This window comes from Platichthys flesus, chromosome 14 (genome assembly GCF_949316205.1).
Source record: "Platichthys flesus chromosome 14, fPlaFle2.1, whole genome shotgun sequence".
NCBI classification, from domain to species: Eukaryota; Metazoa; Chordata; class Actinopteri; order Pleuronectiformes; family Pleuronectidae; genus Platichthys; species Platichthys flesus.
The window spans coordinates 17,150,038-17,222,126 of NC_084958.1; the positions used below are offsets into that span (position 1 = coordinate 17,150,038).

Consider the following 72,089-nt stretch of genomic DNA (forward strand, 5'->3'; position numbering starts at 1 on the left):
GATAGCAGGGATGGACGGCCAGTGATTCAGCTGAACAGATCTTATTATTGCAATCTGTGGCAAATGTCAAATAGCGCACGCAGCGTAACTGAGCAGACGTAATGCATCATATAGCGCGTCAACAGTGATCACCGCTGTTTACATGCTCCCCCCCCCCCCCCCCCCCTTCGCGGAAAAGATGAAAGACCTTTGACAGGAAAAAGCCAAAGAGCGAGAATGAGATTTTGATTTTAATTCAAATCAATGTATTTTTTTTTTCTTCCTTTCATGTGTGTATGTACAAATATATAGCAATAACACCATGATACATCATTGACAGAGACATTAACTTCCTGTTCACAAATAAAGAAATGCACTTCCTTTCGTTTTGTAAGGCAACATGGGTGGTTCGACGAAGAGTTCTCCATAAGATCAGCAGGTCAACTGTTCAGTTCCAAGTTTCCAAATCTGACATCACTCCCAATTGAATACATTGGATCATGTACAATAAACGATGTAGAAAAGAACATTAACAAGAAGTTGGTTTACAAAGTGCAGTGGCGACAATAGAAATATGTAGATGATAGAAACTCTGGATGTTGGTAAACGTGGTTTCGTCTCTTTGGTGAGTTTAAGTAAATGATCTTGTTCACTTGATTATGTAGAATTTCTTTCACAACTATTTTTGTATTCTTTTTTTTGTGTGTTGATGATGGCCATGGAGGGTTATAGTTGCATGAAACAAAATAAAATATACACATTAAAATCACACGATCAACATTTACCATCAGTATTGAGCAGCACGGTATGGTAAATAAAATGTACAAAATACAAATTTGAAAGGTACGTGGTAAAACAAAAACCTGACGACATCTGAATGTCCTGTACAACACCTTCAAATACATTTCCACAAATGTCACAGAAGTTCTGTGCTCTTTATTTCACTTTATTTCTTTTATCTAAACTCTGCAGAACTGTAGATCCAGCTGATATTAACACGTTTCACGTAAAAATATATAAATAATTAAATAAGAAACAAGTTAATAAATACAAAACAAACAGGAATGTCAATTGGGGGAATCTTCTTATGTACATTCTTGCCAAGAGTTGGATGCACGATTCGGTGAAAGTCTACGTGAACCTGCACCAGTTTCAGTCTCAGCAGCGGAAACAGTCAAACACAGAAACATCAGCATCAAGCTTCATTCATCAGGTGTTTTTGAATCACTGATAGAATATCCCCTCCGTCTTCTTGCAGGTTTGTTTGTGTGTCCCTGCACACATGGTCGTTCCCTGTCTGTTTGAGCAGCCTGCAGCAGATGTGAGAGTTGACATGTTGATCTGACCGGGTCAAATGTTTAGGGGAAGCAATCGGTGCTCACTTTATCAGGCTCCTCTCTGCGGCTTACAGCTGCGGCTCTGATTACGAGAAAGCTGCACGGATCTCATAGGGCTAAAGGATGTTTTAATCTGCTTCCGCCGTGCCCGCGCAATAAATCCATGCATGGCACATAACACACACAGTATACATTACATAAATTGCTTTAAACTAAATCTCATCTCTACTCGTCCGAAGGAGGGCTTTAATTTGGGGCTGTCCACCAACCACCATCATGGAGGGAATTCCAAAACAAAATAAAGGCAGAATCAAATATCTGGAGCAAGAGTTTAGCTTGTGGGTATCCATTTAAAGAATGTTTAAAACAACATGATATGAGATTTCCAATTCGACATTTAATGAAAGAACAAACTTGAAAGAGAGGCCTCCTCTGAGGAAACATTATAGAGGCTCCATTAAAATGGCTTCTTTGTATAAAATGATCCCACTGACCAAAGTGTACACTTGCTCAGATTGTGTTGAGGTGAACACCAATTCTTCACTTCACACTTTTCTTACACTGCAGAGAGCAGTGGCTCTTTCAAACCCTTCGCCCTTTATCCTCTATAGTTTTTTATCATTATATTTAATTCAGGTGATTCACCTCCTTCCCCAAAGCTTCTTCTCCGGCTGTCAGAAGCAGCTGTTGGTGCCGAGGAGCAGTTCATTCAAAGAGCATGTTTGCATTTTGATGTTCGTCACGCTAAATACAAATAGATGTTCTGGCAACGCTGTGAATGCATACTAGTCAAACTCAGTCCCTCAACGTAACAATGGACCCACGTGCCTGCAAGTGTGGAAAGTATCCTTCTGCAAATCCTGCAGGATTATCCGGCTCCTCTAATGACCACCAGGCAGTAAGATGATAACAAGGGACAGATGACACTTAAATCTAGTGAGTAACGAGGGGAAATGTACATGTCCACTTTGTTTTATGTGCAGTTTAAGTGTGATTTTTGATGCTATTCATTTTCCTCCACACACCAAGAAATGAAATATCCCGGGGCTCCAGTGACATTGGACACACTCCGGCTCACATCAGTCTGTTCTGTTAATCACTCCCTTGTGTTGATGAGTGAGTAAGTTCCCTCGGAGGCTGAGGAGGAGATTACAGGATGTGCTTGTCACCCCTGGTCACACGGCTGTGGTCTGTTTGATGCTGTGGAAGCTGATCCTGGTCGGAGACGTGGGGATGGACATGGCTCGTGCCACTCGCACTCGGAGAGCGTGGTTGTCCTGCCAACGGTGCCATCGCTTCCTTACCGCTGAACGCACCTGAAATGTCGAGGGTACAAAGTGGTGATTGTACGAAGGGCAATAACACAACTGTGAGGATTTAGAAAATTATGGCAAAAAATAGAAAATGCATATTTTTGTGAAACCTTGATGGAATAATGGGACGATAAGGAACTTTCAAGTAGACAATTAGATAAAAGTCTGAAAAAAATATTTTAATCGATTGAATATGAAGCTCATTACCAGGATCCATGTTTTCTTAGCATAACGACTGGAAGCTCTTAAAAACTCACAAACTACACAAATATGATATGAAATCTAGTTTAATTCATTTGTATATTGTTATTAAATTAAGAGAGAATTAGACTAGCAGGCATTTTGAAGCTACGCAAAAAAAGTCTTTTAATCTACATCAGCGGTGAGTCAAAAGAACCAAGAGGTCCTTTAGAAAGATAAAAATCCACACAGTCACTTTAGCCAATCGACAGTTTGAACTTGCTTTACATAATTGTAAGAGAGTACTGAATCCAATTCGACCCAGCTCCTCATCCAATGAACACCCTCTCCACCCATTGGTTTCAATTAGTAGGGGGCTGGGAGAGAGCTTCTCTCACAATTACCAATAAAATCTTCTGACGGCTGTAATGATTCTCAGTCCAGCCATTTACTATTGTTTTAAATTGATTCAAATGACTCATGCTCAATAAAGTTTTTTGTAGGAAGTTCAACAAGGTGCTCAAACTTTCGTTAATGGAGCATAAAGGATTTAACTCTTCTTCTTCTTTCACTTTCTTATCCAATCATTTGAATTTGAAAAATTGTAACTACAGGAGGTTAATTAGAAAGAAAAACCCGGCGAAACTAATCACATACAGCTCATTTGTGATGTTATTAAGATCGTATATCAAGAAACACATTTCACAGTGTGGTGAAAAACTCACCTCTCCGTTTAGAAAGCAGTAGAACACAGACACGAAGAACCCCTGCAGAACAGGACACATTACAGTCAGTGGTCGAATGCAGCTTTGTGTAATGGCATCGTAATTAGGTCGAGGAGGATTCACGGTAAATGATCTGCAATCATACAGTGATTTTCTAGTCTGTCGGCTACAGAAAGAGATTTCAAATGTATTTCTCAACAACCCGTTCACACGCGTTCATTCACACGGCCTGAGGAGCAGTTAGGGGCTGCGGCGTCTTGCTCAAGGACACTTGGACACACTCAGCACTGGACGACTCTACATCCTTTGAGCCACGTGAGGAAATAGATTCATGCAATAGATGGCGACTATAGAGAAACTTCTTGAAATCCCCTTTCTCCTCTTTCCTCCCACTCGGTCTTAGATTAAAGCAGAGAAGATAGAACGATTTTTAACAGCACAGGGAGCAGGGATCATGCCCACGTGGCCCCGGTTAATCCTGACGGCTGAGAGCTCTGAACAGGAGGCAGGAGGGTTGGTTCTGTGTAAGCAGAGCCTGGATGCTCGTTCGCATCATCTTCCCACAAGTAGGTTCAGGGCCTGAAATGTCATCCTGAAAGAAGTGATACAACTAGGCGATAAGATGAAATCAGTATGACCTTGTGTGTGTGTGCAAGGTTTTCTGGGCCAGCGTCACTTTGTACCATTATCCCCATCCTCACCTGAAACGACTGTAGAAAGGAGTTGAAATAGATGAAAACGATCTGTGAGATGTCGTCCTCCCCCGGATTCACAAAGAACAGCATGTAGGTGATGCCCAGCAGAGGAAGCAGGACCAGTGTTGCTTTCACGGCTTTTCTGTGAAGACAAGGATACAGCTGCATCTATAAAAATGACTAATGTGAGAGTGTGGAGTTTTTAGAAAAAGGCATGATCCTGCGTCAAGAGTCAGTAGGAAACACACACCCACCACCAGCGCTGTGATTCTCTTCTAGTTTGCAATGTGGGAAGCACTTTCTATTTAAGATCCACATGTAACTGTTGGCTTCATAAATACAAAATGAAATCATTTACTCAGGCTGTGGAGGGGACAACTGGTCAAAATGTGTAGAAATTCCCTGAAGACAGACTCGAGATATGTTCGAGAGACCAAAAACCTGGTTTTGTGAGGTCCCAGTGACCTCGACCTTTGACCTAGCATATATTTATCAGTTCATCCTTGAGTTCAACTGAACGCTTGAACCAAATTGGAAAGGTTTCTTTGGAGATGTCCATGAGAGAAGTGTTCACGAGGCAAAACATCAAATGATTTGTAAGAATCTAATTAATTTATCCTCCAGTCCAACAGAAATGGGACGAACAATCAAAGTGGAAACATATACAGCCCCCATGCAGCCAAACACTATTTCTTCCTAACAGACCCACATGTTGTAGTCAAAAATGTTAACTAGACACAAATTGTTGGATTCAATGGATTTTGGCTCGATTAGCAGCAGGTTGAAGTGTCCATTGAAGGATTGTTATCAGAATGAAGAGCTGATTAAAGAAGCAGTGACATGCTGAAGGAGGATAAACACAAACCAAAGGGATTTTTCATAACCTGCAAACTCAAGTTGTTCTGTAAAACTAAGTTTTTTTTCCCACATGATTTGACTTTTGAATTAAAAAATGTCAGAGAATCCCATCTTCCTTTCGCTATTTCACTCCCTGGCAAAACCAACAGAGTTTTTTGAAGGAGCCACGATGCTTCAGTTTGAGGTAAACAGTTTATGGTCCAATCCTCCACTCACTTCATTAAATCTGCTTCGCTGACATCAGCGTATCTGTCACAACAAACATGAATGCAGCTCCAGCCTGGTGAGCCTGAGGTGAAGCAGCCTGAGCAGTAACAGTAAACACACCATAATCCCCAAATAATCCCTAAAGGAGACAAACACAGTTGACGCAGCAAAAAAAAATAAAATCAAACACACAACTTAAGCGGTCAGAAGAACAACCTGACAACATGAAATGGGACTCGACTCTCTCGCAACATATCTCTGCCTATTAGTCACTCGTCAAGTCCTGTCAGACACATGAGAGCTTTTCCCGCCTCTCACTCTTCTCACCTCGACCTAAGTAAAGTGGCGTCTCGCAGTGTGACTAACTTCAGCTCAATTTGTTTGTCTAGACTTAATTTTGTGGTCAAAAATGCTCTTTAGTTTCTGCCTCTGGCTCTTAGCGAGATAAATGAAACACAATACATTTAATGTCACTTTTGAGTTTCAACTCACAAGCACTTTCTGTGACATTGGGAGTGTTTTGGGGAGACAAAAGGAATCTACGGCTGAAAAAACGTATGTGTCAAACCAGATTTTGACCAATAATCGTCTTGAATTGCACATTTTTGAGTGAAACACAGGGTTTCTCAAAAGAGTTCCTGTTTTCCTATGTGGAGTTTGCATGTTCCCCACATGACTGCGTGGGTTTGCTCCAGCCTCCTCCAAATGGAGACAAAAACTATTTTCTACTCGTCTAAAATCCCCACAAACACCCGCTAACATCTGGCTTTTATCTTAAATGGATTCAATCGACGTTCACTCAATGTTATTGGCTCTGATCGGTAGTGAAGGAAACATGACATCCGGGCGAAAGCACTTATTTGGCCAGAGAGCGAGGTGAGAGAGCGGCTCGGTGCTCAATGCGTAACTAACATCTTTCATGATGCAACGGGCGGAAAGAGAACCTAAAAGGAAAACTCTACTGGCCATGGACAAAGGAGTCAATCGCCATATTTTACCAAGTCTAACTTCTTTTTTAAAAACCTGCATACACAAAATATACATAATTATGGTGTAAAAGAGTTATAAGTTGTCTGTAGGTGTCAAAGGTTGTTTGTCTGTGTGTGTCGGCCATGAAATAGGCTGGTGACCTGATAGACCCCCTCTCCTGCCAAATGTCAGCCTGGGCTGCAGCTAACCCCAGTACCCTCAAAGTATAGTATAAGCTCGGTAGATAACATATGGATGGATGAATGAAACACATCAAAATATATTCTATGGTGTTACCGTGATATACTGTTAATCTACCCACAATAACTGCAATTACAGCCAATATGTAGCAAAGAAAAAAGCCGTAAAATCTATAATAGATCTCTAGTATTGACGTGTGCCGCAGTCATTTGATTTTCTTGTTATTAATATCAGATCTTTTGATCCTCAAATATCCGAGATTTATTTGAAATTAAGTCAGAATTTGAAGTAATTGTAAAAAAGGTTTATTAGTCTGTTTTCTAAACTGGTGGCTTTGATGCTACAAAGGCATTTCTTTACTGCACGTTGCAAACCTAAAGAAAAACAATAATCTTCTAAACTGTGCAGGTTCACGTGCAGGACCAACTCACCTGTATTGTATCGTCTCAGACGTAGTGGAAGCTCGTAGTTTGGTCATGAGAATTCTCACTATGTTGAAGAGGAAAACAAAATTTATCTGGGGAGAAAAAGATACAATAAACAGACTTTATAAAACAAATAAAGGAAATGAAATAAGCAGTGTTTCTTGATTGAATGTTGATGAGGAGAAGAAGGGAGTGCAAGTCAAAGACTAGCATAGAAGGGGTCACTGCACTCCGACATGCTCCATTAGTGATCACATTAGTTTGAATACAATCTGTAATGTTCAGGTTTCATAAGTGTGAAGCTGCTTTAAAGATTAATTCCACTTTTCAATGATCTGGTTGCAGGATAGAAATTACTTCCATTATAAAACCATTTCCATCTCAGGCTACATTTTCTTTTCCATCAGTTCATTCCTACAAACACTAATGAAGGGGATGTTTGTGTTGTGTTTTACGAATGAATGGCTCCATAAATAATGCAGAAATAACGGAGTGATACAGGGAAATGGCTTCCTGCTTTGTTACTTACCAGAAGAACCAGAATAACTGGTCCCTGATAAATATAATCCATATATTTCCCAGGTTCTTTACCAAACCAACATCTGTCAACAGGAGAGGAAAGAATCATTAAAGCATCTGATTAAGGACACTTCAGGAAAACGTCCGGGGAACTTATTTGAATACATACTGTTCGTTTTCGTAGTACAACTTTCCGATGGCCCAGGCTACTATTATTGGAAAGGGAATACCTGTAAAGTGAAGAAGATTAATGTAAGCCAGGAGCAACATTTAATTAGTGTCACAGTGCATTACAGACACAACTATTAATCCTCTGCCTGACTTGTACAAACTATCAGTCTGATAAATAGGCCTGATTGAGATCCATTGATCATTCCCTCTGCAATCGGTTTAAATGTTGGACAACGCCTTAACAAATGACAAAAGAAACAGCTCCTAATGAAACTAATACATTTATTTGTTGAATAATATATTAACCCACAAGGAAAAACAATTAGTCAAATAACAAGAAACACCTTTAGGCCGCTGAACACAGCAAATAGCTTTTTTGCTCTAGAACACTTGCAACAATTGGACTCTCGTTTGCAGTATTATGGCTTTTGTCTGCACCTTCAGAGTTTACATTAATTCTATCAACTGTTGCTGATTCGTTGGCAGCGCGCTCAGATGCAAGTTAAACAGGCATAGTGCTTTTGGAATGAGTGGCTGCTTCACCCCAGAGCACTCAGGACGACAGTTCAAGGAAAAACCTTTCAAACAAGCCGCCGCTGCTTGACTTTGCACCTCTCCAGCGTGCTGACAAGCTAATTGAGCTAAACATCTTCCAGCCAGAGCATACAAGTCAGAGAGGGAGGCCGAGAGCTGCGTGGTCAGATACGTCCACGCTTTGTGTCCAAAGGGATTCTGCCAAAAAGGTGAAACACTCAGGGAAAAGACCTTTAATGGAGAAGAAAGAATACAGGTCCAACTCGTTCTGCCCACAGATAACATCTGGCCTCTCGTAGGAGATTCAGTCTGACTGCACTTTACTAATGAATTCTAGTAAACGCTCTCAAAACAAGAACAAATCAAATCTCCTTACTGGCTTGTGGTTCCCTGAAGGCAGCAGCTATTCAAATATGGAGTAATATGATTTTTATTGATGATTCTAAATATTTATTTGCATATATTTATATGTCCGTAAGTGTAGTATATGCCTTTTATCTACTGTACCCGTTTCATTTTCTTATTGTATTCGACATATTGCATTTTAAACAACATTATAATATCATGTTATCATATTATACAATTATAATATTCTTTTATCTAATTTTTTCCTGACGTATGAATACCCCCATGGCAACCGTAACATTCTATCTTTTGTTACAGATGAATTACAATATTACTTTCACAGATTAGTGACAGTGTCATTGAGTAGATGATGGGCATTAATCACGGACAATTAGAATACTATTTTTCAAGGAACCGTGTTCATTAAAAATACACTGAACAGGTTATGAAGTGCAGAGGAGGTAATACCACCCTGATAAAAGTTAGTTACATTTAAGTAATATGTTATTCAATGAAGATTAATATATCTGACATATCCTTCTTGTTATTTCTATTCATAACCATGTCATCCAACTGTCATTACTGATGGTACGTGATCCGTGATCTATTCATGTTTCATTCTCTTGTTCATAATGCTCCGCTGAGTCATTTAAGTAAAGTCTCTGTATCAGAGAGACAAGGAATCATGGTTCCATGGGCAAGTTTCTGCCTCAACATCAAATATTCTAATACTGGTTTTTGACACTCTCCAATTTAACACTGAGCCTTCTCAGAGCGCTCAGTGTTAACGTGGTGTTTTGACGTGGTCATGACAGGACATCTGCTTCAGGAAAATCACTGGTCAAGTCAAGCACCAAATAAAAAGATTGTTCCCCCTCGTCAGTGCTGATCCCCTCCATCTCACCCGCTGACCAGCCGCCAATCAGGAGCTTTCACTCTGAGCGGGGCAGAAGGGTCGGATAAGACTATGGTCCAGTTGTTTTACAAACAAGTTTTCCTTTTTAAGAACTCAGCAAAAAAGTACAGGCTGGAACAAATATAAAAAACTAATTAAATGTAAGATTTGACATATTTTTTAGTATCAAATATAAATGTTGGAATCTCTGTGAGTCTGTCTCCTGCTGTCTGGCTTTTCTTCAACTTGTTTGACAAACACTCAACGGATTGATTTCAAATATTGAAGGAGGACCCAAGAGAGTTGCAGTGTGTGAATTCTAATAAAATGAAGTGGAGATTAATCTAACTACTTTCTGTGAAGACTTTCCTTAACCTTCCTCACTTGAGAATGTGTAGAGCAACAGTTTTTTTTAATCTGTGAAATAAAATGTAATTTAGAAAATGTAATGTGTTTTTGCCATATCTACCATAGCATCGATGATTATTAATAATATAACAGTGGCGACAGGGAAATTAGATGAGTACTCGATTCTCTTAAGATTTCTCATTATCGTATTAATGAGGGGAAAAAAATCTTGTTTTGACTGCAGTGCAATCATGTGGCGAAATATACGTAGGGTCCATCATTAATAAAAAATATGAAGAATGAGCAGAATTTGATGAAATCTTGAGATTTGGTTTTGTGAACGTGTCGGATATTTAATTGTCTCAATGCTCCTCCTCAGCCTCCTCGCTGTGAACTGCTTTTCGGAGACGTTGCCATTTGCGCTGTCACAGAAGCTGCTGACGAGAGAAGCTCCAACTGAGATCAGGACTCAAACCCATGTGACGCTGTGTTCGCACGGTCAAAGTATGTTTTCTAATTTCAGCGTTTATTTAACACGACAATTTAGTTGTTTCAGTGTATACGGAACAAATCAACACCATCATGCATTGACGCCAGCTTCATGCAACTTCATGTCCTCTCCGAACCTGCATTTGTTGTTGGACTTTCTCTTCGTAGGAACTATATCTTTTACCTCTGTTGGGTTTTGTTTCGTCATTTAGTTCAGATAGCTCAACACGTGATGGTAGCTAGCTGCAGGTCAGTGGCCTGTATTAGTGGTTCATAAAATTCACGGCTTCTCCGCCTCTGATAGCTATTGTTTTTTATCGGGCAATAAAAAAAATCAGCCTTTATGGCAGCTAATCACCTGATACAGACATAAAGAGGAAAGAAGCGGCTGTGCTTTGACATCAAAATGCAGAAGAGAGATTCGATTATTTCTAATAAAATGTCTATTCTGCTGCAAACTATTACCAACAAGTATTGCGGTTGGTCTTCTGAGATTCACCCGCCGAATGGAAAATCCACTCAGAATCGGCTCTTGTTGGGTGCTCATGTCGGACCCTGTCTGTAATATCAAAATAACCGACCCATCTTTGAATGGACCTCATCGTGAGACTGTATTATCTCTTGTTCCCAGGGTGGTCATTAACTCTCAGCCGGAGTGTCGGTGAGAGCGATGCACCGTCAGCGTGTACATACTCACACCAGCCGATGAAGAGGAAGACCCACTTCCTGAGCTTATCGGTCGAATAAGTCATTACGATGGCTGTGTGGAGGTAACATCCTTCAACAAACATCCAAAAAAAGTTGGTCACCACAAAGTAGTTGTATATTGTCGTTATCAACCGACACCAAGGCTGAAAGAGAGAAACAGAAGGACAAGATGCAAAGTCTTTAAACAGAAACGGACACTTTTCCTCATGTGATTCTATGAAGACATTAATAACTTTCTGCACTCTTTAGTGATAATGAATTAAATGGGACACGTGTGCCTTTACCTCGTTGCTCTCATGAATATTGTGATCTATCAACTGAAGCAGAAACCACATAACATTCCTCAGGATGAAGGTGGTGATCAAATTCCAGTGGATGATGTTTCGAAGACATCGAATGCTCCTGAGCCACGAGACAAACGGAAGAGATGTTAGATTATCATGATTTCATATATCACACTGAGTGCTGTTCATGTTTTTAAGATACAAGAAGAAGGCTTGTTTTATTGCTTATGCTGCTATTTGCACATATAAAAATCTTGTCAATATGTCACAGACCAAATAGTACCATCCAATGTTGTTGGTTGATGGACGTGAGCGGCACCAATGATAAATAGGGAAATGAACAACCCTTTCTGAAAAACCGTCGTAACAATTGTTTTGTATTTCTGAGTTGCCTCACGACCGGGAGGCTGGAGGTTCCTCCCCTCTGCTCTAATGGGTTATTTTTTAATTTTGCAGGCTTTAAAGAGAGTTATAGTTTGGACAATGTTAAAAAATCTTTTCCCAGTATTTATATCCTGAGGCAAATAAACATCCTCAGTTGAAAAATAACGTAGCTATTGATTCTGCCATGAAATCTTAAGAGACTTAATTATGGAACAAAATAGTGACTACTTCGGTCTAAAATCCAAAGAAATCAATATTAGCTTTCAGAAGCCCACATGGACCAAACCTATTGAACAGCACAGCTGTGGCCATTTGATACTTGGTATATGTCAGTGTGAGTTAGTGTGTGTATCTGTGTGTGTGAGTGAATGTGATTAGAAGTGTTACACATTATGCTTTTTCTAAACCTCAGCTGAGCCACACTGCAGACATATATTCATTTGACATAAGCAAGTTAATGATAAGCAGTGCAAGGCTTCTGCAGGACACAGTTAGAGATGCACTATTTCTGTACTCGCCTTAAGCACAAGAAGAGAATGAAGGCCACGACTAGAGCTCCCACGGAGATACAGTGGCCAAGGTAGTTGATGATCAGCGCCACTTTATAATGCATCGGATACTTCCTCTGGAAAGATGAGATTGGAGTCACTTATTTGATGCACAGACAGATAACAGGACAAACAAAAAGAGCTGAGTAACATGGACACATAGAAAGAGCCAGAGTAATGGCTTCAGTATCGACCTGTCCAGGCTGCACTGTGCAAATAATACATGTTATTCATGTTGCACTTTTAGGATGAGTGTATTTCTAAAGAAAATGAAGAAGAAATTCAAATCAAAAGCCATTAAAACCCCCTTTGTATTTATATTTATCAATCATATTGTAATAAATAAAAATTAATGAATGAATACAAAATAAAATTATAAGATAAAACACAAAATAGAATCTCAAATGTTTTAAATATCTACTATACAATTATATAAAAGCTCATATAAATACAGAAAAATCTCCAGAATCATAATAAATGGCACAGACACACTTCAGATGTCTCGGCTTAAAAAATGATGTGAGCCAAATAGAGGGAGACCCAGAACCACACAATAATCAGGAGACATGATGTGAGCTAATCAGGCCAAACTCTAAACAATGCATCAGTGTTACACTGAAGTACCCTCAGGCTCGGCTAACAGGGACACAAGCCAGACTGTGCGTCCTGTACAGTGTTTGTTAAGTCATCTGGAAACAAACTTTTTAAGTGTTTCAAAACACAATCCAGTCAGAGACGATTGGTTGTCTCTGTTTGTCCCATTAGTGTCGACTGTGACAGCGTCTCTCGGGGGTGATTGGCAGATTGTGCAGAGAATAAAGCAGAGAGCAGAATTGCTCCTGTGTCGCCACACTCACCTTCTCCTCCAAAATAGGCTCACAATTGGAGTAATTGCTCTTCAACGCCCACGTCCCATTATCCATGCACTCCCTGTAAGCACTCCCTGCAAGAAAGTGAATCAAACTGTAATCATGGCAGCATTGCAAACACTTTTAGCATTGAACAATACTTGTTGAAATGTATCAATGGACACTTTCACCGATTTGTTTGTCTGCAGACAGCAAACCCCTCGGTGCTGGTGCCAAACCTGTTTGTTGTGGCAAGGTTAGAGAGGCGTTTGCCAAGAGGGGGGGGCGCTACTCAACATCCTTCCAATTTCCTCAGAGCTCAGTTCAAAGTTGAGCACCACTATCCGTCTGACTCTTACACAGAACACCACTTTAGCAGTACAACAGTTAATTTGGTGTGGGGGAGAGCAAATCCTCTTACTCTGTCAGTTTATTTGCATATCTCTTTAGAAGCCCCGCTTTCCATAATCAACTTCCTAACGTTTCATTTGGCTTTTCCTCACGGTGCATTGACTGGGCGCTTTATCTCAGCAGCCCTGAGAAACCGGAGAAAGATTTGGGGCAGACACAGAGCGGCAATAAATCTATTTTCTATTAGAACCTGCCACTCACAGGGATCATTTAAACCACTCTGCTGCCAGGATACACATCATGTATGTGGTTTTATTATTGTGCAGGAAAACTCTTGTTGATTAGGCTCCTGTCAGATTAGTTTCTTCAAAGCTCACATTAAAAATAACAAACCCAAATTCATCTTTTATATTTTATTCTAACCAAACAATAATTTTCACAGGTCGAGGGCTCTGATGTGAATAACTCAGTTCCAAATGGTGAGATGTCGGATCACTGTCGCCTCAGTGGATGTGATTTGTTAACCCCAACATTATTTGATAAGGATGCTTTTTACCTTGTATCTAATGATCCAACCTCTTGTGAGTAAATGAATTATAATATACATGAACAGATAGATGTGTTTAGAACTTATACAAGTCAAATGATTAACTATTCATATTGGTATCAGCCTCCAAAAAATCCATATCAGTCAGCCTCTAACAAACATCCTTTTCCCGCGATCCAACCCTTTCTTCTGATCTGCCCTGATATTGAATGTGATTTATTTTGTCCATCATTCAACAATTTGTTCAACAGTTAGAGTAATCATCAAAAGACAAAGGGAGAACACATGTCCTCCAAGGCAGAGGTAGCCCACAAGATGTGTCGAAAAGGAAAACACACTGATGTTGTCCCATTGTAGATTTAGACAAATCTCACATGGAGCGTCATCTTCAAATTCCCCCGTCCTGATGGGAAGATTCTTGTAAACCACAGTGAGGAAACCACCTCAGAAACAATGACCTAAAGGCCACAGCATCCTTTGCGTTTGAATTAATGTCACACAATGTGACATTTGTGTTAAAAGAATGTGTGGCAGCTAGAAGAAGAAGTAGCAACACAAACAGAACCTTTGCCAACGAGCTCACATTAGCCTTTTCATTTGACTTCAGGTATTTATTTGGTAACGATTTGTGATGTGTTAAAGAGGGAAAAACCCAGTTCTCTGCCATTTGATTTAGAGCTAAGTAGCCCAGAACAGAGTGGTAAATCACAGGGAGTCAAACCACTCCAGCTCTTGAATGAGTGGTTTCCCCACGAGATGCAGTAAAACAGTCAGTTTCGATACGCTCCGAAAACACACAGCGCTCGGAGTTTGACTGTTGTTGTTCAGCGAAGGGACTGAGTGGTATGAACATTAACTCACAAATAAACTAAAGAAGTAATGACTTTTCAAAGCTCTTTCTGCTGTTGTATCGGGCTCCTCTCACAATACTGGATCTATAATGGAAATAAGACCATTACAATACAACACACACTACCACTGATTCAAGTAATCTTTTACACAATAATGGGTTGAAAGGGAGTCGTGTGTTCTTGCTCTATTCACACTGTTATGACGTTAAAAGCCATTGATATTCATAGCCTCTTGGGTTGCCAGGTTTTGGATAAAGACTGGATTGTCAAGTGTTGCATTGATGTGGCTCTTCAGGGAAACCCTGCAATTTGACCTTTTGACCTTTGGATTTCTGGCTTTATGAATAATGTATTAACATTCGTATCTGCAGGCTTGACGGTTTTACAGAAAGACTTAACATCAGCAGTAATTAATGTGCTACTACAAAAAAAACAGAGGGTAAATATCAGGCAAAATTGATTTTTATTAACCTGGTGACCTCCAGTTAAAATGATCCTTATACAAAAATGGGAACTTCAATTATCTCCCTATGTTTCTATGCCTCCACCAGCCAACGCTGATGGAAGCCTTCCAGTTTTCTCTCTCTAGTTTGACCAATCAAGTTTGAGTCAGCCTCGCTATCCTGAAATGCAACTTTTAAATGAATGTGCACTGATATGGATATATTGCACAGGGAAGGGAAGACGCAGACTGGGCCTGTATATCTGCCGTCTACACCGGAAACTCCAGATTAACATGGATTGCCCACCGGAAATTAATTTGTCGTCAGACAGTGAGATTGCCTCCTGAGTATTGCGAGTATTATGAATTAATCTGAGCAGATAATCATAATAAGAAGCCATTTTATATCATTCAAACTGTTTTGGGGGAAATCAAACTGAGAGTCAGCACGACAGCATCTACAGGATATCGGTGTCACGTCAAATCAACAGCAACTGAAATTCCTCCAGTCAGGTTAGTTTGCAGCATCTCTCAACCCAGCAAGTCAGGAACCCAGTGTTCTCTGCCAGTACGAGGCTCAAGGCTTCAAGCAACCCACTAATTTGCAACACAGCTATATTTGCAAGAAAACCATGACAACTATGATAAACTGAGATAATGAGATAATATCAAAGCAGCAGCACAAGGTGTTATTCTGATAAAAGTCTCGCCCTCCAGGAAAAAATCACGCTGGGTTTGTGAACCAAGTGGCGATGGTGCAGAAATAGAGGAAGGGGAGCAGGTTGTGAGGTCTGTCCCTGTAAGCGATTCCACTGAGGCAGGACTAATTCAAGGCACTGGTGCAGGAAGAGCATATTTCCCTCTAACCATCTGTGCATTACGCATGATAAAGCGATTCTCTAAACTTTTTTCTCTCCCTTATGGTTGCGTTAAAGTCAATCTGTTAAAATAAAAATCCCTTAATGAATCTGTCGAGTTTGGGAACGGGAGAGGGTGTTGATAGCGCTGTGAGCAACCCGACACTGACGACACTCGGCTGGTGTGAAGGCGGAGGGAAGAAACGGAGCGATATCCAACTGGCGTACACTCCGCAGCCGCGGTGCCACCTCCTCCACCGGCCACCCTGCCAACTTCTCTGCTTTTCTTGGACGCATGCAGGCAAACACCAAAGGATTGTTCGAGGATCAAAAGACTGGAAGCATGTTTGTTGATGTAAATGAGGAGAAAGCGATGCTGAAAAGTTATGTAACGTGGATGTGTGTGTGTCCTGGTTCAATCAGGGGGTGTAGAAAAAAACACAAATTCAATTATTAATTGTGAAAGGAATTAGAAATTCACATTCCCAATTATTCTGAAAGACTAAACCAAACAGTATGAGACTCCTATGCCGCCGAGCTTGACCTGTTTCTTCGAGCCGATGGTTGCTGTGCGCCGAACCGTGGCCTCTACAACAATGCCACAGGAATATTACAGTACAGCATTTTTCACTTAAAGCTTGTGTAAGCCTGCCTGCCTTTCTCTGGTGTTTCAGCCGGGCATCTGTCTCTCCAGGCCTGTGTTGCTTTTGTCCGACAGGAGATTGTTTTTTCTGATCGACTGAGCTCCGACTAAGGATGTGACACGAGTGCTGCTGCCCCCCCCCCCAAATTAGTCAGATGTTCCAGTTGTTGTGAAACAGACACTAAATCTGGGGCCTTCTGTTTGGATGAGTTGAGAGAGACAATAAAATCGAAACAGCTCATGCGAGTTGGACACCTGAGCCCGTTTGAGCGGCGTTTCCTTAAAGCCACATGGAATTCAATTTGAGCATCTGACGGAGGAAAGTAGGCCATTCCATAACAGCATGGGAATCTCTAATCATTTCAGTTTGACATTTCATTTAGGTGGCGGGAACTGGAGCAATTAGCAGTTAATCATGCAGACATTAGGTGAGGACGAGAGCTTTCGTGTCCTCGCCTCACAGATTTAGATTATCAGCCATAATATTGTAACTTACTAATGTAGAATTCACCACAATCTATATGAGACAGGGAAACAATGTCATTTGCTCCAATAGAAGCCAATGAACTACACCAACCACAATCCTAAGGTGTAGTAACAACATCTCTGATTGGTGAAGCTTGATTTTGACCCTGGAAATGTTTACCACAACCACGAAAAATCACGTTGTCAACAACCAGCTCTGATTGGACAGTTCAGCGTTACTACACAAGGTGACTGTACTCTACGATATATAAAACCTGGAAGACCTCAACAACAAGGTCAAATTTGAGAAGAGGCAAGGTGGAACTCGTTAAAAAGGTTATGTATGTGATGTAGTATAATGTACATTTTATGTACGCGTCTGTTTTCTAATTTTGCTTCGAATCAGGTTTTTGTAATGGTCAGAATTCACCTGCTGGCTGGTCGCCCTGGCTCAAGCTTAAAATATTTTTTTCAATGATTTTATGAAACGTCAATAGAGAAAACAAAGGATTCTTGGGTTACTGCAGAGAACTTATGGTCTAGTTGTGCATAAGAACTGTAGCTGAGTCTCACAATCCATTTTACTGATGACTGAAACATAAGTAGTGCTTCAAAGGAATGATTCTCCTGAATATTCAACTGGGGGGAGCTTGTTGTCCTGAAGGAAGCACCAGGCCACAAATGGTCTTCATGACAACAGGCATCACGTCGAAGGCCCTGAGACTCGGAGACTCGCCTGTCATGCTTCAGGGACCGGCTGCATCCAGCCACAGACGGGTGATGCCACATAGCCTGAGTCTCTATGAAGAAATGCTAATAAAATAGCGATACACACATATGATCCAGATAACATCCGATTTGACATTACATTACATTACATTACATGACATTAATGTGATTGAATTCAAGAAGATTGAATGAGCAAAAGAATACAAGGAGCCAGGTAGGATGAAGTGTGTTGTGTTGGAGCCAGGTAGGATGAAGTGTGTTGTGTTGCAGTTTCTGAAAAGCAATATATGGATTGAGGACATTGATTTAAACAGACACAACAGAGAAGTGCCTCGGTGCAGAGTTCAGGCACTACGACGTCTGATGACCTCCTGGAACGTGGCATCTCGTCTTGACCCGAGGTTTAGGTTGTACTATGTTGAGGAATCAAGCTTTTTCTGAGCGGGAGGTCTTTCCGTTGGCACACAGGATTATCCAGATAAGAGCATCCGATGCAGCACAAAGCACAGAACCTGAGGGGCCGTCCAGAACAGGAAGAAAACTTCAGGTAGCCTTTTCAGAGTTTCCACTGCGTCAAACAAGGAAGAACCCACTCAATTTTGGAGCAGATCCAGATAAAGACTCTCTGAGCCCCAATCCAATTAAGTCTCACCTTCATAACTGCACAGTAAAAAAACAGAGGAAAGATATTTCTACCAGATAGAGGGGACTACAGACAATTCAGATTCCACTATGCTCTTCTCCACCACTGTGCGAGCTGAAACAATGAATCTTTGTCGTTTGTCTGGAAATTTTTGGCTTCATGTTTGTTCTTTTCTAATTGTCATGATGGTTCATATAATTTGTCAAGCTGGCTTCTCATCTCCAAGTCTCTTGCTTTTTCTTTTTTGTGCGTCACAGACCGCCCCTGCCCTTTTGGTCTTAGATGCAAAAAGTGTCCTTTTCAAAAGGGCAAAACTTATTTTTCCCTTATTTCCTCACATGTTTCTTCAATTTATCCCTGCTGAAGAGAATACCCTCAGAGATATTTGGAAAAAACAAGCACCACACACGTTTGACACGTTTGACAGATTTCTGCAGAATTAGATGACACATGAAAGCAGGAAGAACTCAAACTGGTCTTTATCTGAAGAGAAGCTTAAACACGGCCTCCCGTTTCCAATAATGATATATTCATGTCGCCGATGACCTGTGATTCACATCACAAAATGTTAGTCTCAAGTGGATCTAACCAGTCAACACTAACTCGCCGTTTCTAAGGCCTTGATTGACCCAAGTGTGATCAAACACAACATGGCAGCTGAACCACTTTACAAAAACTGCACTGTCCTTGTCACATTTACTCAGTTCTCCATTTAGTCAGAGGTGCTGATCCTTTTCAAAGGAAAACACAGTCCCCGGCTTTCGGGTATTATCAGTGCACATTACCAAAAACGACTGGACCACCTGAGATACCTCTCTGGGAGGTTTATTCTGAGGAGGCACTAAAACCCAGATCACAATTCACGAAGGCACATCACAAGGTGTTTGAACTCATCTCAGCAGTTGATGGCAACATGACTCTAAAACTTGCAGCTGTTACATTTTCAGCAACACAGTGTGAATTCGGCTCCTGGCTCCAGTAACTGATTATTGCTTTAAATATGTGAAACATTATCTACTAATCCGACCTCACCCAATTAAAAAAGGGATTTCAACAACTTCTCTGGAATATTCTCAAATATATTTTGTATTGATTAAAATATCACAAACAGATAATATTGAGAACCAGTGCACCATGTTATTTATGCAACTAGAAAAATACAATTATATTCATACAGTTTCTCCTGAGGAAGAGCAACTATACAGCCATTTCAGCAAGAAAAGTGTTTTTCTGCTTTTGGGTTATAAGGTTTCAACAATATATAAATGCTTTACTTTCTTTTCAAACATCAGGCTCTGTCTGTCCAGTCATTAACAAACTGACCAAGCAGAAGAAGAAAAGCTGCTAGAAGAAGGGGGCAGCTAACAGCTCAATCAAAAACACATCCTTCTCTGACTGTTTCAGGTGTTTGAAAAGACGTATGACAACTAGAAGTCCACGAGACTGACCAGCAGGTCATTAATCTCTGTGTATTGAACAAGAGTGAACTGTGAGATCAATCAGAATAGCCTAAATGCCTTATGAAATAGCGATCCAAGGGAGATCAGAAATTCCCTTTCCTCTCATTCAAGATTACTGGGTCACTCCACAATCTTTGCAAAGAGGGTCATAAAGGTAATGACTGATGACTTTTTTTCAGGGTCAAAGATGACATGCAATGACGGTTGTATCTGTAGCATTTCAATCGCGGTTTTAAAGAAGTAATCACATGAGATTTGTGATTTATTCAGTTTTGTGTTGTGCAGAAATGCAGCCTCACTGTCTGTCGGCTCTTTAGTCTTTTTAAACTCTTTTGACCTTTACATTTTTTATCCCAAAATGCCAGGATTCATTGAACTTCTGACCAAATTGCGATCTCTCAGAAAGCATGAATGTACATTTGATCTTATTTCTTCCTGGAGGATGTGTGATTAATGACACTCTTACTTCTTGTGAATGGGTTAAAAGATGTTCCATAAATGTTTACCACAAGGCCGCAGATGAGTTTGCTTATAACTACGTGGTTGCATCATGGGGGCCTCGCGTATCCTACGCGTCCTCAGAAATGAACGCCACGTGTTTGCAATATACATGTGAACTGTAGGGGCAGTATTTACAGAACGCAAATCTGGACATTCTAAACAGTCCTGTGGTGCACCCTCTAGTGGAATACTCCAGTATCACATGTGGTACACGCATAGTTCACAACAAGTACGTTAATGGTTACACAAATTTGTCTGGTTGTCTTTTATTACATGTGGCTCTATCTGTATCTTGAGTAAAAGATCAATAAAAGTAATATAAAAATATTTTGTTGCTCCTGTGGATTCACACACTGAAGGAAAGGAGGTGTTATATTTTCTGAAGGACTCAGATTAAACCACCTGTCAGTGCGACTGCCAGTGACCTGATCAGGGAGTGCCGCCGCTCCACTGGGCTGCAGAAGCTATTTCCAGAGGCTGAACCGAGACGGAACAACCTTCTGGAAAAAACTTGCCACTTCACAAAAAATAGTCACATTGGAAGACACCTTGGAGGAGCCTCAGGCTGAACCGCTCTGTGAGATTTCTGTGACCTCTCTGCGGAAGATGTATTTTATATCCATTAAAGAGTCTTTCATGAGGGTGAAGGATTATTTCCCCAGAGCAGGGAGGGAGGGAGAAGCTATGATTGGCAGCCTCATTACACCCTCGATGGTTCATTGAATTGAATAAATGAACTAATGTTTCGGAGCTAAATCTATGTACGTGACATATGTTTTAATGCTTTACTAGCTTATGCCCCATGGCGAGGTTGTTTAGGCATCAGTGATGTTAACGACTCAAATATCTGCTCTGGTAATTCATTAATGAACATGGTATTTATCTGTTCTTTTATTCATGCGCTCATTAGAGCAACATATCTAATTGGGTGATTATTTTTTCAATAAGAAGAGAATTCTAAGTGAAAAGAAAGCGGGATTTCTCAGATGAACCCGAGGGAAGAAGCCGGTTCCGTTTGGATTGCAGCCGCTCAGCTGCTGCACGTACCGGCTGCACATACTGCAAGTGCTTTAATATATACATTTACACATTTATAATATTTACATGTGTGTTTATTTCATAGCATATGATCAATTTTAAACCTATTTTGCATTCATATTTTATAACATGATTGTTAAAGCTTTGTAATACCACAAATTGTATAAACATATTTCATCTATTAATCATTTTAGTGATTCCCTGTTTTATTGTAGCTTCTGAAGGTTGTAGTGAAGAGTTAGTAAGTAGTTATAGGTTTATATGTTTATCACATCTTGTAATAAAAAAAACTTGAGAAAATAATATGGCTAATTGAGAACCTTTACCAGTTAATTTTTGCATATGTTTTGTTCTCTTTAGACCCCTCAGTAGATCCCCCTTCTGCATATTATCAATTTTAAAGTGTTTTTGTAAGTGCTAAGAATAAACAGGCTCAACATATATTTTAAATATTTATAAATATTGACATTTCAGAAGCTGGAACCTGAGAGTTCGGGGATTTTCTGTTTTAAAAAGTGACTTGATTAGTGTTATTTGTCTTTTTATTAGTAAATATCATTTAGATGGTTGATCAAATACTTTTAGTAGCTTCACTGCCTACAGTCTGTTTTAGAAGCATTGCACCATGAATTGCAATGAGCATGTGTTTGTGCCTCCTCTCGTTTTGCAGGTAACAACAAACCTCTTAAAAAGCTTTGTGCCTTGCGCTTTGACCACTGATGCAGATACACCAACAGAGCCCGAGGAGGAGCTGCTGGGTAATCTTCCACCCGCAGCTGTGTCTCCTCTCCTGTTTGTCTATAAGGAATCCCACTAATGGATGGAGAAACGCCGTCTGTCTGTCTGTCCTTCGATTCCCTCATCAGCCACTCGTCCGATCGACTTTGGAAATGGCTTATCGCACCAGCAGCCTCCAACGGCTTCATATGCACGATAACTTGAGGCGAATGCATCCTGGGGCGCTTTGTTAAAAATGAAGCAAGGAAAAAAAAAAGTCTTTGTTTATATGTTTTATCTCCAGCCGACCATGATGTATTAGGACTATTAACAGGCAGGGAAAGTAATGTGTGCTCCACTGCAATTTAGCATTACATCATCCATCATTTAATGCTGTTATTCAGCTGCTGTATATTTTTAGCTGTGAGCAAAAATCACTTAACCAAAGTCTCAGACTGTCTAAATCAGTGGTTCTCAAGCTTTTTTCAGTGACGTACACCCTTCGAAGAAAAAAATTCTGCCAAGTACCCCCTAACCAGTGCAAAGCATTTTTGGTTGAAAGAAAGATGTAATGTGATTTATTAAGCCTTGTAACTAGAAACATTCAAATTTAAAACTCCATCAATGTCCATAACATTGCTCATTTGTAGTGGTCTCTCTTGAACTATTTCGAAATAAAAAGATATAAAAATAACTGAAGACTTTTATTATTATCTCAAAATAAATAAAGATTTGTGCACCTCAAAATAATTATCAACTTAAAGTGACCTCTTTTGGGATCATAATAAAGATATGTTCTCAAACTGAACTCATGAACTTAATTATAGCTAAACACTTCTTCCCAAAAAATAAATCATTAACTTAGTTTTAAATAAAAGATTAGTTCAAAACATTTTTTTTTAATATTTATCATCTTAAAATATCTTCAAGGATCGAAAAGATTACTGACAGGTAGCTTGTTTCCGCTTGCTTCTGGGAGGCTTTTCACATTGTGTCTTGAGATGACCTGAATTCAGAAAGTTTCCTCTTAAAAAACTCAGGTGGCTCACCAACATGACTTTCATGTTTTGTCTGGAGATACCGCTGAAGATGTGGTGGCTTAATGCCACTGTTGGCTAATCTCTCCCCACAGAAAAAACAAAAAGGGTAAATAACCCAATCTATGTTATTGTTAATATTATTGAAGTGTCTTTCTGTTATTTTATTGTGAAATATTTGCTCGCTTTAAGGTCATACAATTTAATTTCCGCTTTTGTATTACATCCTTTTATTTTGAAAGGGTACCGGTAGAGACGCGGATTTCTTGTTATGAATCATTAACTTCACAACGGAAAACTTTTACGTTTTAGCGCCCCTCCGAAGAGGCACAAGATCTCACGGTGTTGTTTAGGGAAGGCTCTCTTCTCTGCCTTCGCCTTCTTTGGCGCTTTACCCTCAGTGTTTCAGCAGTATTGCTGCTGCACTTCAACTCAACTCCATTGTTGAAGTTTTCAAGGCAGGTGATGACAGGTGGCGTGTGCCAGGTTGGGTCAAACCATCGGTATGGGGGAGACTCTGTTTTTTTAGGATAATTAAATTGAAAAGCCTACTGAATATAAAATTTAGTTCATGAACTTACACTTATATATGATTGAATATTTGTTAAATAACAATTTTTCAAGGATTTTTGAATGGATGCTAATTTTAAATATATATAAAAAAAAATCTCAAGTACCCCCTGGAGTACCTTCAAGTACCCCCAGGGGTATGCGTACCCCCATTTGAGAATCACTGGTCTAAATCATTGGTAATGTTTTCCCTTGCATGTGGTTATCTTAACCGCGATAATGAAATAAGTAAAAACCATGTCCATGTCAAGTTCTTTGGTAAAGAGCCAGGTGATAACAATAATGGAATTAGATCAAATGTAAGGATATAAAATGATGTTGTATATTGCAACAGACCTGCAGTGAAGTTTTAACCTCAATTCATAGATAGAAATGGAATTAATGATGAAATAACAAGCACGTTTTGAACAGGCTTTGCACTGGTAACAGCTATGAGTCATAGGTTCAGTGTGTTTGCCGTCAAACTGCTGAAATCTGTTGATGAGAAAATGAGCAAGAGGCAATGCGCTACAAGTCTTTAGCCCTGAGGAAGCCCAGCATGGAGCATGGTGTGTCTGCTAAATAAGAATATATTACACCACATTACACGATTAGGAAGCATGCACACACCGTCAGATGTGATGAGCACTCTAAACTAGCAATGTAAAGCAGACCATTAAAAAGTATTTGTCAGTCGGACCATTGGCATTGGAATTGACCATTGTGGTGGAGCACGTCCCTTGCACAACATCCAAAAGCCCCCGATCTCATTTGCACCTCCAAAAAAGGTGTAACTCCATTTATAATGGAGGAAATTTGTTTGGTCAGAATTCCTTAAAATTAGCCAGGCATCTCACAGAATGCTTTTTGAATTTTGGGATGTCCCAAATATATTCTCAAGACTCTCAGCTACGCCTTCTAGAATCGCTGACATATCTGAACAGCACAATAGAGTGAGGATACCTGACCCAAGCCTGTGGGGCGGAGCAGTCGGCTAGAATCCATTACGTGTGAAAAGAGAACAGCCAATTCGACGAGAGACTCAGAGACCGACACCAAACGCCCTGCTCAAGCCCCAGAGAAGAACGTGAGAGATGAGGTGTAAAACTATTTCTAAAAGGATTCTCTATCTATATCCACATCTTCTATGATGTTCCACCAGTTAATTGAGAAGAAAAGACACATGTGAAAACATCGACTTGGGAAGAGGGTGAGGAAGCAAGTACGGAAAGACACCTTCACCGCCAGGGCATCGCTGTACCGAGTTTTATGTGTTGGGTAATTCAGCGTTAAGAGAAACTGTCAAGGTTTTCTATCTGAGACAAGGGATTTAGAAATGAAAATGCTCTAGCGCCCAGGAAAATGTGTGTTGTGTAGTAATGTAGTGTGTATGAATGCTGAGCCAGTGGTGAGTGCCGCAAGGGGGAGGCTGGTGCTGATTGGCCCCCCGTGGGAGACTCTGTGTGCATTGGCTAGTGACATGTTGGCTACACATGCTGTCCTGAATCTTGTGACTGATTAACCTCTTGCCAGGTGTAAGTGGAGCAGAGGATTCAAGTGGGTAGATTCCCTGCAGGAAAACGACTTTACAGGAAGCAAATTCCCTGGATTCAGTAAAGACAGACAATCAAGCAAGTTGTGGCAGCGGGAAGTTTGTGATGCTTGGCGGGAGAAGCGGCACATGACGGGATGTCCACTGAACAGAGTGGGATGAGTGTCTGAGAGAGAAGGTGTTTCACAAAGGTTTCACCGCTTTTTAAGAGAGAAATATGTGATTGGTATTACTCCTCCGTGGGAGAACTCTGTGGGAACGTGACAATTCGCTGACAAGGAGACATAAACCAGCGTTACACTCATCGAGACTCTCATTAAGCTATGAGGTGGGGGACATTGGTGAGTCATTAGGTTGTGCTACTGCTACACTGAGAAGGATTTTGACAAGCGGAAGGATTTCTTTTTGCACCGCTTGGCAAAAATGTCTGTAAAGGCTTAAATCAATTCCACAACCATACCTCCCGATGCTCTCCAGTTTCCATCACTTATGGTATGTGGCTTTAAAGGATTAGCCCCCACAGGTCTACCCTCTGATGTCTATATTAGCCTTTTTCCAATTTTAAGAGATTCCTTTTTCTATAATAAATCATCTAAATTAGGGTTAGGACAAGTGTGGGTCTTTGTTTGTGTTTGCACACTGGCTGCTTTTAAGATTCTCCAGTCAGTCACGTTCACAATAACACAGAGATCTGGGTGGCGCAGCATGCAGGACGTGGAAATAATGAATGCATTTCTTGAATTTTAGCATATTTACAAACACGTCAGCCCATATCACAAAAGAAACAGACACATCTTTGGGTCCTGATAAGCTTGTTTTCTTTCCATTTTCAGTTTTGCATCCGTGGAATGTTAGATACATCTTCAATGCAACCACTCGCTTGTGGTAAATCCTCCCGATAATCACCGGCTGTATTTTCAAATGGGCTCATGAGAGTTTTTACTTGGGAGGTGGCAGGATAAACTCAGGAAAATGGACTTGGAAATTCGTATTCTCACATATCCAGGGTTCAGTCTTAAGCAGCTTATGTTGACAATGTGACTGGCAGGATGTAACCCGCCTTCCACACAGTGTCAGCTGGCATTGACTCGAGCCCCCCACGACCTTTAAAGTACAAACAGTATAGATAACGTATGGATGAATTCAAAGTTGTTTTCCAACGGAGGCGTTTTCACACAGAAGGAAAAATACTGTGTTCTTCCTCTGTTTATTCTCCTGTTTGCTGTTTGTGAAAGAGGAGGTGCTCTTGAAGGGACTCACACACGGCAGCCGCTCCCCTCACGTCTCGGTACGCGATACTCATCGCAGCGCTCATACTATGTGTCCGACTTTATTAATCCTGATAAGGGAGTCAATAAAGTTCTGTTGCGGATCCGACTTGCCATTGAACGCACAAACAAAGAGGCGAGGGGAGTTTATCGTAGGAGGAGGCAGGATGGACTGAATAATTACAGTTGCCTGCTCCGGGAGTAATAACAGGGAAACCTTACAGGTCACCATGGTGTGGGTTGAATTTGCAAAAAAAACCTGATTCTTCAGCGATGATATCATTCTTCTATTCTGCTGTGAACATGGTGTCCCGCCCGAGGCTCGACAGGAAGCACGTCGCGTGTCGGTGACAAAGCGTGGAACAATAAATGACTTTCAAGCCATGTTTAATAACTCTGCCCCAACTGCGGTGATGAGCATTTCATGTAAACCAGAGAACTGAATAAATACACAAAAAAAGGGACAGTGGAGGGTTTAAAAATGCATAAACCTCTTAAGCCACTCTGTGCACACATTAATATTTATATATGCTTGAAGGAAAAGGGAAGGAATTTATAGCCCCTCACCTGCACAGGCCTGTTAAGCCGCTGAAATCTCAGGTTTTTCTACGAGAATTTCAACATTTTGCTGACAGTAAACTTCAGGGTTTTTTAAAAATTTTACAGAAAACCTACGAGGTTGCACGAGATACACCGTTTGCTTCCTCCCGGGTTAAGACTGGGAAAACAAAGCACGCGGGCTGGTTCTTAAAATACAACATCGGCCAGCCATCCTGGGACATTCGTTTCTAATATGCAAGCTTGTGCAGTAAATGTGCTGCTCCAAGACCGAGGAGGGAAATGGAAGAGAAACTATTGTTAGTCCTACGGGTCAGATGCAGACAGTATGTGGCCGAAGCAAGACACGTAAAAAAATAAACCACACGTTCCTCCTAAGCTTTTTGCAAAATGGCAGGTAATAGTTCTACTTCAGACTCCCTTTATGGCTGAAGTGTTTTAATTAACAACTGCTCGTGTGGTGTCAGGGCCTGCTTCTATTCTTAGTGCGACCCATTTTCTGATTTGAACATTTCATTCATCCGTGGCTGCAGATGTGTGCTGCTAATGTGACCCAGAAGGATCACACCAGGAACCATTGTCACTTGGTCGTGAAAATATGCAGCATCCCGGGATTCAAGTGGTGCTTCTCTGCTGTGATTAACTAGAAAATAATAATTCCTCTCCACTCTAAATAACATTCTACTCCAGTTCATGCATTAATCCTGGTAGAGTGTGTTTAATAGACTGGATCTGCTCTAAATTTGACAGGAACATCTTGTCATGTCTCGTCCTGATTTTCCCTTGGAATTTCCAATGAGGGGGATCTACTGGCAGTTTACAGCGTTGTGATGTACATGACTGAAAACCTGAACACACTCAGTGGCCTCCATCAAATATTGAGTTAATTTAAGCCACCATACGCTACCAGTTGCAAAACCCACCACAGAGAAACAGGAGTCTGGGAGCATCAGTCATTTACCTAAACCAGACGGATAGTGATGATGGGACACGCTACAAATAACAAAGCCCTAAACCTATTAAGGAAAGATTCAAAGAATGGTCGTGCTAATTCAAATTCTTGTAAAGGGTTAAATGAGATAATCGATACCACCTTCATAACCGTGCGTTAAACAGAAGATCTACCGTTTCCTTTCTAGCGTAGAGTCTGGGAACGCGCCAAAACAGCTGCCCCGGTGAGAGACGCCCTGGTGGGCTGTCACAATGAGGGGCAGTGACGTGCTAAAGGACAGAGCCCCGAGCTCGTGACCTGCGTGGGGACCAAATTAAAAAAAGAAGTTCATCAACACTGCTGCGGTGCCCTTTTGTAAGGTCTCTTTCGCAACTCAGCCCCCTCTCTGAATCTACTTAGACTACAGCAACATGGCTTTTATCCAGTCAGTAAATCCTGTGTATGGCCGCGGTCTGAACAGTGTCCTTATTGCTTGTAGGACAGAGCAGATTCTGAACTGTTGAACCCGTTTTGTAATCCTTTAATGTGCACGTTCAGACAAAAGCAGACGATGATGCAACGTACAATATGCAACTCCTGCCAACGGGGGGTCTCTCAATCAAAACAAAGACAAAGACCCAGTTTGATGAGGTGAAGCAACGTGGGATCAAGGGAGTTGTCTTGTATTAGGTTTTGTATTAAAGTTTGATTCACGTTTGGCAGCAAAAATCCATGAATCCCTCTGATCCAGTGAGAAAGGGGGGAAGGAAAAAACAACCGACTGGCTAGAAGATCGTTCTGCCTTAATCGTTTGCACTGGAAGTTCCAGCAGAGACGAGCACATAGTGTAAATACATAAGTCAACTAAATACATAACATAGTTCTAGTCATTTGCAGACATTTTGATGAAGGATGGTTTCATGTTATATCTGTAACCACGTCATACAGTGCCATCAACCCTGTCTAAAAAAGACCCCACACTCAAATGCATTGCTGCCATAATCACCATCAACTCTAATGATCTTTCACGTGGACATAAGCACATTAAGGCACTTCCTACACCAACGTCTCACAGTCCCATTAAATCCATCTGTGGTTCAAATGATCACAACTAAACCAATCCATCCGCCGCACCGGCTCTGATACAGAAACCTGTGATCAACAAGTCTGTTGTCTTCAGCTTAAATTGGACTTGAGGACAAAAATAGCTTCCAAGACGCTGGAGTGGATGTGTGAAACAGGCTGTAAAACACTGTTGTGAGCTGTAAAATCCTCTCTTTTTTCTATTCTCTACTCTAACAGGCAACGGGAAATGAAACAGGTTGGAGGGAGACTCTGTCCTCATGGTTTATATGATAAAAAGGTAGTTCAGGCTATAGGACGACCATCAGTCTCCCGCAGTAAAATCCTGTGTTGTGTCTAAATCATCCATCCACACTTGTAATAATGACAACATTGCAAGAATTAAACCTGTACAACTGTGATCATCAACAAACACTAAAAGCAGGCTGGTTCTAAAGCTGCTTTCAGACCTGCACTGAACTCCAGACTATCTGGATGAACGCACAGAGCCACACACCTATTAGACACAAACGAAGATGTCAAGAGAATTTATTGTGATCGAGCGTCGAGGTGCTGAGAACACAAACACATGATCTGGGGAGAGCGTGGCCTAGGGGATAGAGCGGGTGCTCTGCAACAAGAAGGTTGCCGGTTCGAATCCCACTCTATCCCATCTGCATGTCTAAGTGTCCTTGGCAAGATACTGAACCCCTAGATGGCCCCTCATAAAAAAAAAAAAATGATGAGTGTTCTAAAAAATGTAAGTCGCTTTGGATAAAAGCGTCAGCTAAATGACATGTAATGTAAATGATCTCCGCAGCAGAATGAAAAGTTTCTTCCTGCCTCCGCCCTCTGCACCACCCTTCACCTAAATCCTCCCGGGGGGGATTCGTTGCTGTTGTGAACTCATCTGAGCGGAGAACCTCCCGTTGCTTCGTTCATGTATGACGGCCAATCTTTGGAGAAAGTCTGGACCCAATTCTCCGGAGTCCCTCTGGAGGACATGTCTGACAACGGCTCAATTTGCCAGAAATAGAACGGCGCAGTTAACTGGAGCTTGCCTCTGATTCCACAAAGCACCCTTTGTGTTTTTCTCTTACTCTGCCAGTCGTTGTGGAGTGTGGTGTTATTGTGAAAAGCTTCAGATTCCAGCGGAGCAGACAATGCTGCCTTCTTGAATTCCCTCTGATGATGTTAATTATCTCCATTGTTTTGTGCATAACAAAAGCAGCGTCCTTTAATCTTTCCCAATGGGCCCTATTTATTGCAGAACAGGACTAGAGCGCCATCTGTGACTATTAGGTTGAGATTTCCTAAGGACAGTTTTTGGTATATTTTTTATCGCTCCTCTAAGGTTTGCAAATACAACGTCACCATTGGTCCTACTCTCCAACAAATATAAAAAAAAAAAAAAAAGCTATTCTTTCAAATCCTCCGTATCAAGACGTCTGACCCAAATGGAAAACTGAGTCAGTGCACTGGATATCGAGGGGAAATGTGTTGAGCTCACTTGAACTCATCACGGGAACCTCACAGTGCCTCCCATTGAATATCCTTAAAATGCTCAGCAAGTGAAATTGCTGGAAATGTTTGTTGAGCACTCAGACAGCCTGAAGAGATGCAATTGCAACTCCCCCACGCCCCTCTCAATTAATAATCCCGCTGGCATGGAAGCAGGTAATTATTCTGCCACGGGCCTCCCACTGATCAGGGTATGACTCTTTCCAAGTTGCCTGCCTCGTACAATGGTGTATTCCTTGGCAAGGGGCGGCCATTTATTTGCAAATGAGGCACACAAGCTTAGATTCACTGAAAGTTGGCATCGCGAGGACGCACTTATCGGTTCCAATCTTCATGAGAGCAGCAGGATTTCCACGCCAACACCTCTCCACTTAATGCTCTCTTGTCCGACCAACAACCAAAGTATTTCAGGACATTGCACAATAGCGACAAAACCGGTGGAAGTTGATTAATGTTTCCTGCCAATCAGGACGAGGTTCTGAGACGACGTTTCTGGACTTGGGAGATTTTTGCCGTCAGTGACCAGCCTCCTTGGCAGAGATCATTGTCTGGGTCGAGGCCATTTCCACCTGTTTTCATGAGTCTGTTCACACTCGCACTAGATAAGGAAAAACAATATTTTTCTGGGTTCGGCCCCGAACAGCGTCTGCTTCGAAAAAGTGTGTCGATAAGGCCTGCTGTACAATCTTGTGCTGCAAACACAGATTCCTGTTATCAGCGACGCAAGGGAACCAAACAACTCAGTTACCTGTTTAATTCCAACATATAAAGTGCGATCTGTCGAATAACGTGACTTCACATCCTGAACTGATCCTCAAACTTTTCCTTTTTGATTCAATAAAAAACAGCGACAGGCACCAGGAGAAATATAAATCCATGTGCATGTATAGCATAACCTTCTGCGCCCACAAAGTGTCATTACAGCCCAGTGGATGCCACACGCCTGACAACTGAGCAGGAAGATTGATTATACAGAATTATTCAATCTCCTGATATTGTCTCATCCATATAGCCTGTCAAAGTCCTATTGATCCACACGTGTGACAACAAGCAAATGTGCACGTTAGGGGAAGGTGTTGACGTTTGCCGTCCTGGCTGCGCTTCTCACACAGAGTGCACAAAACTGCCAGACGTCTCCGGACAAACACCGAACACCAGCGGAGCAAAAAGTAATTCAGTGCTTTAAGAGGTGAGAAGGCAGAGTGTGCGTGTGCGAGAGCGTGTGTGTGTGTGCAATGTGGGCCATTGCAGGATAATGACAGTAGACCTGAGCCCATTACAGAGATAACAGCCTCAGGAACTCACACCGTTATCTGGACCCCGGACACTCCGGCGCTTCACAGGAGTGATTTTGTGATGCTTCGCTAAATCGATCGTGCTTTTTTACATTCATGAGCGTTTCAACAGCTTCGTCAGTCGGATGATTAACACCGGAGTTACATAATGTCGCTGTTATACTCTTCCCTCAACGAATGCTGCTGGTTGATCCTCAGTCTCTCAAACCCCGACAGATTAAAACAGTCCAGTTATCTCCTGTGGAAGTCAGATGTAGTGTTTCTGCAGCTCCAGTGGCTTTTGGTTTGCGGATCCATGTGCAGTTAAACTCTATGAGGCCAGGTGTAGTTAAGGTAAAGCCAGATTGTGCAGAACATCACTGATGGGAGGGGGAGACCTAGTAAAGTGTTAAGGCAAAAACTAAACACAGCGATGCGTTCAAATATTTCAGGGCGGTTGTCCGTGAAGAACTTTGCATCTCTGATGGTGGTTGATCTGAAGAAATGGCGATTTGATGGTGATTAGGTTCTTTCTCTCAAGAAAGAAGTTATCTATATCATATTATCAATTATTATAATTTTTATTATACACTCGTGTATCAAAAACTCCAGATTAGGTTTCTGTGGTTTTAACCTCATTTGCATTTTAAACATTGTGTGGACAGCACACAGGGGAGCACTGAGGCAGCTGGTCCACTGACCAGAGGAGTGATGATGATTGAGGTTTACTGTCCAAGCGCTCTACATCTGCACAGAGGGGAGATCAAGCACGAACCTTCGATGCATCATCCGAGTGAAAATTCACAAGTTGGAAAATGAGCGATCAATAAAGTGATTGTTCACCCAAAAATGAAATTTGACTCCAAACAAAATGTCATTTACATCTTGTTTTTAGTCCTAAATGTTCACAATTTGGGAGTACACTGTGTAAATTATGCCGTTTCAAGTCGAATTTTGAATGTCGGGGCTTATGAACACTTGGATCACACTACAGGAGCAGTACAGAGGCATTTATGGTTTCTTTGTGTAGTTTTTTTTACATTTTAAAAGTGGCCGCAAGTTAATTTAATTGTATTGGATTTGGCTGTAACGCTCTCTAGCACTGACACTCCAAATGTGTTTTTTGCTTACTTGACTCTGATCTAAAATCATTACTTTACCTTTATCTGATATATATATATATTCATATCTCTCAATATTGCAAAAGTAAAAAAATTTAATCAGAACAGACGACCAGTATGAAACAAAATTGTAAAGAGAACCCTTTCCTTCCAAGCACATGCATGTTGAAGAACTTTAGCACAGGTCTTACTGGTTGTGTTGTACTTCACCCCGTTGATGTACTCAGGGCAGGGTGTCTCCACGATCCTGCCGGTGCTGGTTCGCGGCCAGCACGTTCCAATCTCATCGGTCGTGGCATTGCAATAAAAACCTTAGAAATGAATAAAGACGCGCAAATGTTTCCTTTTTCCAAGACGCATTTAAAACACATCTCAGTATTGTGCATGAAAACAAAAGAGAGGTGGGGGGGGGGGGGGGGGGGGGGGGAGGACATCCCATTCTTACCATCAGTGCTCAGAAATGGCAATGAAGCGTTTTCCAAAAAAGTGTCCTGGAAGGCTTCCATCAAACTACAGTTCAGATCCCCGAGCTCTCCGAATATGATCTGGTAGATGGTCGCGTCCATGGCGCCAGACGACAATAACACCACTAATAATAAAAGGTCAATTCCCAGTCCGGGAGGCGATGGGCAGAGCGCGCACGGCGGTGTACAAGAGTGAGTCGGAGCAAATGACACGAGCAGCGAGCCAGGCGCGCAAGCTGAGAGCGCGTGTGTGTCCGACCAATCAGAGCCGCGCACCCGCTCAATCCATCCATCCTTCCACTCATCCATTCATCCATCCATCCATCCATTCATCCGTCGTCGTGAGAAAGCAGCCGCAACCCACGTGAAACTAACCCGCGTGACCGGATCACAGGCTCCCTCACTCACATGTCACACCAGCCACGCACCTGCCGTGTTTGTTTATGACGTGGGGCAAAGTCTCCGGTGACACGCGCAAAGTAAAGTGTGGGAGAGATGTCACAGCCTCATGGCGCACGGACCTGTTGGCGCCTGTGTGGATGCAAACTGAACATTAAACACGTGCACTGAACCAGATCATGGGCAAGGTGTTTCTTATTTCACTTCTCTGCATGTATCAAATGTTATAGAGATATTGGCTGATGCTTCGTAGCATAAACATGTCTGACTTCCATCCTGTGCTGCCCGTATAGACTCTATAAAGATGGACATAGCATCTCTACTTCCTCCCACTCTTCATACATGCTCATGTCCCATCCACCAAAATGGAGGAGGTGGTGGTTTATGTCCTTTGCAGCAGGTTTTACTTTGTTTTGGTGATGCTGTTGATTTAGTTTTCTTTGATTTGTATAGTATAGAATCATTTTTGGTAAATTATTAATATTTTTTTTTTACTTTAAACTGGTGTTTTGTGCCTTGACTGCTGGGTCCATGACATCGGGGGAAACAAAGCAGTAACCATCATCCTGCTTTTTCAACCTTTTCTTCCCACATCTCCCTAAAAGTCAGTTGTCCCAAAAACATCAAGAAAAAAGTCACTTACAAAACTGACACAAACAGAATGTGTGTTTCATCTGTCTGGGTGTGATGATTGATAGTTGTTCTGCACAGTCCGGCTAACACCTGTCAGATTACACAACCTGAGTAAGTTAGTGTGACTGACCCGACTCCTGATGACGTTCTTGGTTTTCTGTAGCACAGCTGGATTGCTTGAGAAAGAATGAGAGCTCTCTGAATGGCCTTCACCTTCAATTTAATGGGCCCATTTGAGATTCACAAATGTGAAAATAATTATGACCACAATGAAAATGATTGTGTAGTTCAGCTCTCCGAACACTTAACATTTTCCCCAAAATCTGCAAATGATGGTTGAGTGACTCTCTCCTCTAACAATCGACTGCCCTGTTAAGTTGAGTGCAGACTAAACTGTGCAGTTTGGTTTGAGAGTTTCAATTGAAAGAGAAAACAATCCAACGTTTCAATCAGGAGAGACTTCAATTTTGAAAGAGAAAACAGTAATATGATATAACTGAGTTAATTTGGTGCTTGGGGTCCCTTGTGGTGCATAGTAGAGGGAACCACGTGGCTCCCAACAATGGTGGTTTATGGGACGTAGAGGTTGTGATCTGAATGAGATGAGTGGACACTGGATTAGGACAGTGAAGGGTAATGAGGAAGAGGAAGGTCTCATATTCACTGAAATGACAATTAACAGTGAGAGAGAGAAGAGCAGATTCCAGGTTTGGCAGCAACAACACGATTGGCTGATTAAGATCACGGGCAAAATCCGATTGGGTAACCGTAAACAGATACACAACAGAGAGAGCTTACATTAATGACATTAATGAGCTTTTGTTTACTCTGCTGCCCTGAACTGTTTCTGACCCTTTCTGCAAACAATCAAACAGAAAAAAATAAGATACTCCTATATTTCCGGTTTGTTTATATTTTTCTTTATTTCTTAACATTTTCCATTAAATGACGACAACCAACATTCCCGAGCTTTGAACCTGCCTAATGAAAACTATCTCGACATGCGCCTCAGTCTAACATATCGACTGTTTGCCTGTTGAATCGGAGACGTGACCTTTTCACCAGCACGTGACTTCCTCTCTCTCGGCTCCCTCTGAGCTTCCCCATGCAGCGCTCCCTCACATTTCAGCGCCCTGTGCTTTCACATCACGTACGCACAGTTCCTTAACATGAAGTGCTAAGTCCTGCCTCTCAGTGTTGACTTGACTGTGTGATGAATAAACGCTATAATTGGCTCCCAACTAATAATAGTACACCGAAAAGTTAATGAATTCCACCGCAGCACCCGCTCTGTACTGAGCTGCTTTCAGTGCAGGCTTGAGACAGGCCTGTTGTTAACCTCATCCTCCTGCTTTAATAAAAGAATTTTAAAAGCTCAATGTCACATCCTGTGAAAAATAAATCAAAAATAAGTGTGAAAAACATGTTGTTTCATGGACTCTATGAGAATTACTAGGGCAGGCGGGGATTTGTTTCATAATGAATGAAGAGCGTCGTTATTTAATCTTTATGACTATTTTATTTTTTATTCAGTAAATCTTTAAAGGGAAGACTGAAAGAACACTACAGTCAGAATTCCTCCTTTTAGCCTTTTTTTTTTTCCACATGCTACTCACTGAAAATGTGTTCAATGAAATATTTTAAGTTCCTGAGGTTGTTGCAGAAAAAGCCTTCAATTCATCTTTTCTTCTCATTTAACCAGTTGAATTTATTTCCTGAGTTGAACGTTTAGTGAACATTTCTCCACCATTTGATGCGAAGATGCCTGATCGTTCTTTTTTTTCAACCTCAATTGCACCTAAAGCCAATAAATAGTGTTTAAAATGATACAAAGTGCAGCACAAATTATCCTTTATGCAAAACGATCGGCTCCTTCATGCTTCTATGAAACTCCATTGTACATATCCTAGCTACTCTCAAATCCTAGGGAACTTTCTCAGGGTACAAGTGTTTTCAGATGCCCCAGGGCCCAATCTAGTATTACCAAGATATTATCATATATTGTGTTTTGATATTAGGAATTAGTATTGCCAGCTTCATCCACTCCTTACATGGGGAAAATTGTACTGCACCAACAGCTAACGTGAGAGCTGACCTGCAGAGAAACAGGTAGGAGTGTAATCCATCAAAATGAATATGCTCCCTGAATGTTTAAATGTATTTGAATTTTTTACATGTATTTATATCTTAACACTTTTTTGCCAATTGCTTTAAATTATTAAAATATGTCATATGGAGAGGTAACCCTCCTCCACCCCACACCGAATTTAAAGCCTGTGCATCCGAGGTACCTGGTCTACTGGATTTCTAATCATATTACCTGGAAGCTAACATGCAGAAAATTACACGCTGGATCCTGGATATGGATAATAAGTGGATTTCGACTAGAAGCTTATTCTTGTTACTCCTCATCCTTAAAAGCTCTGGCATGTCTCGGCCTTTCATTTAAACCTCGGCCGCCCTCCTCTGACCCCATTTATGAGAACCTGGCAACAAATAAGACAAGACTTCGGCTGGACTCGTCTGCCGCCACCTTCATTCCCTGGGCGACCCTTTTTGTGGATGGGCTGTTTTCTAGCTCCTCACATTTACAGTTACTTCACATTCAACCTTCAGCATTTTCATTTGTTCGGGGTATTTTTTGAAATTCATAATTTCGCCACATCTTGCACTTTAACATTTCCCCAGGCTACTTGCAGGGACCGGCCGATCAGAAGGGCATATTTTCTTGTACACGTAATCTTTCATCAGCACACACTCTCCCTGCTCTGCATGAGATCAAGACAGGTCGGAAGCCTGAGCTGGTTATCACCTTTTCTGATGAGTGATGCATTTGATGCAATAAATTCATCATCCTCTTGTGTTGAGGCTTTTGCTCCTCACAGGATCCATCTCAGTAAAACTTGATAATCAGAGGTCTTATCATCTGACCGCATGCTCTCAGACTCCCGCAGACTTCATGTGTCTCGGTCGAGCCTCGTGGGAAACCGGGGTTCTTTTTCTGATCTTATAGCTGAGATATTGGAACAGACTCTGGACTCCTCACCTCAGATTGTGAAACGTGACAGTTTCTTATTACAGGCTGTTTATGACCTCTTTAAGTCGTATGAGTCAGGGAAGAACCCCATTAACTTTAGGGGCACATCAGGATCAGTGAGCAGATCCGGGATTTGTTCCCGCTTTCTTCGACGTGGTAAGATGAGGCATTTTTTATTATTTCAACATCTCTCAGGGAATAAGTCGTGGATCTTGATGAAAGAAATGATTCGTGAAAGTGATTGGGTGAAATATTGGTGCAGCCGTATTGAATTTAAGCCTTGGCAGAATCAAGGGGGGATAGAGTCGAACTGTCTGTGAATAAAATGAGTTTATGACAATTATTGTTTAAAGGCTAAACCGCCAGTCACAAAATGAAAGTTTACTCCATGTTTTCTGCTACAAATATTTCACATTAAAAATGAATCCATGCTTTGCTACTTAAACTGGAAAAGCTTGGTTGTATCAGTGCATGATTCAGCCAAACTTTGAAAAATTATATAAACCTGTTTTGAATGTACAATTACCCTCCCCTGGGGACTTAAAATTACAATAATGGCGTTATGAAATGTTTAAGGAGCACATTTGTTGTATAATCTAGCACATTGTCCAGCTTTTCAACCTCAGCAGAGACTTGTATTTCAAAGTGGAAGGATTTTAGACGATAGCCAACAGTATGTTACCAGATTTTCAGCAATCTACCCTCTGTCTGAACAACGGTGTGTTCACAGTGAGATCAGATCAGACGTTTCAACAGGGCTGCGTGGAACCAAAGCTGAAGCCTCAGCTCCAGTACTCCTGAGTTTGAACATCCTGGGACCTGAAGGCATTTAAGTCAAATCCCACATAAACTCAGCTCAACCACGGTGTGTAATTGATTTTATGTGGGTTATCTCTGGTGTTTCTGGGATGTCGGGTGCTTCATGACTCATGGGTTTATTGCAAGAATAGGTTTCAGATATGGAGCCAATTTCATCAGGGTGCGGACAATTTATCAGCTGCATCGTGCAGAGATCAAACTTGTGCTTATTGCTGTTATTTACTTGTGCTCTTTCAGACTTTAAATATGGTCAAACCAAATAAACCCTGTGAAATTCTTGTTGGTTTCCGTCAGGTTTGTTGCCACTGGCCTAACGAAAGCTCATTAAAGAAATCTCCTCCTCCGTTGAGTGAAATTGACCTAATTGTAAAGCTGGGATGGGGAATCGTGGGCCTCCGGGGACGTATATGAGACAATTTGATCTGGCCTGCGAGGCAGTGTCGCTGCTTCGGAGCTGCTGCAACCAGACAAAGTGAAATTGTTCCAAAGTGTCAGTTTGTCTCGAAGAAACATGACAAAGCAGATTACTGATATGACACAAGATACTGGAAACATACTGAAGGACACCACAGCAAGTTACCACTTTCTCACTCTGTCCCTCCGATGAAACAACAGACATTTCAATCATCGTCTGCCCACTGATTTCTGTCCTGGGGATTACAGCTGAGTTTGACACGGGGGAGGAATGACTGTGTTGGTAAACCGGGGATGATTAGTTTGACTAAGTTGTTTTGGCTAAAAGTTGCAGGAAGCATCATCGTGTGATATCAGACACCTCGATAGAGAGAAGCAGTTTCAGTCAAGGCATTAGAGTAGTTAGTTGTTATAGTCCAACAGAGTATTAGGGCCACTTACACTAACACAGTTTAGGAGATTTCAAAAAAGTTGTAATATTACCAAAAAGTTGGGCATTAATAATAATAAAGTTGTTACTGTGATAAAATAAAGGTGGAATATTGTGTAAACAAACATTTTTTCGGTAGAGGTCCACAGTAATCTGAGTGGTCTTCCAAGAGATCTCATAGTTTTTCAAGAAAGAATTTGATTTTGATCAAGATCTTGGGTCCAGATACAAAATCTCAGAGGGATTTTCTGAAATCACAAGGGACAAACAAATGAGGAAAAAGACAAAAAAACATTTTGTGTCAATAATAATTATTCAGTATGGGCCACAAAGGATGTTCTCCAAATTGAAATGGCCTGACACCAGTTTTAATAAAACATCATATTCACAAGGCAACTGAGAAGAACTGCCCTTTTTCTCAGTTTGCTGATGAGAGCATGCAGAGCCCCGACTGCAGAGAATGAGAACATGCAGCGTGGCCGTGTGTCACAGGATCATGGAGGTGTGGCTCAGAGCAAGGGCACCGCCTCAGGAAAGTTCCTGCAGACATACGGCAGGAGGAGGTGGGACACAAATTGCCCCATGGCGCATCAGAGGAACATTCTGGGCTCGAAGCAATCCTCTAAATGAGAGACAACAAAATAACACCATTAGCTAAATACAACAAAAGGTCACTCGCAGAGATAATATATTGTGTAGAATATACAAAGCCACCAGCAGCAGCAGCAGCCATGCATCATATAGGACAGGATCTGATTAAGCTGTAGCATGACTCCCACAGTCTGGAAGGGCAAGATGATCCCATGAGTCAGCTTTACATAACTGCAGGGTTTAGCTGAAGCTACTTACTGCACTCAGTGAAATGACAGCTGCTGAATGAACACTCTCCCGCACAGTGGAACCGGCATCAAGGTGACTTAATCAAAGTTTTGAGGCTGTTTGACAGAGCGGCTCAGCGGTCGCTCACTGAGCCCTGCTCGGGTGGCACGAGTGATAAGCTAGGTGCCCTGTGAGGCCGGTTCACTTGGCTGAGGATGTGAGCAGTCGACTCCAGTCGGTTCACGTCCCACTGCCGCCGCCGGCGACCCATTCCTCTGAGTCACTGCACCGCAAAGCACTGAAACGCCATTCAGATAACACATGCCTCGTGGATGATGACCTCTGACCACCGTGCTCTGACCGCACTGAGCGGCATGTTCTGATACACAGCAGCCGTAAAATCCCCCCCCCCTCCAGTTCAGTGCACGTGTTTAAAAAGACCCTCGTGTGAAAATACCGTGAAGGACCTCGCTGGCAACCGTGCCGCAATTAATAATGCTTAACTAAATGAGCTGCTGTCAGCGGTATCTCTGTGAATGGCCACATGGCACCGCTCGCCCCGGCCTCCCTTGCCGAGCCGTGACAAACGCAGTGTGTTATCGCAAGGAGGGAACCGTCCGTGCCTTATGCGGGTTAAATGGAAATCCCACATTGTTTGCCAGAGCCGATCATTGTTACGCAAATCCTGCTGTGGCAATACTGATAAACGACATCGCTTTGTGGCACTCATGCAGGCTTTGTGTTTTGAATCTCACACCTCTTGTTGTACACCGTGTTTTCTCTGCCCCACAATGTGAGCAACAACTTCTTGGCTGATGAGTCAGAGCTTATTTTCATGTAGTTAAGGACATTTTTTACCAAGTTGTTCTCTAGGGAATCTGGAGAAGTACTACTGTCATATAACAATGATGGAGGTTGTGAAATACCATAAACCATTGGGGTTTTGAATCATGACATATTTAGATGCTGTGGGATTTATGTATTTGTTTTTTGTGAAAGTACAACTTCAGAACATACCATACCGTTACTTTAATGTACGTGTGTGTTTATAAAAATAAAGAAAGAAAGTTGAATTGAGAGGTTGTGTGTGTGTGCGTGTGTGAGTGTGTGTGTGTGTGTGTGTGTGTGTGTGTGTGTGACTGTGCGTGTGTCTCAATGTCTTTTTGTCAAGTTTATGTAGGGCTCCATCCATCCCTCCATCCAAACCGCTCGTCCTTTGAGGGTGGGGAGGCAGCAGGAGCCAATTCCAAATGGCTTGCGTTTCTTAACAACCATTCACGCCAATAAGAAGTGTCTAATTAACCCCACTGTGCATGTTTACCCGGAGAAACCCACAGAGTGCTGTGAAGCAACAGTGCTAACCATCAAGTGCTACGTGCGTGTGTAAAGGTTTGCGTGTCGTGCAACCACAAGAGGTCACGTTCATGTCAAGACTGAAAACGTGTCTCTGTCACTTTAGGAACATAAATTGTGTTAAATAGAAACAGGCCTGAGATTGTGTGGTTTGTAAAACAGAAGGAAGAAAAGACACACGTGTTCAACGTAATGAAAAGGGTTCAGAAGGAACGTGTGTGTGTGTGCGTGCGTGTGTAGGTATAACAGACAGCTCCATAATGAGACCAGACCAACTGTGTGGGTGGAGAGAGAAGATTCACTAGTTTGTTCCAGCTTTCACCTCAACACATTCACCTCGATGTCCGGCTCGAGCTTTGACTTTGATCCCAGTTGATGTGTTTGTTGTGTTTGTGTGTGTGAGGGTATGTGTGTGTGTGTGTGTGTGTGTGTGTGTGTCTGCATGCTCTGAAGAATCTGTGTATTTGAATCTGCATGGATGTTGTTTCTTTGCTGCTGTGGGGACAATCTAAGTCATGTTTTTATAATGTGGATGATCTGAAATGACTGGTGGGTAGCTTGTGTTATTACTGGGACTATTAGGTGTGACCTGATTAAATCTATTTTGTCTTGCACTGTTTTATTCTCTGTGAAATAAATCGTCTTGCACCGCTATGATCAGACTGGTGTGTGTAGACAGTTTATTCACATCTGTTCTGAAAATGCACATTTCTATCAAACTAAATATTTCACACTGGTGTTTCAAGGATGACTTGAAATATGGTATAAGTAAAATACGAAGACATTGAAGTTTCTTTACATCTGGCGTAAAGTGGTGACAGGCTTGACTTAAGTTCTTACACCTATTTTACACCTACAGTTACTGTTCTGCTCCGAGTTTCCATGATTTAGGGTTGACAAAATACAGTGTTTAAGTCATGTATATTATACGTGGGTTTAAACAGTTTTTAAAATACAATATGAATACCACATATATTCTGACTGGATTGGTTTTAATGAACTAGACTTACCCGTGCTTTGTTGATGCTCTCTAAAACCTCGAGGAAACATCCAATATACAAAAACACTGCGATAAAAACAACGTCTCGGTGTTTGCTCTTCCCTGAAGGAAAAACAAAGTTAATTTAGCACATGAAGTTATCACTGAGACTCAGTTTTAGAGGCAAAGCTGGGAGTAAAATGTAGCTTTGTTTCATTTACAGACTGATAGTCAGTTCATAGCAACCTAAAGTTTGCTGTTTTTGAATAGCCTCCTGGGTGTGTTGTTGTTTTTAAAGTGGAGAGGAGGAGTAGCTCACTGCCAGGGAAGGAACCGAACTATATTTCTTCCCTTATCAGAATGGCTTCAATAAACAAAGTCTCCCAGGCAGCAGTCGTTGCTCTTGTGTTGGAAAAATGCTCATATTGCATAATTAGAAAAGTGCCACTCCAAGCTGCTTGTCTGTGCTGGCATGTCCGACGCCACAGTTACTCACGGCAGGATGAAGAAATATGTTGAGCGCAGCCACGTTATTTCCCAGAGGCTGATCCCGTCCATGAGCTTCATCATAATATTGCATGCCAGACTGCCAGGCCCTGGATGACTTTGTAAAATCACCTGACAAAGAGCGCTGCCTCACGGGATGACGCGGCCCTCTGGGATGTCACTCCCACTGCCTCAGATTAACACTGTGTCAAATGCTTTTGGCTCTGAGGCCTTTTTTTTAAAACCATTGGGGTGCACACAACCACACAAGTCCCAATGTTTGAAAGTGTACCGAGGTGTTGCATGACATGTCTGTGTCAGATGCTTCTTGGGCAGAGTCGGACTTTTCTAAATCAGGGCCCACAATTAACATAGAGGGGCCAATTGTATGTACAACATCAATGCACAACTCATACTTCAGTAAGGTCATTCCTAATGTACTGTTAGTTCTATAGCTCTTATAAGTTGTGTTATAAATTGTATTCATTGTCATTATTGTTAGTAAGTAACCTTTTTAAAATACTACTGAGCGGCGACGGGAATTTCAGAGTTCAATCTGATTTCAGTCGGGGCCAGTACCCCCCCTGAATCCAACCCTGGATCCGCCCCTGTACCGATTATGAAGCCACACATCAACCTGAAGATTCAGTCCGGAAATGATGTTGCATGAAACTGGAAGATGAAGCTGTACCATGATGCTGTCAGAGCTGTCGAGACTCCAGACATCTGCATCTCATCAGCACCTATACTGAGGCGCGATAATGTGATCACATCAAAACATCAAAACATTCCTCCGAAATATCAACTCGGTATCCACGAGACCGAAACCCATGTGGTGTTCACAGGCGTGAGTAAAAGCACTGCAGATATAATTGTGCCGGTACATCATTATGAGTTAATAGCAGAGAAATTCCACGAGTGGCACCCTGGAGATAAATCTCATGTTATCTTCTGAGGCTCTGTGGCGCTTCCACTTGAAAACTACTACGAGCTGAGTTGTATTTTTTTGCACTTCTACTGATACATGCTGTGTATTTAAACGCTGAGAGGCCTTTGATCTTCACGATCATATTTGGACCTTGATAGCGGGGTTCGGTGCTATCTGTTTTCTTGATTTTCACTCAAGGGCAGAGTTTTATTCTGGAGAAATGTTTGCACACTTGACTACACATTCATCGTCAATGGAGAGTGAAGGACAAACATAAATCCCCACGAGGATCAGGCGACTCCTCATGTTCATGTTCCCTCTGATGGATTGGTGGATATGCAACAGCAAATGTCTGAATGATTTTTCCTTTCTTTGGTGGAAACAGGTTTGTGCTGCAGTTGGGGAAACGGGCTGGTTGACGAGAGCAGAGAGACTGGAGCTGACGAGCCAACTGGTGCGTTATGGAACTGAAGGGAAATTCACAGACGGGATGTTTTTGGTGAATTTTTAATAGCAACTCTTATTTGTATGATACAAATATATGATCAGCAATCTGCTAGCAGACAGTTAGCCTAGCACTGGAAAGAAATTGAAAAAACTAAAATTTGTATGACTTTTTATCATTTAGACCAATAATAATAAATTATTTCAAATTACAAATGAACTTTGTATTATTCCTAGCGGCGAAATTAAAGATTTCACTACAGCAAAATCCTCTTCTTGCATTTATTCAAGCTGCAGCAAATTTCTTTTTTACATCCGTGAAACATTCCCTGGGAATCCCTTTGCCTATCTCAAATTGTTAAAGAAAGAGGAATATACAACTTGGATCAGTCCCATTGACCAGACAAAGACTAAACTTGAATGTCTCATCCTTCCTCCAAGTTTTGTGGAAATCCCTTCTGTAGTCTTTGTGCAATCTGCAAACCAACTAAACTAATGATGGATGAGAGTAGAGGTTAAAACAACAACAAGCAAAACATTTTCACAGTCACACAGCGTCGGTCAGTGAGCTAAGCCATCGTTATCGTTGACAACATTTTCAGCCTTCTCCGACTGTTTGAAATGTTGCAGGGGTTTTAACAGGAGTAGTCTCGGTGAGCTGGTGGATGAAGAGCCGCCGGCAACAGGATGCACTCTTCCAACTTGTCAGCGAGGTAATGAACTCCTATCACTGTGCCCCGCTGTTGGCAGACTCGCGCCATGTGGTGCATAAAATCACATCACGGTTGCTGAATGATAGGAAATGATTGCTTGACTTCTTCACTTTTTTTTGATGCCCTCAGAATGTTGTGCCCTGCAGAGGTGGGACCAAGGTTGTGTAAATACATCGGAAAAGAAAACAAGAGCTGAGAGTGAATGAGTTTTTAACAATGACAATGAGTGAGTTTTTCTTCAACTACTGAGTTGGGGTCATGGACTTTATATAAAGAGGTTGGGTTATGGATGTGAATATGGGAAAGTGTGAATATATCCGGTTTGGTTTAGTGCCAATTTGCCTTTGGAGGTAACAGTCAATATTTAGGGGCTTCCGGTGTGGACAGTGGATATCTGGGACACGACTCCGTTTAGCTTTTGTCAGAAACTGTTAACAGTCCGATTCAAACATTTCTTTACCCAAAACGCACTCTACGTTGTGTACAAGTTGTAGGTCCGGATGACATTTTGCCAAATCGTAGCAGATGCATTTTGGTAACTATATTCTGGAAACAGATCTTTAAATTCACCTGCGAAAATCTGTTCAGACAAAGTGGAAGAGCAGCTCAGCACAGTCCCCATCCCTGGTGTTTGTATTACTAAATGTTTACCTCACAAGTGAATATAGGAAGTAAAGAGCATAACTCCTGGAATCTAATCTCCCACAGCGCCCCGAGTAGCACTCACATCAGGCATCATCACCTGGATTTACTGCGGCGCCTTAATGAAGATGCGACCATCAACTTTGACACGGTGTAGGTCTGTCGGTGATTTGCATTGTGCACAGAAACATTCTTCCCTGCTTAGTGTCATTGTTCTCGATTCCTTTGAGTTTGATTATACACATTGTTCGGCGTTCGTTTGAGAGCTCGTTCTCCACTGCACAGTAATATACAGGAGAGAAATCGGCATTTAATCAGAAGTTATTATTTGAAATCCCTCAGAATAAATCAGGCTTTACATTTCAGCTCAATTTCCACTCTCCCGAAATCACATCATTCATTCATACAATGAGAAACTCTTCAATCCGGATTTTTTAATTATAAGGTTTAGCATATATGATAATAAACTGGTTTTCATTTGATTGCATTGAGTGTTTTTTTTAATACAACGTTAACCTAGAAGTATATACAGTCCCTTTGTATATAAGCTTTAATTTTGTTCAGTGCATCAAGGCACGGTCTTGTAATATTCTGGATTATTCACTTAATGCAGTTTTAATCTGTGAAATTTGATCCGACATATCATTAAAGTGAAATCTTTAGATTCCTGGTTTTGATAAAACTTCTAAGCTATGGTGTCAAAAGTTTGTTTTCACATTTGATCTGGTACTGAGTGTGAGGTGTGTTAGTATTTGTCAGTGTGGGAGACAGGTTTGCATTAAGCCGCGTGTCTCTCCAAGAATTATGATGGCAGTAGTTTGTGTTGTTTATCTCCACCTTGTATCCAGGAATCGAACAGTCTCAAGTACCTCTATCTTTGGCTTTGTAACCGTTTAGGAGACATTAGTGGAGTTTTGACACATCCTGAAAGGAAGCTTAAATAAATCCTGGACCCAGATATGCAGTATATTGGATCGTGAGCCCTTGCCATCTGCCCTGTGCTGTTTTGAATGTGCCGAAGGTTCCAGAGGAACAAAAACTCTCAGCCTTCACGCTTCAGCTTCCCCAGAGATGTCAGGCTCATGTCCGAGGAAGACGCTATACGAACAGAATGCAGCCGAGGACATATAGTACTGAATTGCATCCCTCAGGATGTGTAACATGCTCACCACAGACGTTTTCCTGCAGTCAGTCATTGGTCTCCAACATTGTGACAGCATAAGGCTGTTTGTGTAGGGGCAGAGAAACAGACAGTTTTATTGTAAGGGAAACAGAATCATGGATGGTTACCAATGAGCAAATAAAAAAGGGACTTTTAAAACGGAATAGCTATGATACTGTCAATTACTGGGTGGAGAGATTATATTTTTTTAATTTAGCTTAAAGGCCCCAATAAATGTTCACTTACAGTTTTAATCCTGAGTCTCATTATTTTATGTTATTTCTGTTCCAGTAAAACACACTCATCCTGCTCGCAGGGGTATTGTAAAAATGTGCCCAATAATGATGTTTTCTTATATTCGTTTACTCTCTACCAGTGACAATATATTTTGCAGGTCACTGACCGGTGCAAAAGAACATACACTGTCCGATTCATTGGTTGAATCCACAGGCGCAGGTAATGGAAAAATCGCCTAGACAGCAGAGACCAGGCCATTGAAAATTGGTTCCATGAACAATTATTTTGTCGGTTTTGTTGAGAAATGAAAGTGGAGTATATTGCAGATTTCAGTCCAAATATTATTAACCCATAATTTCCAAAATGTAATACCTAATCTAAACCCCTCCCAAACCTAATTATTGTCATACATTCCCTAAGTAGAACAAGAGAAATCCCAGGTCACATATAATTATGACCTATTGAATTGTGTGTGTGCGTGTGCGTGTGCGTGTGCGTGTGCGTGTGCGTGCGCGCGTGTGTGTGTGTGTGTATGTGTGTGTGTATGTGTGTGATTATTATATTCATTTCCATCTCCCTTTTTCTCATCTTTGTGTCATAACATATCACTGAGCTGTACCGTCCTTTGCACTACGAGCTGGGTTTCCATACCATAACCTGATGTGACATGCAGCAACACAATGCGTCTGTTGTACATGAATAAGAAATACTTCAGAGAAAAGCATGGATTCTTTTCAAGAAAAAGCTACTTTGGTTCAAACTTGATTCACGTTGACACATTGATTATTCAAAACAATGAGAAGGAAAAACAACAGACTGAATCAAAAAGACTTGAAGCTCTGAGGTTAACATTTGTTTGTTCTCTACCAGGCTCTCCTGAAATTCTACTTAATTTACTTAATTAGAACCAATGGAACTGAATTTAATTGTGATTGGTAGTGTGCAAATATCTGCAATATCATAACCGCGACCCAAAGTAACGGCTGGAATAGGAGAATGTACAATTAAAATAAAAAATAATGCTCTGACTCACACATTCCTGAGCAAAGTGATTTACGACTATGGGAAGAATAGTATTCTATGGCTGAGGCAAACCTTTATTAAAGGGAAGGTGACAGTGTTTGAAACATAGAAAAGGATGACATGTCTCTGAAATTTAGTTTTAATGTAGTCGTCTGGAATTCGTAGATACCCGGGCACAATAGAGACTCCTGGGACTCTTCCTCACACAACACAAGCTGCCTCCATTGTCTCTAAGGTCAATATTTAAATTTACACAATATTAAGTGACAGCGGCGAGGATCACATTCTCATACAGGGTTCCAGTCCCATGTGGTGACTTTACAGATTACGGGCAAACGAAGCTGAAGACCCAATAAACAGAAACATTTTAAATGTGATGAATAGAGGAAACATTTCCATAATTCATACAATAAATTGACAAAATCCAGTATTTTCCTGTGTCAGTATGCAGACTCAAAGTAGTCATACTTTTACAGAAAACACAAAATGTTGAAAAACAGAAAGGAAAAAGATGTTAGTGCTTCAACTAAAAGCATGGTCACGAATAGTAAACTGCAGTTACCTTTCCTTTGCATGAAAATATGGGGTGGGGGGGACCTTGGCTTCATTTTGTCGTCCATCTTTCTTGACAATATTTGATCTGTAATTAAACACACAGATTTTGCAACAATGCCACAAATCTGATACGATTGGAATGGCATAAGAAATACAATACAATATATAAAAAAAAAATCACCAGTTGTAAATAAATATTTATATAAATGGATTGTTAAGGCTGATCTACTCAGTGTTAGTATTCTAGTATTCTACCACACCATAGGCAGTGGTCTGATCAGGCTGAACAGCATGGGAAATAACACTTGTAATGATTGATCCACACCAGGATGCTCTTTGTCTTCCTGTTCATCCTCCTCCCTTCCCCACCTCTCACTGCACTGCTCCACTCTGATTTATACTTCCACAATTTGGCAACCGGTGTTTGCACCTGTGAGTTGCCATTGAAGCCGACTGGTAATTAAGATGCTGCATTTTGAACAGCCGCACTTTCCAAAGCCATTTTCAGACGTTTGGGTAAACTCTGTAGAATTGGCTGCAGAGTTTACCCGCAGTTTGCCTTTCACACATGCACCATGCAGCGGGAGGTTTCCTGCAGAGACGCGTTCACAACAGCAACAAATCCTGTTAGAACAGCCGGCTGCAGCAGACAGAGGCACGAGGTGACGCGTTAACTCCGCTGCAGAGATCACGTGATTTTCTTGACAGCACACAGACCCCGGCGTCGGCTCTTATCACCACAAACTCTCCAGACGTCTCGGTCAGTATCTTGAATGTGTGTTTCAGTGCGTTTTCATCCCCTGCTGTGTTCACAAAGTGACTTAGTTTGGATTTCTGGAGACATTATACTCGGAGACCAGGCAGAAGTGTCCTGTAGAAACTGCGGAGCCTCTCATTGGGACAATTGCATTCACACATGCACCTCCACTGGATAATATGGATCGTGGCTGCAAAGTTCACTGCATGTCTGAAAGCAGCTCAAGAGATTTCCGTCACTAGGGTAGAAGCTGTATCTCTTTTTGTGGTCATCAGTTACAAGCCCATCTGTTGTGAGATAACATGCATGTATTACTTTCTTATAGATATTCAAGGTACAAATGTATCTCACGTTCTTCAGATATGATTCAGTGTGGGAGATATATGCAAGTCGACTTTCATTTCAGGGTCAGATTTATTTTTTCATTTCCTGCTCTGCATGTATGTATGAATTGAGATGGGTCCACTGATGATAATAATAGGACTAGAGTTCATTTCACTGCAGTTGCCACAGCTCTGTGTTATGTAATAATGTCATAGTCATTCTCCCTCCTGGATGTAAAAGTAGGTTACGCCTTCGCCCCACCTACGACCCGTCACATTTTAATGGTTATTTGCAGTAAATCCTCCATTAATCTGCATTTTTACCCCCAGAATTAAATTTAATCTGTTAATCTGTAATCTGACTCTATCAATATTTAGAAAACATTAAAATAGACTTATCATTTAAAATAGTATTTGTCTATTAGTGTTAATGCAATAAATTCATTTAAAAGCTTCAGCAAGCAAATTAATATAATTGAATATTTAATTTGTGCAAAGTGACTGTGACACTCATTTTCACAGGGATTAATCCCCATGATATCATGGTTCAAAAATGGGCTCTGTGAATCCACCATATGCCGCATTCAATGTACTGAATGTGTGATTTACAGAGAGATTAGTGTGAAAGAAGAATTAAAAAAGTATAATATCCTCTAGGATATTATCCTCTATAATATCCTATAAATATTCAAACAATCCACTGACTGTGATGGATGGATGGACGACTGGATAGAGAGATGGACAGAAAGAAAAAATAAAACGTTTATCCAATGTTGTATTGTGCTGCCTCAGTAGCATCTATTCTACACTAACACTGTCTCGGTAAAAAATAAAGAAAGACAGAGATGTCAACTATTTTCATGACAAGATTTCCTCAAGAATTCATAATATTGTTAGATAGAAAACTAATTTTACTAACAATTAACAATATTAACAATTAATTACATGACTTTTGTATTATTGAAGGTTTGATCATAGAGACAGGTCCACCCAGGTTCCTACAGCTCCGAGGAGACTTCATGTTCTTCATCTCTTTTTGGTTTTGCTGTTTGCAAACTTTCATTTCACCCTCATAGTTCCACAGCTCTTCACCTGACAAACAGCTGACGGACACAGTTTCCCACTTCACTGGCTGTTGAACTATTTAGCAGCTAAAGAGCCAGATTGTTTTCTTCTTGGTGGAGAAGAAAACAGGAACTAACTATTGCGCATTAAGTACATTTATCAGATTAAATAAAAAACAAGACTGAAAATTAATGCTAATTTACTGCGACTGCTGCGTCAATAAAAAAATCACTTACCAAATTCTAGCTTTACATCCTGCAATCAATTAATCTCCTTTCCACCAGACAGGCAGAAACCACTCTGAGCCATAACCAGTATTTATATTATTGTGTGTATCGTACACAATCATGTTAGTTAGCTCACTTCAATCCATAATAAAGTACCTTTCTATTCACCTGCAATATCCTGTCTACAAGTATTTAATGCTACACTGCTCCTGGTCATAGTTTAAATGAGGCTGAGCACTTAAGTGCTTCTCATTTCTCCCCTGCACAAACTCCACTTGGCTTCGACATCCGCCAAATTCTTCTCTTTTCCCAAGACATCAATTGTGTGTCAGGATCATACTTAAAACTGTCCATCTTCCCTCTGAGCCCCGGTCCATTAACACTCTGCTGCCGTCCCTATAATCTATCTCAGCACCTGTTTCAGATTCCACTTCTCCCTGAGTGAAGCTTGGAGAAGGACTTCAAAAGGGTCAGTAATTGAACCTCCCTCTGCCGGAAGTCTGATGGCACACAAATACACTCTGAGGCGACCAACGTTTTTTTTTGCGGCTAACAATGACGCTGAGAGAGAAAAGTGATATCCCCCCTGGGAGCAGAAGTGAGATGGTCTCTTTGCACCCGCAGCTCAACTTCAGCCAGTTTGAATGAATGTTGGTCTCTTTCAAAAGCGTACAAAGTCCATACTCCAAAAAAAATGAAAAGTTTTAATTTGATATTTATCGTGGAGACTTTCAAATTCCTTTCTACCCTCAGTCTACCGATAGACTCGGGTCCCTGACAGTGGAATATTTGTCTTTGAGCTAATCTGCTTAGTTGAATACCTAATTAATGCTATTCATGCCCTTACACTGTCACCTCCTCTTGTTTGTCAAAGGCTCAATCAGCGTTACTGTTTTACAAATCCTCTTCCTCCAATATCCGGGATTAATCCCAGACATGTAGCCGTGACTACAGTTTGATAGAGGTGCTGACAGAGCTGCTGACATTAATCTGGATAATACAGGATATCCCTCGTTCCTCACCCCCCCCCCCCCCCCCCCCCCCCTGCAAATCAAAGATGCATGCACATTTACAATCTTTAGGATATCAGTAATTATAATTCTGTCATGCTGGCAATCAGTTCCCCCCACCCCCCTTTCTTACACATTACCTTCATAGTGCTAAGGACATTTATGCTATGGTATGTACAGTAGTGGCAGACACAACAGAAAATAGTCCTGATGTCAATGTGAGCATGTTTAACCCCTGGAGTAAGACACTGAGAATATTCAATGCATTTCTAATGTCCCCTGTAGGGAAACTGGACGGATGAAGCTATAAATGCAATAACAAAATATAGGAAACAGAGGATATGTGAAAAGTTAATCCACAAAATTGTACTTGTTTTTCTATTTGGCTATACAGTTGTACAGTTTGGGCGTGCTGAAAAACGTGCCATTTGTATTAATAATGTATTGTAATTATCCAGTCAGTTGAACCCGTGCTGCCAAAATATATCTTCTCGACTCAGTGTGAACTCTGCTCTGTGATTGGGTCAAATGTGATTCAGCAAAAATATATAACCTGAACCTGACTTTTCACCACCGCACATCTTCTGTATCAGTGCCTTTTACACTATTTCACTTTGATGAGCAGTAGCAGCCGAGCCTGACTAATGTTTTCACATTTACAGGAAGAAAAGTGAATGAAAAATAAACAAGCTGTAAAGGCAAAACTCAATTTGACACCAAGTGGGATTATGTGATCAGTCTCTTAACTGTCTAATTATGCAGGTTTTTGCAGCGTGTTATGTTTCCTAATTTGCTCAACTGAGCTCAATAAAAAGCAGAAAGCACAGACTCAAGACCAGGATGAATCTTCAGGGTTTTCATTAAAAAAGGGTCAGGATTTGAAACTGGCAGGCTGGAGATCAGAGCAGTCTGGAAACGAGGCGAACAGGCTGAATTGATTTGTGGGAGAGCAGGTCAGGAAAGCTGTTACCCAAATTGTTTCCCCCGAATGAGGCAGGCTGACAAAGACCAGACTGGATGTGACCAGTTACTGTCTGAGGCTGGCACAAGTTCCCAAGGCACAAGCACTAGAACGAGACAAAAGGCGACCTATTATACTTCCAGTCGTAGGGTATTCATACTGCACACGGCCACAGTTTTCCGATGGAAGTGAACGTATTAATCTGTATAATCAAACCCTATTCAGTTCTTTACATGGTCATTTGCTCCAGGCTCATCATGCCCATGAATTACAGTAACTCGCAACACCCAAGTTCAAACCAAGATTTGAGAGCTTTAAGCGATAAGGGACGATGCTGTCAAAGCCCTGCCTCCTGCAGGCTCAACACCCCCCGCTCACAGAATGTCCTGGACATCTTCCTGTTGTTTTGAACACGTCTGACTCTCCTCTCCTGCTACGTTCTTCACAAATGAAAGACAAACTCCAGAAAACCCCTGAACCAGGGTCATTTTCCAGAGTTCATGTCTGAAAACTGCCTCACTGTCAGAAGATCTTATGAAAGATTGACAGTAATGTTGCCACACTGATTACTGAATGATGATGATGATGGGGAGAGCGTGGCCTAGGGGATAGAGCGGGTGTTCTGCAACAAGAAGGTTGCCGGTTTGAATCCCACTCTTTCCCATCTGCATGCCTAAGTGTCCTTGGCAAGATACTGAACCCCTAAAATGGGTGTTCTAAAGTAAGTCGCTTTGGACAAAAGCGTCAGCTAAATGAAATGTAATGTAATGAAATGTACTGATGATTCGTTGCCTGATGATGAGACCTGGCTGTGCAGAAGATCTGTCAGGAGCAGCTAATCAGGAAGCGACGCCCACGTGTCCCACAGGACATCGTGCATGAGGGGACAGCAAACACAAGGAGGAGGAACACACCAGAGGAAATTAGTAAAAGCCGGTGAAATAGCCAACTCCCTAAAAACGTCACCTGATGCCGCCTCAATAACGAGCAGGGAAACCGTTTTCTATTTGAGTTAAGTTTCTAACATGGACATTTTGTGAGGATTTACAAAAGCAGTTGTCCCACATCTGTTCACGTCTGTCTCCTTCACTTTGCTCTTCAGTGACTTCCCGGCAGGAGACAAGTGGCAACGAGGGACAGGAAAGACAAACGGATTCCCACACAGCAGCTGTGATCAGGAGGGAAACGATGCCACAGCACAAGTGGAATCTATTCTCTCCTTCTTTAAATAAAACAATTTAAATTAGATGACTTTACTTGGTGCATCCTTCTGGGCGTTAATCCAAACAGATCACGTAAACTTGACGGGGGAAATTGGCTCAGTGGAATCCATGTAGCAGCTCTAATCACACCATAGCGCAAATCGAATTGTTCTCAGTAACCCGGCTGCATAGTGCATGTAAATGAGATTAAGATTTAATGTCCTGATTCCCTGGACTTAATTTAGTTTTACCTTTGATGAGAGATTTGACATGCAGCGCTCTGATGTCCCTGATGAATGGAGACTGCTTTGTTGGCCAGTCCCCCCCCCCCGTCAACAACAGACATGCTGCTGGATTTGCAAATAGGCTATTTACACTAATCATTCAGCCTGGCAAGCAGCCGGATTGTTCACAGACGTACAGTAGCTGCAGCACTGACCCTGTTGTGCAGGAGGCGAATCCTTCCCTGCCGCTGCCTCTTCTAACCAGCGCCCGACTCTGACGTAGTGATGATTACCTCCATCACCTGCATGACGGGGTGAGCGTGCACCCCGCCACACGTTACCACGATGTTTCCCTCTGAAGTAAATCCCTCCGTCTCCTTTTGACATTCAACACAATGCACAAACCATAATTACCACATTAGCTGTTTTATCATACGTGTGAGAACAATTTGCATTGAAATGATGCACTCACGAGCATTGCCCTTGAAACCCCCCCTCCCCCGGATAATATTTTGTATGCAGAGTGGCACCTCAGGTTGGAAATTCAATTAAGAGTGTATATGCTAAAACTACAACTCTGGTATACAACAGTCACAAGAGACTTACTAATCAGCTTTTATGCCTCGAGAGACAAAGTGTCAATCTGATTCTTTAGAATCACGTGGGCTCAGTCTACAGCGCACACAGGAGGTGACTCCATGCCATTAACTCACTGCACTCCTTTCAAACCTTTGCCAGGAGGTTATTAGGTGTTTTCTGCACATTATAAACCAAAGCCCGAAAGTAAAGAACTTTTCAGTCCACTGACGGCTCTTGTTATTTGCTTTGAACATGCAGAATCTAATTGGTTCTCTATGGCTGGTTGGCGGGTGCAATTAAATCCCCGGCTCATTTTCTTTGATCTGAATAACAGAATATGGAATGTAAATTAAAAACGTACTTTACAATGAACCCCCACAGTTTGGATTACAACAAAACTCGTACACTTAAAGCACAGAGACACAACTAGCTCTACAGGAGTCATATATTCTCACTTGTAACACTAGACAGAGTTTCAGGAAATCCTGATAAAGCTCTGTGGTCGACCGTCCACTTTGATCGCCATCGATCTCCCCCGCCACCCAACATGGGGGAAACAAAAACAATTCTGAAAAGAAGCTGGAACAAACGGGCTTGTTCCAAATGTGCCCTCAGACAAACCTTCTGCCACGGTCTTTCTCTGATGCTTTGTGACAGCACAATAGCTCCAGAGCAGGCTACTGACACAGAGGTTAGAGTTTTCATCTGTGAAATTGTTGTTTCGTTTTCAAGGTGTTTAAAATCCAATTGTCCAGCCTTTGCAGGTGTTAAAGTCACACAGAGGCCAGTGCGCCTTTAAGCACCGTGACGCTAGTTTAAAAGGTTATGCAGATGAGGAATCAATACTCGTAAATGGGATGCTTGACTGTGGGAATCTGGTGGAATTGTTTCAATTCTGTGTTTGTCTGATTACTTTTTGTTTTTATGCAGGTGGCTCATTACCTCGTCTTCCTATGTCTATTTTTACAGCCAAAGACCAGATAAAGATACGAGAGGATTAGCACAATCAAATACTCTCTAATAATTAGCTTACTGGTCCGATAAGGAGCACTACCACTGTGTGAGGACCTGTGTTGAGATTATCGAAGGTGATGGTTTCGAGAGATATCCAAAGTGAAAGTGAAAATGGATTCAAACCCACAAGGACAGCGCTCTCAAGCTGTGTATTTAGCTTCTCTATCAGCTCCGTATCTAATGAATATGCTAACAAGCTTTGATAAGACCTTCTTATCACTTTTCAATCACAATTTTAAGAGTGGACATTTAAGGTCATTTGAGCTCCATTGATAAACTGCACCACTTGGGAAGATAGTGAGATAAAAGAGAAATCTTCAGGATTCACTTTCTAAACCAAAACAGTGAGGATGGTGCTAATAATAGTAACAGAAAAAAAAATCAAAACGTTCATCTATGTATGAGCTGAGGTCGACTGTGGGATACAACCTATCCACTAATGTGTTTCTGTTCTGTTTACCCATTATGTATACAGTATACCTGACACTCATTGTTTCCACTGCACGTATCATGAACACAGAAATGTGCAACGCTAATGATGCTCAGCAAAATCGTCTTTACATCACAAAAGAAATTAACCTATGAGCACGACTGAACCTGAACATCCAGCAAATCAAACATCAACAAAGCACTAATCAAGAATGAGTCATTTTTAACCATTATCCCTTGAAAAGTCTGAACTTTATTGTACTTACATCTTGAAATGGCATTAGTAACTAGTGCAGTGTAAATTGTTCAGATCACTGCCAGAAGACGGTAGGAAGGTCGCTGGTTCGATTCCCAGCTTCTCCAGTCCATATGTCAACCTGTCCCTGGACACTGACCCCTAAAACGCCCCAGTTGGCTGAACAGGGAGTGTGTGAACGGGGTGAATGAGGGATAAAGACCTAGATATAGAGGCCCTGCATGAATGTGAACCATAGTAGTTTGAGTGATCGCTAAAACAATAAAAGCACTGTGTGTATGCAGTTCATTTATCATTTTACCAAGCAAGAGACAGAAGTGGAGGTCGACCAATCACAGCGTAAACAGTAATTGCAAGGGTGTTTGACAAATTATTAATTTCCAGATACAGTAGCTTGGATCGAAAGATCAACACATATACTTTGTAAATTGATTTTCTATCTATGATTGCTTGTACACATCTTTTGGTCTAAGATGTCCATGTAAGACAGTTACCAGGAGAGACGGCCATGCTGCCACAGCTCCAGCCTGCACCGTCTGCAATACTGATGTTACCTGTCATCGAGGATCAGTGGGTAATAGGCTCGTTGCAAATTGAACGATGTGTATTTTTAGAGCAATGTTATATTGGCAAGAATTCAAAGGAATGAAATTACAACCAATTATCCCCTGAATGAAAATAGCATGAGAGCAGAGGGAGACATGTCTGATATCATAATATTTGGCAACAGTAAAATGACAGTAAAAAATAATATATATATAAACATGCACATGTGCTGAATTGTGACTTAAAGTGGTATTTAAAGACTTACATTTTGGGATCAGGGAGGACATGGTTGCAACATGTCCTTTTACAAATTTGTCATCACTGTTGATGACAAATTAATGCAGGGATTTATGCTAATGCTGCAATCCTTCGTGTAATTAGAAGCTTCTCTTCAAACTGTCTATAGCCAGATGAAGGAGGAGACGGGAGGAGGAGGAAGAGGAAGAGGAGGAGGAGGAGGAGGAGGAGAAGGAAAGGGAGGAGGAGGAACCACTTGTTCCTTCACGGGTTCAGTATGAATGCTGAATGCTGTCTGGGGAAATTCTCCTGCTTAAGTGATTTTTTTATCATCTCAAGGTTCAACACAAGTACGTCATCACCGGGTTGTGTCTGCCTCTGCATCACTGGTCTGGAGACTGAAATTCAATACTTTATTCGTTTCCCTTTTTTAATACAGTGCATAGAAAAAAAAACAGTCTCTTTACATGAATGAAGAAGATGAATTTTCATAGTTCATTAAGACAATTTAGTTGGTTCTCTAATAGCATCATGTTCCCACTACCAGCAAAATTATCGTCTTTTTCATTCAAACATTAAATTATAGGAGGTGAAGGCTACAAGCAATCCTGAAACCCACTTCCTTTTCTTATTCTATTATTTAATGAATTATCAACTTGCTGCATTGGTCCAAAGTCTGTACTTTTAGAGGAGAGGCGGTGGCCAAGTGGCAGAAAAAGGTCTCTGGTTCGTCTCTGGTTCGACTCCACGGAGAGACAACAAAAGATGAACCTGGATTGATCTGTCTAAAAATCCAAGAGGATTCTCCCTACCCTGTCTAGTGCCCCTGAGCAAGGCACCTTACTACTGCTCTGTGTGTCCTGCACCAGATGGGTCAAAAGCAGAGGTTAAATTTCCCTACCTGCATGAGTGTGCATGTGTCTGGGACTAATAAATGCATCTTAATCTTAAACTATAAGAGAAAAACTACTGTTTTCACACTGCTCACCATCTGAGACATTGTTTTTATGATCCAGACCAAGACTTCCAGACCAAGACTTCCTCTCACACCTTTTACTTTGGTTTGGACCAAACTCAAGATAAACGTGAATGTGCCCACAGACAATAATGGTCAGGAAGCTGCATTGAGGCCAATGTACAACATGGCTGTGCTTCCAAGTTTATAACTTCGAAAAAAGTGATGTCGTAGATTTTCAAATTGGTGCTTAAAGGATGCTGTGACTCTTTCGTTAATCATTATCAACTGTTGATGTTTTATCATTAATAACATCTTTACATTTAATATCACTCTTGTTTTCATTATAACAATTATTCTGTCAGAGAGGAAACATGAAGGCTAGGGTCTCGGTCTCTCTCTCGGTCTCTCTCTCGGTCTCTCTCTCGGTCTCTCTCTCGGTCTCTCTCTCGGTCTCTCTCTCGGTCTCTCTCGGTCTCTCGGTCTCTCTCGGTCTCTCGGTCTCTCTCTCTCTCTCTCTCTCTCTCCTCCCCATTCTTTCTGCTCTACCCAATCGGTCGAGGCAGATGGCCGCCCACACTGAGTCTGGTTCAGTTGGAAGTTTCTTTAAGTTAATGAGGAATTTTTCTCTCTCCACAGTCGCCAAAGTGCTGCTCATTGTGGGAACCGTTGGGTTTCTCTAACATTAAGGTCTCAACCCAACTATTTATAGACCTTGACATAATGCATGTTATGATTTGGCTCTATGCAAATACAATTGAATTAATTTATTTTTTCATGTTGATTGATGTTTTCATGTTTTTTTTACTTTTCATTAATTTCCAATCAAGTCTTTTATCCACTTCACTGTTGATTATATTTGACACTTGCAGTAGTTGGAAAAATCGTGGTGGATTTATGATTGAATGCTGCTGTCGAGCAATTACAGTTCTATTGTCATCGTGATCCCTGGAGACAATGCAGGTTTTATGGGATGCCGGTTTACGGAGCGTTTCATTATCTCCCATTTCAAATGAGATCATTGCTGATCACATCAGCAATTACCTCAGGCCACCTATAATAAGTTAGCATGTTTTCATTCTGTGATAATCGGGACTCGTGTTGAGCAATCAACACTTAGATGAAAATGATCAATCAGCACACGGCTGCATATTATCTACAATACCCAGGCAGGGGTTCGGCTCAGTGGTCTGTCTCTCACTTTAAAGTGTTCGCCTATTTGTTTAAGCATCTGAGTGTACACAACATGTGCAGCCATGTGTGTATCTGTGAAGATTAAATTGCAGGTGATGTAACTGAAATGAGACATAACACAATATACAAAATAGATCAGGAAGACAACTAGAGAATAATATAAATAATTTGACGCCAGGGCTGGATGTGACAGAAACATTCCGAGGAACAGTTGCAGTGCAGACGGAGGTCAAGCTCATCTAATTGTCCATATGAGAACGGAGCTGAGCGAGCTTTCATTTCCAGCAGGCACCGAGGATTCAGCTCAAGTCTTCCAACTTTTATAAGCTGGCTTTGTGTCTTACAACTTTTCTAGGTCCCCTCCTCCCCTGTGTCTCCGGTGCTCCATTTGTCTGTCTCTCTGTCTCTCTGACTCTCCTGGTGCTGATTACATTCTGTCAACCTGCAGTGTATCTCCTCCTGCTCTTACCCGGCCTGAGATAATGTGGTAATAAATGCTCTGTAGAGAACCAGTGATCTGTTTCCTTGTGGTATCTTCCAAGTTAATTGTTATCTCTCTCTTCCGTGCTCCAGGGTCATTACTCATCAGCCTCCTCGCCTATTCGTTTGCTTACCGGTGTTCCACGACCGCCCCGCTGTATTTCCTATCTGCTGCTCCATTCTCCCTCCTTCAGCCGACCCACACCCGCCTGCGAAGCCATTCCTCACGGCCCCTGCGCCCTCTGCCTTAGCCGGCTCATTCCACCTCCATTCCCCTTTCAATTAATCCTCTTCATTCCTCACCTTCGAAGTCTGCCGTGCACCCATCTCGGTCCACAATGCAAATCATCGCTAGGTGGAAAAAATAATTAAATTCATTGTGCCACTAGGAGGCTGCTGCTGGCAAGTTTCATGGAATATTATTCAATTTTTTATGTCAATATAACATCTTTGGCCATTCCATTTTTTTTAGCAGCTCTCTATAGACTCAAGTTGTGATTTGATCTTCAAGTACTTTACAAGAATTTCAAGCTGATTATGCAAAGTGTGAATAAATCTGTATCCTTGCTTGGAGAAAAACGTGGCAGAGCGGGGGGTCTGGTGTGCTCTGGCAGGCACCTGCACTTTGAGTGTCTATATCCAGTGATTCACAGAGCATCCAGTGTGGCACACTTCATGAGACAGTCAGCTGATTAGCTCTGCTGCACCAAGAACACAAATTACGAGTGACAAAGTAGATCTGACGCATTGTTCTCAATGTGCTCTTTGGACGATTGGTAATTTTGGACTCATAACATATATTCATTACTATCAGTAGAGCAGCGCTCAGGGGGAATACCTCCGACAAGAATATCAGATTATTATTGCAGGATTATTTGCTGTGAAATTGATCAAAATGTAGAAATTTTGTCAATCTTGTAATGCTGAGGGAAGAAATAAGAAAATCCACTTCATCTTCCAGGATCGCTGCCAAAAATGTGATGGGATTTTCCCATAGCCAATGTCACATCCCAAGGATACAAATAAATTAAAAGAGTGAAAAACATAACCTCCTTGGCAAACCTAGCAGAACTGTTTTTCGTTCACACCATTCAAATTAATGAGGGTAAAGGATAAACAGCAGAAACACCTCTCTGTACAATGCAATGCATTTCTCCAGCGTGTGCATACACCCTTCAAAATGATCACACCTTTGAATCTAAAACAATCACAGCGTTCCTGGAGGTCGGCTTGTATGTGGGCCGGTTGTATTATTCTGCATTACTTTTATTCAACTGAGAGCATAAGAAGTAGCTGACAGTGAAAAATGACACTAATTATCCTGTGCTGTACCACGAGGAAACTGCACTGACCCAGACTGTGTCATCATTATAGTAAGATGAAGTCATTTAATAGCAACGATGATCACATTTGTAGAGCTGCTGAGGGAAAAAAAGGCTGATCAGTCTGTTAGAGGTGTGATGATTATATTTTAATGACAAAAAGTCATCACACGGCACAGTTTAATAATTAATATTCCAATTTCCTAAAGGTAAATAATTTAAACTATTTGGAAAGGCTATTCTAATAACTGATCAGATTAAGGTGGAAGGAGCGGTTTAGGTTGTGTGTCAAATAGGATTCACAGTAGACAAGTTCTGATTTAAGATGATGGAGTAATTGTTTGCACAGTGTAATGCTAACCATCTGTAGCTTTGCAAAAATGTCTGTCTAAACTGTGAGACTGTGAGTGTGAATGTTTGTTTGTCTCTGCGTGTTGTCTCAGTGATTGGCTGGTGACCTGTTCAGGCTGTAGCCCACCTCTCGCCCGATGTCAGCTTAGATTTGCTCCAGCTCAACCCCCACGTCCCTCAAATGATGAGGCCATGTAGATAATGACTTGAAGGCAAATGAATGGCAATAGACAATTTTTCTTTTTAGGTGTCAATAGACCTCCGGACATCTTCTCGTATACTATACTATACCGTATAATTTTGCATGTGCTTATCAGGGTTTGACCTTTTAAAAAATGTCCAACTACCAAGCCAAGGAGCTGACGTTAGATCTCAACAACAGCTGGAGTTTTACATAACAATAACACTTTTGACGACAATAACACTTCCACAGCCAAACTGAGCACCCACAATGCGTGATTGTGAAACGTGTGATATTTTGATTAATCATGCACGCCACTCCTGAGTTCTGACGCCATCTCCCCGCAGTTGTAGGTGAAGAACCTCTTGTGCATATATTTAGTGCCACTGATTCCACACTCACGGACTGTGAAGTGGCTTTCTAGAGCTTTTTTAATGCATTATAAACAATCTCTAAAGAGAAATGGTAAACATGGAGCCCCTCAGAGTGGCGTCAAATGGAACGAGTGGCCGACTGATGTGCAGAATGGACATAAACCTTTTTTTTTTTCAGTTATTTGTTTATTCAGTAGCATCATATTTCATTAGTGGTGTGGTAAGACACTTGCGCTGTTATAAAGCTTTTTACCTCATTCTCATGAGAACAGTAATGTTGGCTAAATAAAAAAATCGAAAAGTTCTGTTTGATGCACCGCTGAGCCGCAGACTCAAATATATCATCAACTCTGTCCTGATCCCCAGGGGATTAACTTTACTGACTTGTCCCCCAGAGACAATATGAAGTTGACATTTTGGTTATGTTTTAAAATCTCTCAACAGCTCATCAGGTGGATGATTACATTTCATACAGATGCAACATTCCAATCAACCTCATTTGTACCGTGTGTGTGTGATGCCGATCAGTAACTGCATGGAATCATGGTGAATGAGAATTTATCCTACCCGCTTAATATCAGCAGGTAAGTCTCAACATTACCATTTAATTTAATGCATTGCTGTTTTCCTATAAATACAGTCTCACTAATAATGTTTTCATATTATTGTGAGTATTACCTGAAACCTCTCAGTAAAATATTTAGCTGTCATTAAGCTATTTATATCAAACATTTCACAATATAAACTGCAGGAAAACATGATATCAATATGATATTTAATTAATTATTAATAATATTGTGTTTTATAATGTCACAGTGATACAAAATTAATATGATAAAACATATTATTAAAAAAATACCTAATTACGAAAAATACAATGCCAGGACATCACCTTGGAAATTATTTGAGGTATATTTCTCAAATGTTCCTTATGTATTTATTTATTTATCTATTTATTCATTTATTGTACATCTGTGACAGACAGTGACGAATTCCAAACGTTACTTTTTGTACAGATATGTGTCTCTGTTGTGTGACCATGGAAAGTTGCTGGGTGGTGAATCATATCTGCAGTGAGGGAGAGAGTGGGAACAGTTCCCTGCTGTTCCATCAAGAAAATTGCTGTCCATGTGTTTCTCCTTCACGTCCTCCAGACACTGCGACACATCAGCTTTTGTATTTGACTGTGCATGCATGGCCAAAGTGTGTGTGTGTAATTGCAGTAATCTGCCCAGTGTAGAAGAAACTCGTCTTTTCGCCTGTGCTTTACAATTCTTTAGGTTTTTTCCAATTGGATTTGAATCAGACCGTGCAGTCTTCACTGGTGTGAAAGTTGTCGACACACAGAACGAGAGACGCCAACAGGAAGATTTAACAGAATCCAACATATTTCAAACTGATCAGAGGTTCAAGTAAACCATAGCTGAACTCCAACAAACTACTGAGTGTGGGATTGAACTGCGAAGCTCAGCTAAGTCCCAGAAACGCTGAGAGAGTCAAAGAGGGGGGAAGGGGGATCCGTTAAAGTTGGAAGTTTGCCTCTGGTGTCAAACAGAGTTAGGGATCAGATCTGCAATCCAGCGTCTGCATAACACACACACACACACACACACACACACCCACACAGCGATCTACCTGATTGGAGTTTTCAAACTGAAACGATCTCCGTCAACATGAGCATTTCCGCTCCGTATTATTTTAATCCTTGTTCATACTAACACGCCTGAAAACTTACTATGTCATGTGACAAAGTGCCAGTGTAAACAAGAAGGCATGCATACCCTGCTGGACAATGGAAATAGCTTGTTTCCTATACGCCTAAGCAATTATGTCATTATTAAATGCAGAATTATATGCTCATCAGCTGCTAGCAAAAAAAACAGTTGTAATTGTTCTTGTTGCCGAAACCAATGATGACGGTTGTTTCTCTTCTGGAAGAGGATCATGTGATTTGACCCTGAGGGTCAGCGAAGGTTACATCGTGACTGAAAAGAGCAAATCAGCAAGCGGCTCTACGTCATGGTTTCCAAACATGTCTGTTTCAGCCCATCCAGACTCAAACGCTGCCCCAGAGTTTTCAAACTAAAGCCAACCACATTTCCAAAGTCTTCCTTTTTGCAGCTCTAATACTCTGGAGTAGTGTGGATGCCAGATGTTTCCACAGCTTCCTCTACAGAGCTATGTGCAGCCCCTGAAGATACCATGACCTGAGTGGAAGATGTATCTCTGTGATGGATGGATGGACACACACAGGGGTCACAGGTTATACATTCTTAATTATCATAATATTAATATTTAGTCATTTCTAGCACCTCTGCCAAACCACCTCTGATTTCAGACAACCTACTGAATAAAAATGATTTCCCACCTGAGGTCGTCGTGCGTGTGCATTTTATAATTATTCATACAGGTATTCATATCAACTAGTTAAAAGAAATCTCATTTTCTGAATTGCACTTCCCCAATAGGAGGGTACAATGATGAATCGACCCTCGATTACAAAAAGTCAATTAAAAACTTAATTTTGAATTGGTCACAGTGAAGGTTCATAAAGAATAGAAATGATAAATCCTGGTGGAGGGTATACATAAATGTATAAAGGAAAAATATGCAAATGTGCGATGATCACGTGAAAATAAGGCAAAAGGTAGAAGCAACATTTTGAATGTAAATGTCTAACATCACATGATGTGAGACATTTTCAAAAGAAAATATTTATCCATTGTTGCCCTCTGCTGGACACTGGTCCCAACCTCTGTGAAGCAACGACACAGGCTCTCAGTCACGTTGCACATTTATCACACACACTCACTGAGACAGATTTTTTTTTTTTATGCAATAGTATAGAAATGTCAAAGGGAGTTCTTAGGAAATTGGGAGTCATAAATCCCAGTCGAACTCAACACTCATTCTCTGTCATCTTTAGGTCATCAGCCAATCCATTGTTGCAAGAAAAAGAAAGACTACAACTAAACAACTGTAAAATCACGATGCATATACAGAACAGTCTGATGCTTTTTATAATAATCACAAGGATTTCTTGGCCTTCAGGTGTTTGTTCATGTTCCTGTGCTTCCGGCTTTCAGGCACACTTCTGTCTGATAACAGCTCTCAGTGACATGGAAGCCCGTCACTGAGAATCTATGCAGACAGACAGAAGTCAAGAGAGATACATTTCACAGAGAGGTCCATACAAAACGATGCTGTTGGAACCTCTCAGCTCAACTAGAGGCAGGGAAAGAAACTCCGATGGAGAACTGTGCAGGGAGGCGTGATGACAATTTACTGCATTACGCTGGTTTGTTTGTATTATTTTGGAGCAATAATGAATGAATAGCGGCTTGGGTTAAATATACTGTGGTAGTATAAATCAAAATGTCGTTAAAAAAAATGAAATAGGTATATTTTAACAGATTTGATTGCCCATTAAATTATAATCTGTGGGTTTTATGATTGTTAAAAAAATGAAATCGTCAGTGGAATGGGGGGGAACTCATTTGTGTGTCAACAGCTGTAATGTCGTCTTCTGCTTCAACAGTATTTCCTTATGAGTGTTTAAAGGGTTAATCCATATCCACATCACACTTGACGCCACTTGTTGGTCAGTTCCAATGCTCTGACAGAATGAGCGGCTTAAAATAAAAAAAAAAACTGTAATGCCTCTTTTAATTGAATGTTCTTTTGATTTAAATTTGATAAAACATGAATATAGAAATCAAAAATAATACTGTTTCAGGCCGGGGGCATTAAGTGCATCCATATTGTGTCAACTAAAAATAAAAATAAATACTGAGATAATGAATAAGAATAAAAAATGCAACAGACAGATGTATAACAGGATTAATTTGATCCGACCATCGCAACAGAGCAGCCGTCACGATTCCTCTGCAGCTAAATATGCTTAAAACTCCACTTACCTCAACCGACAGCCTACAGACTAATTAAAACAGTCTCATTTAGTGTTCACTAGAGGGCAATGATGGGGCTGGGAAACGAGATTCAGAGCAGACACCCAGAGGTTGTTTAAAAGTGCTGATCCTTTTTCTCATGTTGCAGGAACACTGAGCATATTTTGCATCTCACGGTGGATCTGGAATGAGTGGAACTCGGGTGGAAATGAAGGCGTCTTGACTGCTGTGCTTTCGGAATGAAAAAAAAAAAAGAGAAAGAAATGCTTGTTAGGAAACAGCCATGCACTGGTTTTGCAATCAATTGGTATAAGGCAGAGGAAGTTCAAGCTCTCAGCTATTTAAAGTTTTTGCACAGCGGTAAACAATAGATCTATTCAGGGGGGAAATTGTTTTGGGCATTTTGTTGATTCCAGTGGAGATGGGAGTCAATCTGACCTGTGTCACGTGGAGCGAGCACTGTGTGTGTGAGTGTATGTGTGTGTGTGTGTGTGTGTGTGTGTGTGTGTGTGTGCGTGTGTGTGTGTGTGTGTGTGTGTGTGTGTGTGTGTGTGTGTGTGTGTGTGTGTGTATTGTATCGCAACAGTCTCCAACCTCGGTCAAACACCGGACCCCACCCTGTTGCTATAAATGCCTCCCTGAACTCCAATGGCTACACCATCTGGTGGAGGTGGGGGAGCAAATCCCCTCTGCTTATTCCCCCGCGTGTCATTCCACAAGGTCAAGGGACAGTCCCTGGGACGGCAACAAATACAAAATAATTTCACTTACCTTGTTTCTTTTTCCACAAGGGGTAGATGCGCGGGCATGTGTGGACGAAGGTCGGGACAGAAAACACACGGTAACTCCCACAGGATCACAGTCGAGCCCAGTCTGCGGCTTCTCCCAACTCCTGAATTATCAGAAGATGATTAAACAAACAGTCGATTAGCAACAAGTCAGCAAATGCAACTCAAACCAGCGGATATTACTCAACAACATGGTAGTTTTGTCAGGTTGGTCTGACCCCCCTGGAGAGATACTCGGAGCTGTGTGTTCGACCTCATGGAGGTACTGTATCTTCAGAGGCGTAAATAATAAACACACTAGTTTCATTGGCGCATTATGGAGCCTCACTCCCACAGGCAGTGTTTGATGGACCATACCCAACAATGTGTGGAATTTAGGAGGTCCGATGTGTTATACAAGAAAATTGTAAATACAGAACAACCTCTGTCATTTGTCATCGGGAATCTTATCCTGGATGTTCTCAGGGAAAACTCGCAGTTAAAGTTACATCCGTCTCTCTTGAACTGAAACAGCGTGTGATCTCGTGTGGTCCAGCTTCTATCAGCACTACTCAGCACGATGAAAGATCTTTGTCCGTTTTCCTCGGTCAGCGTATCTCAGACGGGATCTATTCGCTGACTGCAGACAAGTTAACAGCCTTGTCATTCACAAAAAAAAAACTAAAAACCAAGCTCGCCTCAGCAGAAGTGAACTGACAGAACATTCTCTCTGTCTCACCCAGAAAATAACAAGGGGGTGATGACTGAGCTTTTCCATTTCACTTTACACTGATAAATAATCAGACCTCATTCATGCGATGCAGCTTCTTTTCACCGACGCTAGAGAAAAGAAAAAAAACTCTGAGGTGAACTTTATGCGTGGGGCCTTACAGAGTTATGTCGGATGCAAGGTATGTCCTGATAGCTGCAGAGATAAAGAGTTCCTCATGTGGCCCTGCTGACCTGTGAGGCAATCTGCGTCGTATACAAAGCCATCCCAAAGATAAGTTCCTCCCCACAGATGATCACAGGCTCATCAGCGTTTTCAAAACCCCCGTTTCTTATGTGCATCATGATCTAATGGAAATCTTGAAATTAGCTAATTCTAAGTATTTACATGGGATTAGTAATTCTAACAGTGCTCTCCCCCCAGCCCATCTTACAATGGCAGGATACAGCGCTGAAATAACACGCAGCCCATACCTTTCCTTATTTTGGGTTCAGCAGAGTGTTATCCTAATATTTGTACAAATACATTGTCAATAGTGCCGTTTCCTGTCCTCCCATTTTACTTTCCCTGAATTAACCTTATCACGAGAAAGCTTGTAGCGAATTATGAACACTGCCTTTCTGCACCAGTCCAAAGAGCTCATGTCAGGGGGGCATCAACAGGAGCAGTAAGTCAGGAGTTTGGTTGATTGGTTAATCTTAGCTTTTTGTTAGAATGTGCGTTTCTTTGCAAAGCCGGGGGAGGAGGGAGACGAGTGTGGAGTCAGCAGTTTAAAACATTTAGCTACACACCTTTAATTAAAAGAGCTCAGAGCATGTGCCCCATATAATATTATCACTATATAAGTCTATAATTGCTTATTCCAAATCATAGTATGCACAGTGAGCATTATATTTCAGTCACACTTACCCATGCTGAGTTTATCTAGTTATTCGGATTCAGTCCTATTTCAATTTCCTTGTTAGACTTCACATGTGCGAAGGGTCCAGAAACTACCAAGGGTTCACAAACCCCAGACCTTTTATAATTTCTGATATAAAATGTGTATATGAATTCAATAATTGCCTGAAATGAATGTTCTGAGGTACTGGAGATGTTGTAGTATTGAGTCTCAAAATCAGATTTTCTCCCATCACTGACATTACTATTAAAAGCTTTACCCTGCATGGTGGCTCTGAAAGGGAAGCAAAGTTGAAAAGTATGTTAAAACCAGTACCACAGATATTTAGAAGTCTTTGTTATGTTCATATGTGTAGGATTAGTAAAGAGTAAACCAGTCTTATTTATATATGCAGACAGAAAGTACTGAAAAGACTCTGAGGAGGTAAGATAAGAGATGAGAAGGAAAAGAAAGAGAGAAGGTGAGGGAGATGAGAGCAGGTTCAGCCCACTGAGCCAAATGGAAAGTAACTGGACTGATCATGATCAGAAGAACTTAAAGGATCAATCTAACCACAAGAGAAACCTCACATCATTATGGTGTGTAAGTACAGTATAATTATATAAATAAATGATATTAAAAAGTAACCAATTAGGCTTAAAAATATATCAAAACATTGGTCTAGTCATCTAAAGCTGTGTTTTATTATATTGGGATCTCTGGTTTATGGACAGTGTATGGAGTATGATGCAGGTTTGTTCATGGGTGCTTGAAACAGGGGGGGGGGGGTCCTCCATCCAGATTTCCCCCCCAAAAAAGTCGCAGCCACTTGATCTGATGTGAGGATTTGGATTGTCTCGGGTCTGTTGTGCTTGGCCTGGTCCAATGGTGTTATTTTGAGAAAGCATGTTTTATCTGTTGCCTGGTGACAAAAGCATAAATTCAGTGACACAAAGCCTATAGTTTGTGAGAGAGTGTTGGACTGCATTCCTCTTTCAAAGACCTCAAATATGCTCCCTGTTCAAATCCGTGAGGAATTTTGTGATATCACTAGGCCACTTAGATTTAGCTGAATAAGTTGATATATTTGGTGTTTCTGCGGAATATACAAATATACAAGTAAGAAATACTGGTGCTGGTGGATGGAGCTCACAAGCTGCCCACTGAGACAGGATGCATCAGACTATGTGGAGACCTATCAGACTCTGTGTGAGAAAACAAGCCGAGCAGTCCAGCCTCGCAGGCGTGTTTTTCAACTTGGCGAAAGGTTGTCACAATGACTGGCCCCATGCCTGATAGACTTGGATTTGAAGACAACATCTGCTCAATTCTTACTGTAATCCACTGTGAAAAATGTTCCATGGAAAATGAAAAGGCCAAAGAAAGTCTGTCACAGGGTTCAGGATTCAGGATTTTTTTTTTCTTTCGCTTTCGGGTCTCATGCAGACGTAGTGCGTGACTGGAAGTGACCCTTGAACCGCCTCGTGAGCTGAGAGGATGGGATGTGTAATCAAAGCAGTGACGTTACGTGTGCTTGCGTAGATGGAAGGATCCTCAAGGAAATACGACAAGGAAAAGCCTTTTGAAATATCAGGAAGGTGGGTCAATTGCCAAAGCCCTTTTTCATGTCCAGTACGTCAATGCTGAAGAGCTGCATCCATTAATGATGTGTATGAAAAATAGCGTTGTGATTTCTTGAAACTAAGTGACAAAAAAAATAAAAATTGATTCATGCCTAAATCTTGTTCATATCCAGAGTCTGGGCTGCTGCAGAAACAGCCTCTGAGCAGTGCCCTCTCATTAACATACAGGTCCGAAGCAGCCTTCTGTAAACACATTCGATCCATTTGTTACTAAGGGGCCTTTCACCCAAGTTTCCTCAATAGCTTTTATTCCTCTCTATGGGGGTTTGGTCAGAAACCATTGCTTAAAAAAAACGGTCACAGGTCCTTTCACAAGAAAAAGAGCCAGCAGTGGTTTTGATTAAAAGGAAGAAAATAACCTTTTCCATTACAAAGGATTCTGTGATTACACTTTGTGATGTCTCTCATTCAAAAAGGTAAAGTCTGACCCAAGCCGTCACAGTTCTTTATGCCAATTGCAATTTCTAACCTTGTTCTCTGCCACTTTAAATGGTCTCTTATCATTTGCCAAATTAGTGCTGTGATTACCAGAGGCTTCACATGATCAGTCGCTGTGACATTCAAAGTAATGGCTCGACAAGTGCGCCTCTCTGACACCGTTTAGCCTGTGGGCTGAGACAGAGATGTGACTATTTGTTCAGCTATCCGGACGGAGAGGTAAGGTTGTGAGAATCTCTTGCTGCTTGGTCTTTTCATTTTTTTAGGTCGACATCTTTAACTGATCCCTCTCGAAACCTGTCAAGCTTCCAAATCACAACGGCACAGATATCCCTCCCAAATATAACTGAGTCACCACCAGGAACTTTCGAGTCTGTGGGACTTAAATGTCACATGAAGTTAACAATGAAGGCAGAGGGAGTTCAACTGCTGAGAAGCCACAAGGAGATATTATTCACTCCCATTGCACAGGTTTGAAGAACTGACCTTTCCAAATCAACGGATTATGGTTGAAAGATTTGTTCATGATATAATCTTAAAAGACTGAAGCTCAAGCTACATATACTGCTAAGCTTTGAAAATCAAGCTATTAGGTAGTGAGCCTCATAGCCTCTAATGTAAATGGTCTCTATTTAAACTTTTGCTTTTCTAGTCTTGATCACCACTCAAAGGACTTTTCAGCTTTACAGCTTTTCAGACTGGGATCCAACCACTGACCCTCTGGCTTGAGGACAACCGCTGTTCCCCCTCAGCCACAGCAACCCATTTTCTATTCAGAGCTAATAGCTGAAGTTAAAGCAGATAAACTGTTGTTGCTACAAAGACAGTCCTATATTAAGTCAATGGATTTGATTGAGTACAATTGGCTCGCTGACTTATTAATGGAGAATAACTGGAGAGCAGCAGACATAAATCCTGGCGTGTTGGTAGGACTATCAGAAATAGCCTTAGAGTGGCTTTAAATATGAATCACAAATTCGAGAATCTCTTTATCAGGAAGTTCCTCATTCTGTAAAGTTGCAACACTCCCAAGAGAGGAACTCCCAAAACGTCTTGATCAAATTTGTGTAAAGTATCAAGCTTTCAAAGTGTTGGTCCAGTTACACAGACTGAATTTGAACTCCTCGGCCCGAGCTGCTCAATGGCAGGATGTCATTAACCAGAGAACACTAATACAGCTTTCACTATTCAACCTTTCAACAGCCCTCCTAAGATCTTTGCAAAGCGTGGTGCTCGGCTCCAAGCGTTGAATCCTCTGTCTTTTCTCTTTGCTTTTAAATATGTATCAGTATGACTGTAACCGGAGGATATCATCTGATGTCAGTGGTAGTTGAAAGTGTCAGTGAAAATAAAAAGCTGGATAGTGGGTAGTTATACGTCCAAAAATGGAAAAGTACATCCTCTGTTCCTCTACCAAGTT

At 41.3% G+C, this 72,089-nt stretch overlaps 1 protein-coding gene across 1 annotated transcript; it reads right to left on the minus strand.

Moving 5' to 3' along the window:
* Nucleotides 1-212: 212 nt before the first annotated feature.
* LOC133969029 (corticotropin-releasing factor receptor 2) lies at nt 213-33,717 on the minus strand. The gene is made up of 12 exons (XM_062405341.1): nt 33,525-33,717; nt 33,271-33,390; nt 12,972-13,057; nt 12,085-12,191; nt 11,183-11,300; nt 10,888-11,041; nt 7,578-7,638; nt 7,419-7,491; nt 6,896-6,981; nt 4,236-4,371; nt 3,535-3,576; nt 213-2,632 (listed from the first exon to the last, which is right to left on the minus strand). Exons 1-12 carry the CDS (start codon nt 33,643-33,645, stop codon nt 2,492-2,494), a joined length of 1,245 nt encoding a protein of 414 aa, XP_062261325.1. The 5' UTR covers nt 33,646-33,717; the 3' UTR covers nt 213-2,491.
* Nucleotides 33,718-72,089: the final 38,372 nt, after the last annotated feature.

Bases quoted from the DNA above. Each gene is read 5' to 3' on its own strand.
- LOC133969029 (XM_062405341.1), bottom strand. From the start codon at position 33,645: ATGGACGCGACCATCTACCAGATCATATTCGGAGAGCTCGGGGATCTG. The intron at 13,058-33,270 runs GTAAGACCTGTG...ACTTTCTTGCAG, and splicing joins GGTGAAGTACAACACAACCA to GGAGTGCTTACAGGGAGTGC. The intron at 11,042-11,182 runs GTAAAGGCACAC...TCTCTCTTTCAG, and splicing joins ATATTCATGAGAGCAACGAG to CCTTGGTGTCGGTTGATAAC.